Source organism: Pelodiscus sinensis, chromosome 3 (genome assembly GCF_052426305.1).
Source record: "Pelodiscus sinensis isolate ZL-2025 chromosome 3, ASM5242630v1, whole genome shotgun sequence".
Classification (NCBI taxonomy): domain Eukaryota; kingdom Metazoa; phylum Chordata; order Testudines; family Trionychidae; genus Pelodiscus; species Pelodiscus sinensis.
The window spans coordinates 10,177,216-10,248,777 of NC_143054.1; the positions used below are offsets into that span (position 1 = coordinate 10,177,216).

General features: G+C 45.1%; 1 protein-coding gene and 3 long non-coding RNA genes across 5 annotated transcripts in view; all 4 read left to right on the forward strand.

The window, feature by feature from the left end:
- The window catches only part of LOC102456260 (uncharacterized), a 6,391-nt gene extending 404 nt beyond the window's left edge, over positions 1–5,987 (forward strand). Inside the window, exons 2-4 of the long non-coding RNA XR_016349103.1 lie at positions 1,985–2,072; positions 3,920–4,040; positions 5,759–5,987. This is a non-coding gene — a long non-coding RNA (uncharacterized LOC102456260). The remainder of the gene's footprint in view (positions 1–1,984; positions 2,073–3,919; positions 4,041–5,758) is intronic.
- An 11,489-nt stretch (positions 5,988–17,476) lies between these two features.
- LOC102456435 (uncharacterized) lies at positions 17,477–23,385 on the forward strand. The gene is made up of 4 exons (XR_332967.5): positions 17,477–17,630; positions 20,006–20,093; positions 21,793–21,916; positions 23,166–23,385. It is a non-coding gene; the product is annotated as an uncharacterized LOC102456435 (long non-coding RNA).
- Positions 23,386–35,996: 12,611 nt separating this feature from the next.
- Positions 35,997–45,332, forward strand: LOC102456597 (uncharacterized). Its single transcript, XR_332968.4, has 4 exons — positions 35,997–36,154; positions 38,909–38,996; positions 41,806–41,932; positions 45,115–45,332. It is a non-coding gene; the product is annotated as an uncharacterized LOC102456597 (long non-coding RNA).
- A 15,826-nt stretch (positions 45,333–61,158) lies between these two features.
- XKR5 (XK related 5) overlaps positions 61,159–71,562 on the forward strand; it is a 23,865-nt gene continuing 13,461 nt past the window's right edge. The window contains exons 1-6 of one of the 2 annotated variants that reach the window (XM_075923328.2): positions 61,159–61,285; positions 62,842–63,025; positions 66,745–66,926; positions 69,097–69,306; positions 69,972–70,141; positions 70,912–71,023. In XM_075923328.2, the coding sequence (XP_075779443.2) occupies positions 61,228–61,285; positions 62,842–63,025; positions 66,745–66,926; positions 69,097–69,306; positions 69,972–70,141; positions 70,912–71,023 (916 nt within the window). In that variant the 5' untranslated portion in view covers positions 61,159–61,227. Of the gene's footprint in view, positions 61,354–62,841; positions 63,026–66,744; positions 66,927–69,096; positions 69,307–69,971; positions 70,142–70,911; positions 71,024–71,562 lie in introns of both variants that reach the window. The other variant, XM_075923329.2, reaches the window with a different exon arrangement.

Sequence of the window (71,562 nt, forward strand, 5' to 3'; positions counted from 1 at the left end):
CTGCAGATTAATACCAGTCGTCCAAATTCTTTTTATCAGGAAATCCTAGCTATCCAAAGGTGTACTCCCTGTAGTCCTGAATTAGTTTACCAACCATTGATGAGCTAAACTCAATGCTAAGGGAACTACAGTTGGGAGGATTTCCAGTGTTAAGAGTGATGACAGCTAGAAATAGGGTAGAAAAGTGAGGGCAAAGATAGTAGAGAAAAGAAAAGAAAGAAAGTGAGTTAAGGTGAAGACTGAAAGGAGACGGGTTAAGGGAGAGACAGGACTAGGGAAGGCAGATCAGGAGTTCAGGGAAAGACAGCAGAGCAGGAGGGAAGAGAATGTAGAAGGCAGATAGGACAAGGAGAAAAGGGAAAGGAAAGAAGAAGAAAGGCAAGAAGCGGGGCTGTAGCCGTATGCAACATGGGCCTCCTTGGCACTGTTACAACACAGCCAAGAGCTGTAGACTTTGAAAACACCAAACAAACAGTCAGGGATAGAGACAGCTCCCTCCTCCTGCGCTATGTCATAACACTGATGCTTTAATCACCTTCCTTCTCCTTTCTGTGATTTCTTACTTGCTTTAAGGGCTGTGTTAGAACATATATACATAGGATGTACATGTGCCACAACTCTGCTCTCTGCACTTGGGCAAAAAGAGGGAGATGCTTTGAAATGGCTAGGGGAAATGTTGTTTCCACTATCTGAATATTTAGTTACCTTTGAATGTTTCATGAGAGTGAACAAAATTGGAGGACAGAGCTGAAATTCTGGGGAAATTGGAATAGGTTGTTAAGGAGAGGTTGTCAGCCCAGGGAAGAGACCTGACACACTTTCCCCAGGGCAATGTTGAGCCTTCCTGTTATTCAATAAAAATACAGTGTTGCATGGTCACTGATTCAAATTCGGCGCAGCTGCCCTTCCCCCTCACGACAGAGGGCGACCTAAGCCAACTTTCAGTGGCATTGTGCATAGCCAGGAGAAATCTGAGTGAACCGGATTGAGCTCCGAAGTGCCTATTCACAAGTCAAATTCTGCCCTCCTTTGCAACCCCATGAGTGGGTGAGATTGTGACCTGGTGCTCGGGTTCACAATACCCACGAGCAGTCTTTGGTGCTAAAGTTAAAAATAGAGGCCTGAGACCTATGTGGCTACGGAGATAATATTGTGCTTTAAAAGACCCCCAATCCCACAAGCACATCATCACGGCTAGGCGGCAGTATCCTCGCTATTGTAAAAGAGCATGTGCAGGTAAAATCATTGCTAATGCTGGGCAAGATTAAAAAGAGGCTGAAAACTGCTGATTTAAATCAGCATCTGCATGATGTGTCTGGCGTCTTTGGTTGCCATAGCGCAGGCACTCCCGTAATTCCATTGGTGAACAGACTGACCAGAAGGGAACAAAAATCTGCATTTTTTAATGTTCCCAGTTCTATGTTGGTAGCGAAGTCAACTTCCTAATATAGGACAGAACTGGGATAAAGTTTTCCGCAGTAAAAAGGCTGTGATATGACTTTAAATAAACTGATGTGATTTACCATTTCTTGGTAAATTGTGACATCACATAATTTGTTCATTCTTAGATATTGCATAAACATGAACATCCAGCCACCTGTATTTTGCTTTCTGTAATTTCTTGTTTTCTATTGTATTTCAGATAATAAAATACTAAATATCCAGTACTTCTCTAGTGTATACTTTGGCTAAGCAGAGCGAGATTCCAGGGAGAAACACAACATAAGTAATCGGTTAATTAAAATTATTTCCGGAATATCATTCTTTCAAAACAGGTCTTGTTTCACACAATTGTATTTCTCTGAAGTCCTGCTAAGATGTCTATTGTGTTGTATGGCTAACAAACACTATTCTTCAGAGATTGCAGAACACATATTAAAATGTAAATTGGTTTAAAGATATATTTCCACAGCTCAGCATGTCGCAGTCCACAGTGTCCTAGAGTCTTCTGTCTCCTTTTTATCTTGGTGTCTCTTCTCTCTAGTGGCACTGAATTCCCAGCCAATCTTAAGCCATGAAGATCCTCCATCTGCTCTTTGCTGTTGTCTTCTTGGTGCTCCTGGATGCCCCAGGTAAGATATACATGAAAACAAGCAATGACACAAGCAGACAGCTGGGAGCCTGGATTGGGTTTGTCTAACATTTTCCATTAGAAAAATTATTCTAACTTTTTCTTATGGGCTCTAGGAGCTGCCTCCACGAAAAAAACATTGAGATTTGTCTGACTTATGATCAATCAAAACAAAATCCATGTCCCATCAGCATTTTCCTCAAATCTTGGTAAGGCGTGCTGCTTAAACCTTACCCCATTATATCAACACAGCATATATTCTTCTGATAACGAGCCATCACAGAACTGAACATCTGAATTCCATGCTGAACAATCCTGTTCAATAATCCAAAGGGTTTGAGAGATGGAAATCAGGAGACTGTGACTTAAAGTATAACTTCTACTACTGACAAGTGTGTAATTCTGTGCCTTTCCCAAGCTGACTTCTCATAAATCAGGTCTCATATCCCTGTGTGAAGTTAAAGCAGGAATGGACAACCACAAGCAGTAGGTGGGCCGCATGTGTGGCCTGCCTTCACTTCAATGGGCAGCAGCAGGCCATGGCACAATGGGGTTCCACCTGTGGTCTCATGCCCCTTGTGCTCTTCTATCCCCTCATGTGCCCCTCACACACTGAGACACCAAGATCCTGCTCTTACATGCTCCTCCCCCTCAATCCCATCACTTTCAGAGCACTCCAATCACCTGATTCATGCTCCATCCCTGTTCCTCCTCTCCCTGCCAGATCTGGAATTCCACAAACAGCTGATGTGTGGATGTTCTGGGACAGAGTGGGAGGGGCGAAGATGGAGTGTGAATTAGGTAATTCACGGCTACTCTGAAAGTGCTGGGAGGGAGAGAGAGGAGCAGGTAAGCGCAGTACTCCATTACCCCAGCGTACAAGATGCATGGTGGGATTGGGATAACTAGTGGATCTGTGGCCCGCAGGTTGCCCAACGCTGCCTTAAAGGCAAGAAGCAGCAAAGGACACCCATTCTGATTGAGACCGTTCTAAGATGTGCAGCTGGAGAGTTTGATTAAATCACTCCACTCCCTTCTTTGTGGCTGCCCTTGAATGTGGGTAGAACTACAACCATTTAATAGTACTAAAGCGGTGACAGCTTTACACAGGAAGGTAGCTGGACTGACTTGGCCAGGTCTTAGTGAATGGGAGATGACTGTCATCTCTCCTACAGTTTTCCCTTTGTAAGGCTGGTAGACCCCAGACATCCGCAGGCAGAGCCAAACCTGGGACTTCAGTGCATGACCTGCTTAGTTAGTAGCTAAGCCAGCTCACTGGTAGCTAAGGCTGCAGAGCAGACTCATTGGTCTTGGTGCAACTAGGTGGGCAGTGCATCACATCCAGAGAAGTGTGGGTTACACCTCAAGGATGCCATTAATAGGGGGCTAGGAGTGGATAACCAGTGTCTGTTAAGTGACTTGCCACAAGATGTCAGAGTATATTAGTGTTAGAACTGAGTTGGTCCAATATCTAGTTCATTTTCTTTCTTTTATATAGGAATTACATACAGTGCTCCTGTCAGCTAGCTGCTAAGTTTTCTACCAAAAAAGTAGCGTATCCAGTGCCTTAGTAGACCCTGGATAGAGATGATGTGGGGGAGGAGATGGGGTTGGTTCCCCCACCCTTTGGATTCTTGGCTTGTACTGAGAATGCTCAGTAACACTGGTGAAGCCTCTGTCCTCAGTCTGTTCCCCTCATGCTCTCACTCTCTTCCCCTCAGCACTCCTCCTTTCCCCTCAATCCCCATCACGGCATGCAGAGGACCTACCCACCCCCCACCAACATCTGAAATGAAGCCCCTGTCGCATCGTCTCTGGAAAGTAATTAACACTCTTCTTCTTTGCCAGGATTCTCCGAGGCTAGGTTAAGCCGAGCAGCGTGTAAACGCCGTGGAGGAAAATGTTACCTTAGATGTCCCGCTAATTCCATATACATTACAAAATGCTATTTCGGTGTCTGCTGCCAAAGGTAAGCTCACATTCCAAACGGGAGGCTGTGCAGCATGAACAGAAAGGTTCATGATTCTCTTTCAGTTTCACAGCTGATGAACCCGTCCATCCTTAAAGCAGCTTAGCTCTTAGCCCTTTATTTTCCCTCTAAGGGAGGTCATCATAGAAACCTTGCCGATATCCATGTTAACTTTGTCCAGCATGAATGTAAATAATTTAAGCATGAAGTTTCCTCTTGTAAAGTTAACGTGGCCGCATTCCACATCCGCCTCCCTTTCTGTTCCTGTTCCGCCTCTTTCTGACCGAATGCAGGACGCTCAGCTGGTCACACTAATGATGCAGCAGGAACAGGTCCTAGAGAAACAGTTGGGAGGGTGAGAGACTTTCCCACCCACTAAAACACCAGAGGAGCTCACTGGGGGGCAAGAATGTGAAACTGGGAGCTCCTTGGGCCGGCAGAGTGGGAACCAAGGATTGAGGCTGGAGTGGCCATGCTACCAACTACAGGGATGATCTCCTGGCCCAGAACATGCCTGAACATGCCCAGAGAGCCCTGCTCTCACCAGGCAGGGCTGTTAGCATAGAACTGCTACCAGAACAGAGTCAGGCTTCAGGTAGAATTAGAATTTCCCGGCATTCTTAATGAGTTAGGGTATGTCTACACTACCCCGCTAGTTCGAACTAGCGGGGTAATGTAGGCATACCGCACTTGCAAATGAAGCCCGGGATTTGAATTTCCCGGGCTTCATTTGCATAAGCGGGGAGCCGCCATTTTTAAAACCCCACTGGTTCGAACCCCGTGCAGCGCGAGGTGTACCGGTAGTTCGGAATAGGAAGCCTAGTCCGAACTACCTAGTTCGAGCTCTGTGTAGCCGCGCTGCACGGGGTTCGAACGAGCGGGGTTTTAAAAATGGCGGCTCCCCACTTATGCAAATGAAGCCCGGGAAATTCAAATCCCAGGCTTCATTTGCAAGTGCGGTATGCCTACATTACCCTCCTAGTTCGAACTAGGACGGTAGTGTAGACATACCCTTAGTTATATATCATCTAAATCAGGGGTGGGGAACGTAAGGCCGGCCCCTGGCTTGTTTGGATCCAGCCCCTGAGGCTCACTGCTCCTCACCCCCCGAACGCTCAATATCTGTGGGGCTGGAGTGCACAAAATTTACTAGCCTGGGACTTCCTAGACTCTGTTCTGTGAGGGGAATAAATTGAGGTTCTTTCTCTTTCTCAGTCCGGGGCAACATCAGTGATGGTTTGGTTTTTTTGGTTGTTTGGTTGGTTAGTTTGATTTGGCTTTAGTTTTGTTTTGTTTGGGATAGTGTTGTTTTTTGGTTGGTTGGTTGGTTGGTTGGTTGGGTTTTTCACTTGTGTGCAGCCTGCAGCTGACTTTTCGGTGGGTCAGGGTCCCCAACCCAAAAAAGGCTTCCCACCCCTGATCTAAATTACAAGATAACTTCATCTGTAGACAAAGTGTGTTTAATAAAACACCCTACTACATGAGTGAGTCATGCTTTTCTAAACTTTAGAGTTTTTAATAAACAGCCAGTTCAGCATTTTAGATATTATGTCTGTTACAACTCTGTAACAAAATGTGGCAGATTTCTTGTTCCAGGGGTTAACCAAGAACCCCATTTAGTGACTGGGCGGTTCTTCCCCATGCCATATGATTTCAAATCAAACATATGATTCTTTCTACGGGAAAACATCAAAAATCTGACTCTTTCCTTTGTACAGAAGTATTTTTACTGATTACCTGGAATGATCTCCAGGAATCTGGGAGACAGCCACTTGCTTCTAAAATCATCAGATCCTGCCTCAATGGAACCTTGAAGTCTCATTCATTTGGGCTGAAAAGAACCTTGTGAGGAAGAGAAATTCCAGAAGGGAGCCCTTGTATTACACATATAAGATTTGTTACTTTCCTTTTAATAAACGCAAGCTGGTGTAACATCATCAAACCAAAGTGTGTGTGTGTGTGTGTGTGTGTGTGTTGATGGGAAGGAAGGGGACTATTTCTAGCATTCTTCTTTTAGAATCCAGTTAGTTTATCTTTTTAAAGTTAAATACATAATAACGTGTTAATACCACACATGGGTATCTGTAAAATACAATTCACACATCTCTGCAGGCTTCGAGGTGCCCCTATGAATAGATCCTTATTTCATACAGTTGTTACAATTCCTAACATATTGTGGTGTCAGAGGAGCTTGGTTTAGTCCCAGCTGAACTGTACAGTGTGTAGCCCTCACCTGCGTTCTCTATTGCAACTAGACTATCCCTCTGCTCTGAAACCCCACTGTCCACGTCACTGCTCAATTACCCAACCTGACACTTTAAGTGCAGAGCTGGGGAGTGGCTATCAGAATAAACTCTGTAAAACCTGTCTCTGACACTCCCAGAGACAAACTTGTTTCATCTCAGTCCCCCTGAGATCCAAAAAAACCCTCAAAGACTGATTTCTTGCTGCCACCACCCAAGTGAATAAAAGAAAATATAAAATAATCCCTTTTCCAGAGAAGACATCACTTGGAAATCCCCTGCCTAAGGGAAAGCTCTTCCCCCTGACCAAACCTCTGCTTTGCTTGGAGTTGGGAAAACAAACAGAGGGAATCCCCAGACAACAATGGACTCCGCCTGGGTAACTAGGCATGTAAATTTAAGGACACAACAATCAACCAAACCTGGTAAATCAAAACAAAAAGGAAAACACTTTTATTATCAAAACAAAACTACTGTTGCAACCATAGTAAATGATTAGTTGTTAAATAGCCATGAGGTGACATTGACTCAGGGAAAATCCCTGGGCTGTAATCCTTAGTTACAACAAAGAAAAATAATTAAACAATTCAGACATGATTTCCAAGTACCCGCCTCCGCCCTCCAAACAACTTAAACAATAAAATCTGATGGACTATCTAAATTTTCCCTACTTACACATTTCATGAAGTTCATTCCTGGGAAAGCCTGTCTCCTCCATATCTGAAAAAACTGCTCTGATCTCAAACAAAGAAAAGAAAAAGGAAAAAAACCCCTCTTGGTTTGAAATTCCTTTCTGCAATACATTGGGTGAATGCTCTCTGCCTAGGTTCAGTTTGTGGTTTCTTCTAGATGCCAAAAACCTTTGGGGGTGGGGGAGCATACAACGTGTCCTCATCTGCTTCCAAGTCCTGATTGGCAGGCTGAATCTACACCACAGGCCATATCTTGCCCATCCTGGTGTAACAGTATCTCTGTGGGTCATAACTGTCAATACGAAATTCAGGATAAACTTCTGGGGAATAGGGCAAGTACATTCCCAAACTGGCGGTTTATTCTCCCATAAAATATATCAAACCAGGAACTAAAGTAAACTTGTTTCTCCTCACTGGCTAACAGGAAGCCAGAGAAGCAGTTTCCTTCCGTGTTCAAGTGCTTGTATCACCACACAAAACATTTAACTTAAAGATGAGTGGTTTTTTAAAACCAATTTCGTCAAAACAAAGAGTTCTTCTGAGTCCAAAGGGCCAGCCACACATTCAGGTCAATGGGTCACTCAGATCTTACCCAATAATCGCTGTGTTTCCAATCTGTTAGTATCCAAAATCTAAAGATTGAGGCAGGCAGGTTAAATTTGTTTAAAAAATCAAACACATATAATAATAGTTATGTGGTGCATAGAAATTGGGTGATATCTCTTTAAAAAGCTGGGAGCCTTTGCATGGACTTCCTCCTCCCCTGCTGCTGTAGTCTCCAGAAATCTGCTGGATCAGATGTACTCACTGGTAATCAGGTCTAGCATATTTGTACCTAGCAATACACAGCTCCCATTGGGTGGGTATGGGTTAGACATTCATACTCATCCATCCCGTGTGGCAATCCTTTATTTATGCTGTGATTTTTGCAGGTTTTGTATTAATTGACACTTCATTTAGTTAAGAGCCACACTGGTTTGGTTACTTTACCAAAGACTGTGACTCATGTGGGGGCATGCCAGATTCAAGCAGTGATACACCCCTCAATTTATTGATCAGTGGATAAGAAAAAAGAGGGAACATGCCAGCAGCCCAGCAGATTATCTGGTGTCAGCTGTGCAGGTGCAGCACCACCCAAATGTCAGGGAGACCTCATCCTAGAGCAGTGATTTTCAAATGATGCATCATGACCTTGGTGCATGTGGCCCAGGTATCAGGAAGTCAGGGTTTAAGGGTAGAAGTGGGGGGGAATGGAGTGGAAGAGGGCAGGATATGGGCAGAGCCTGCAGCAGGATTTTGCCCTGGGCTCTGTCCCTTGGGTGCTGATGGGGGGGCTTACCCTTGGCCCCACATCTCTCTAGGGATGATCCTGCACAGGCAGCCTGAGTAATTCTCCTCTTAAGAAACAGCAGCCAACTGGGTGGTTCTAATATACGCTGGGGCCACCCAGAATCTGAGAAGCACAGAAGTAGCTAAAAGCTTCTTCTCCTACCTGTTGTGGGCTGGGCTGTGTGTGTTGCGCCACCCAGAGCATTAAACAACAGCTTGGAGGAAATCTTTCTGTTCATACTGCAGGGTCTCCCTTGTGAGACGCTGAGCTTACCTGACACAGCAAACATCCCCTAGAAAGCATCTTCCAGAGTTTACAGTATTCAGGAGACAGCCTCATACAGCAGGGAGCCGCCAGGTGCATCCCCCACGTCTGTCTGAACACAGGAGACTCTTGCACTAAGAAAGTCTTAATGGCCATTCAGAAGTCCATTCACTCAGGGGGTGAATGAGGGACAGCTGTGTGCTCTTCCTGGATTTTGCACCTATTACCTTAAATAGGATTTTAAAGGATGGAGTTGTCAGAGGTGTCAGAAGTGCTTACCAGGGATCCAGCTTGAGCCGATACCAGACTGGTGGTGCTTTCATTGGCCAAGAGATGTCAAGTGCTGTCTGCCTTCTTCATGCAGATATTTTAATTTTTAGAAGAACCATCTTTAACCAAACTGCCTGTCTATATCGTCTCTGAGGGTGGTACCGCTTGGCTTCTCTACTTATTAAAGTTGCTCTGGGTCAATCGGAAAGGGTGCATCTGTACTGCACCGTTATTTGGAGATATCTAGCGTTATTTTGAAATAACAATGGGATCATCTACACAGCCTTTCCATTATTTTGCAATAATTTTGAAATAATGGATGGCTTATTCCAAAATCTGTAAACCTTATGCTACAAGGAATAACATCTATTCTGAAATAGCTATTTCATAATAAGGTGTGTGTAGCCGCTCCACTGCTGCTATTTCGAAATAGCCCGTCACCAGGGCCATTCTCAGTTATTCCTCCCCAGTGCCTCCTGGGGCTCTAAATCGAGATAGCACGTCTACATTAGGGAAGATTGCCCCGAACTAATTTTGAGGCTTCCCTGCAGTATATCCCTCTGAAATAACAGCATACCTTATTTAGAAATAGCCATGCAATGTAGATGTACCCAAAGTGGCCTTTACTTCTGGTGAAGATTAGAAATGTACAACCAGAGTAGAAGTTGTTCCTTTTCACCCTGCAATGACAAAAAGAGGCATCTCTTATGAATTCTTCCAACTTTCTCTCCAGATAATTCCATGGTCTTCATGCAAGATATCATGTGCCAACCGCATTTCCATAAGACACGTTAGGCCACAGCGGTTTGTGCAAAATGTGTTGTGACACAAACTAAGCACCTACTCATTTAGTGAGCAGCACATTTCTGCAAGCCTCTGCCCATAGGAATCTTTCCAAACATTTCTATTTTCATACACACTGCAAGGACTAAACTGCTTGCAATAATTGTTTTAGTGAGACCACCTTGGCAATGAATCTTCCTCAGTCAGAAAGTTACAGATCGTTTCGATTGTCAACATCATTTTAAAAGTTATATGTTATCAGGTAAGTGCTTACTCTACACTATCTCTATTTTGAATGTCTAGGTTTAAGATGTAATAAAGTAAAAGAATCTGGTAAAAGAGGAAGTTACTACACTATTTAGGATGAATTTGCGGTTAGCTTATTCAGTGACCATTGCTTACACAATGTAACAACTATAAACCACACAGGCAGTATGGGCTATCTGAGTTGAATTATATTAAGAAGTTTGGCCAAAATTATGAGGCCAAGGATTCTAGCCTATACCTGGATGTTTACGACATAATTATTAATGGTAAATTCGACATTATCCTGTCAACATTAATGTTGAGAGATCCTTTCACAGAGGAAATTACAAATGAAGGGGAAATACTGGCCCGAGAGGAAGTCTGCAGGAATTCTGTCGGGACTATAGTCTCAATATGAACACTAGCAAACATCATTGGCCTGGTATAAAGCAGACTGAAGTGAAGGGAAAGAGTTCCATTGTCTTCAGTGGGTTTTGGATAAGACTCAAGGTACAGAGAGGAATTCAGAAAACAGCTCCCCCGGGTTGGGGCCAGTTCGTGTGTGTAGGGTTTGTATTTCTTCTATACACCATGACCTATGAGGGGAGATTGAAAGAATTGGGCTTGTTTAGTTTGGAAAAGAGAAAACTGAGAGCGGACGTGATAGCAGTTTTCAATGACCTAAAAGTGTGCCATAAGGAGAAGGGAGAAAATTTGTTCTGCATGTACTCTGAGGATAGGACAAGAAGCAATGGGCTTAAATTGCAGCAAGGGAGGTTTAGGTTGGACATTAGGAAAAGTTTCCTAACTGTCAAGGTGGTTAAACACCCTGGAATAAATTGTGTAAGCAGGTTGCGGAATCTCCATCATTTCAGATACTTCAGAGCAAGTTAGATAGGCATCTATCAGGAATGATCTACATCAGTGTTTCTCAACCAGTGGTACGAGTACCCTTGGGGTACTCGAGAGAAGTCTGGGGGATACATCAACACAACTGAAATTTGGAGAAAACTGAACTTTTGTTTTAAGTTTTGCTGCACTTTATTATTTTTGTACTTTTTACACCCAAAAATGCCATTGCCTGCCCAGCCACGATTAAGTTGTTTAAACAAATGTGTTGCAATAGTAGACAAAAAATTCTGTGTCTGAAAACTGTAGATACTGGGGGTACATATAATTTTTAAAGGGGTACTTATTTTTTTAAAGGGGTACTTTATAAAAAAAAGGTTGAGAAACACTAATCAAGATGATGCTCGGCCCTGCCGCGAGGGAAGGGGATCAGACATGAAGCCCTCTCGATGTCCCGTCCATTTCTAGCGTTCTATGATTCTATGATTTATTGCATTTACTTCATTTCCAATTTTATGCACCCACCCCAATCCAGCAAGGTTTCAAATGGTGATTAAAATGGCTAATGAATCTCAATAAATGTTCATAGCATTGCTGAAGGGGAGGGAGAAGTATCCACTCTCCAGAGACTGACTCCCTGGCTGTGTCTAGACTGGCAAGTTTTTCCGCAAAATCATGTGATTTTGCGGGAAAACTTGCCAGCTGTCTACACTGGCCGCTTGAATTTCCGCAAAAGCACTGACGATCTCATGTAAAATCATCAGTGCTTTTCCGGAAATACTATGCTGCTCCCGTTCGGGCAAAAGTCTTTTTCCGAAAGACTTTTGCACAAAAGGGCCAGTGTAGACAGCATAGCACTGTTTTCCGCAAAAAAGCCCCGATCGCGAAAATGGCGATCGGGGCTTTTTTACAGAAAACCACGTCTAGATTGGCCACGGACGCTTTTCCGCAAAAAGTGCTTTTGCAGAAAAGCATCCTGCCAATCTAGACGCAATTTTTCTGAAAATGCTTTTAACGGAAAACTTTCCGTTCTGGACTGTACCGTATTTGACAGATATTGGGAATCTGGCGGGAGGTGAGAGATGAATGAGAAAGGATCGGGATGCAGGCAGAGCTGCTGAAACAGGTTTTAAATAAGAGACTGTACATGTATCACTGAGCAAGTCAAACTCCTGTTTATTGCTGCATCTCCTTTGGAGTGCTTGCCCGTAGCACCACACACAGCCCCAGCCATGCTGGGTATAGCACGCCAGGGCCAGGAAATTATTCAGCTGCATGGAACTACAAGTGCAGAGCAATGGCACTGAACACTGGCACCATTTTACACAGGCATTGGTCATTTTAGCGGATGTCTCGCTCCTGAAGTAACAAAGGCACAGACAGGGCTGGCCCACAACAGTTTGGCACCTGAGGAGGGGAGCTCAAATGACACCCTCATGCCCCCTTTTCTCCTGCCTGCCTGTTATGTCTCTTGTGCCCTCCTTCCTCCAGCACAGCACTCCACCATCTCTGTGCAACTAGAGCGGAGACAATACATATGCACCAGCAGCAGACACAATGTTCTACACTCTGGGTCCTCGTGGCACCCCCTCTCCTCCCCACACGCACAGTCTGGCACCTGAGGTGGCCTCCTCAGTTCTCCTCATGGTAAGGCCAGCCCTGGGCACAGAGAGCACAGCTGCTGATGAAATCTTGAAGTCTCCCAGGCCTGTATGCCACTGCCCTGCTTACTTCAATGCTGCCTGTCAAAGTTATAGCTGAGCGGTGTGGGAAAGGTTCCTCATGTACAGGAAGGAAGCAGGCTGCCATCCCTAGAGAGCCAATCAAACCCATCAAATCTGGGAAAATGTTAAAAAACAACAAATAATCTAGCAGCACCTTAAATACTAACAAAACATGCAGATGGTATCATGAGCTTTCGTGGGGACAACCCACTTCTTCAGATGACTGGATTATTAAAAGTCCAGATGGAAAAATAAATAGGGAATGGGGGGGGGGAGGAAAGGAAAGAAAAAAATAGTGAATTAGAGTGTTCAAGAAACAAGAAGATGATAGAGAAGGTGCAAATTGTTCTTAAGTACCCATTGGTTGGTTGGTTAAGTCATTAGGAAGGTAGTGTGCTAGCCAGGTAATGTCTTTTTTCATACCTTTTTGAGAGCTCCCAAACTTGTAAATGAAGTTAAGTTCAAGAGTTTCCCATCTGAAGAAGTGGGTTGTGTCCACGAAAGCTCATGATACCATCTACATGTTTTGTTAGTCTTTCAAGTGCTGCAAGACTACTCGTTTTTTCAGTTACAGACTAACTCCGCTACCCCTCTGAAGCGTTTGTTTGTTAGAACTGTTAATATTATTAAACCCCATCTGTCTGTAGATATTTTTATTCTCTTTTTGAGAATAACATGGATAAAACACATAGGCTGTGTCTACACTGCACCCCTTTTCTGGAAAAGGGATGCAGATTAGACACTTTGGAATAGCAAAATCCGCGGGGGATTTAAATATCCCCCGCGGTATTTGCATTAACATGGCTGCCGCTTTTTTCCGGCTTGGGGATAAGCTGGAGAAAAGTGCCAGTCTATACGTGATTCTCCGGAAAATAAGCCCTTTTCCGGAGGATCTTTTATTCCTACTTTGAAGAGATTTTGAAGTAGGAATAAAAGATCCTCCGGAAAAGGGCTTATTTTCCGGAGAATCACGTCTAGACTGGCGCTTTTCTCCGGCTTATCCCCAAGCCGGAAAAAAGCGGCAGCCATGTTAATGCAAATACCGCGGGGGATATTTAAATCCCCCGTGGATTTTGCTATTCCAAAGTGTCTAATCTGCATCCCTTTTCCGGAAAAGGGGTGCAGTGTAGACACAGCCATACTGAAGTGCATATTGCTAACAAAAGAAATAATTACATGTGCTCACATCTATAATGCAGCCACCGCATTTTTCTGTCCCGCTCAAGTCAGCTCTCCCACTGGGAAAAGGAGGGTGTGGCCTCTGATTTTAATCAAAGCCAGCCAACACTGATCACCTTGGCTAACTAGATAGGATCACTATGCAAATAACATCTGCTCAGAAGATCAGAAGGTCATCTGCACAAGATAGGAGAGGCTCATTCAAATCAATGGTTTCACTGTCTTCCATTTTCTTGTGTTGCGATACAGTCCATAGGTCTTTTATCCTCCTCTTATCTTCAGGCAAACAACCTGTGGGACCATCTAGACACAGACAGATCCTTCCAAAGAGGAAATTACAATTGAAGGTGAAATACTGGCCCCAGGGAAGTCAGCAGGAATTTTGTCAGGATCCCATTCTTAATGTGAACTCCAGTAAATATCAGCGGCCTATTATAAAGCATGGACAGCAGTGCCAGGGCCAGGCCTAGAAGGCCAAGTGACAATCGCATTCCTGCTCCTCAGCGCCTGCCTCCCCCACCCTGTGTATGTGAAAAACTAAGAGAACTGACCTAATGATCCTGCCCTGGCCTCAGAGGATGCCTGGGAGACATCCAGGCCCTAGGGTACTGGCTCCAGGCTGAGTATGAGGGTGCTGGCCATCTCCTCCTGGTCCTTTGGGACCCTCAGGTGGGTGACAATGGACATTTCCAGCCCTGAGTCCACAACCAGGGGTGGGGAAGGGACTGCCCTGGCCCCCAGGATGCAGTGCTGCTCATTGAGGTGGGGCAGCCTTCTGCCCCAGAGTGAGAGCTGCACTCCCTGGCCCAGCCCTGCTGCTGCAGCTCCTTTTAATAATGGAGATACACCTATTTCCTAACACTGCAAGGGACCTTGAGAGGTCATTGAATCCAGTCCCCTGCCTTTGCAGCAGGACCAAGTACCATCCCTGAGAGATCTGCCCCAGATCCCTAAATGGCCCCTGCAAGGGGTGAACTCACAATGCTGGGTTTAGGGGGCCAATGCTCAAACCACTGGGCTATCCCTCCCCCTGCCTGCTCAAGGATCTTGGGGTGGTGGCCTCTCGTGGCCAGGGCCTCGGCCATCCAGCCGTAGCTGTCAGCATTGTGCTGTCTGGAGCAGAGATCCTGGAGGGTTTCCTCCTCACCCCATACCTCCAGGAGGGCCAGGATCTCCACCCTAGACCATGATGGCACTCGTCTTTTTGTGCCCCTGGCAGGATCCTGGTAGTCCTAAGCATGCTCCTTGGGAAGGCCAGTGTGCTCTCGGGGAGGGCGGTGAGGTTGGCCCATGGGTGCTAAGGAGTGTAGCAGTGTGAGACACGCAGTGAGTTGCAGCCCTCAGGGCATGCTTCCTGCCACAAGTCTTGTCCCAGGTGCCTGCATCTTTAAGAGCTGCCGGGAGAAAGGAGCTATAGAGTTGTGATGAGTGTGGATGGAGTAGCCAGCAGGGCACCCACGTTATTTCCTGAAGGTCTCTTTTTTCAACAGAACTCCCTCTTCCGCCTCCACACACTCGTTTTTCCGAAAAAACTTTTTCGGAAGAGGGTGTTCTCCCTCGTAGGAAGAGGTTTACCACTGTCGGAAACACTCCTCCGTTCTTTCGACTTTCTGTCAAAAGAACGCAATGGCAGTGTGGACGCAAGTATTGCTTTTCCGGATTAATGCCCTTTATTCTGGAAAAACACTGCAGTGTAGACATTCCATCTGCGGAAAAGGAGCAGGAGAGATGGCCACCATGGCTGCCCCCTCCCACTCCTCCACACCAGATGCTGTGGTAAACAACAATGACTGGGACAATAGATGGACAGGTCACCCCTCCTCCAAACTTCTTCCAAAGAGACATGCGATAAACCAGGAAAAGGCACTCCTTTGAGGGTGAGAGCATCCAGATCCGGGCATATAATTGCACTGGTATAGATATGCCAGTCAATTGCCCCACTCAGCAAGCCATTAGCTTTTCACTCCTGTAACTCAAAGAGAAATGCCATCTAATGTAATGTGCCATGAAGCATGAGGTGAGAGACATGAATGTCATCACTCTGATTACTTCAAATCCTTTTCTCTAATGCCTTCTTCCCTTAGCTACATAAGCCCCCTTGTTTTCAGCAAGTGGTTTGTCCCTGTACAGCTCTTGGCACAGGGAAGATGCACAAGTCAGATCAACGTACATGGTAATATAGCACAGATGGGGGTGTTGCACGTAAATCCTGTTCACACGGAATGTTTTCACTGCAGGCAGAGGTGTGTCTACAGCCCAGTTAGACGTTCCCGAGCTAGCTTTCCTCTAGCTAGTTGGAATAACAATACAAGTAGTTGTATTGAATAGCAGCACGGGCTCTAAAAATCACTCCTGATTCTGTATATGTACCTGAATTGCTAGCTTGTGCTTCTGTGGCATTGCTGCTATGAAAAACTGAGCAACCTAGATCCAAGCTAGTTTGGGTGTCTCTGTGTATGCACCTCCGACTGCAGGGCAGACATGTCCCAAGAGTGGGAGACTTGTGAAATTCTTTCCCAGGATGGGTCAGTGCCCAGACTCCTGAGTGACACAGAAACCAGTGAGGGCAGAGATCATAGAATCATAGGACTGGAAGGGACCTCAAGAGGTCATCGAGTCCAGCCCTCCGCCCTCAAGGCAGGGCCAAGCTCGGTCTACACCATCCCTGACAGATGTCTATCTAACCTGTTCTTAAATATCTCCAGAGAGGGAGATTCCACCACCTCCCTTGGCAATTTATTCCAATATTTGACCACCCTGGCAGTTAGGAATTTTTTTCCTAATGTCCAATCTAAACCTCCCCTGCTGCACTTTAAGCCCATTACTCCTTGTCCTGTCCTCAGAAACCAAGAGGAGCAAATTTTCTCCTTCCTCCTTGTGACACCCTTTTAGATATTTGAAAACCGCTACCATGGTCCCCCCTTAATCTTCTTTTTTCCAAACTAAACAAGCCCAGTTCATGAAGCCTGGCTTCATAGGTCATGTTCTCTAGACCTTTAATCATTCTTGTCGCTCTTCTCTGTACCCTTTCCAATTTCTCCACATCTTTCTTGAAATGTGGCGCCCAGAACTGGACACAGTATTCCAGCTGAGGCCTAACTAGTGCAGAGTAGAGCGGCAGAATGACTTCACGAGTTTTGCTTACAACACACCTGTTGATACAACCTAGAATCATATTTGCTTTTTTTGCAACAGCATCACACTGTTGGCTCATATTCAACTTGTGGTCCACTATGACCCCTAGATCCCTTTCTGCCATGCTCCTTCCTAGACAGTCGCTTCCCATCTTGTATGTATGGAACTGATTGTTCCTTCCTAAGTGGAGCTGGAGTGGAGATGTGCAAGCAGGCCTGTAATCTTCACATCCATCACAGAACCCTTTTAAATTTCCTTACATTTCCTAGGCGGAGAGTAAGCCCAGCCACTTTTCCTACTAGATTCCTGCATCACATAAATGAGATGAACCCCGAGAGACACTTAGCACCACTGGCTTTGTCAGACATAGCACATCAACATGAAAGTCAGGTCCATCAAGACACAGTCTGTGTCTGGACTTATGACTGTTATTGTTGAGACTGTAGGTTTGACATGGAGTTGAGTCAAGTTGGCCAGGCATCACCCTACAGAAGTAAATTGCTGATCAGAGCTAAACCAGCAGGTATTCGTTAAACGTCCCAAGATGTTTTGCACAAATCATGGTGGACCAATGTGTCTTACACAACCTGGGATGGCACAAGATCTTTTGCACAAAGACCATGGAATTTTCCACGGCCAAAGTTGCAAGAAGCGCAACATTCAGTTTGTGGTGACAGTTCACATCTTCCCCAAAAGCAGAGTTCACCTTCTGATTGGCCCACAGCTGCTTTGCCAAGACAAAAACCAAGCCTTCAACCACTGTATAAGACAGGGTGGTTGGGTCAAGGTGTAACTCCCTGGTGCTCAACTACTTGGACGAAAGAGACGGTGAGCAGGACTGTCATCACCTGGCTACTGGAAACGCCTTGTGTCTGGTAACTATTACAGTCACTTCTCTAATAATCACCCTGCCACCTCTTCCTTTTAAGTCCTGTCTAGAGACACAGCTGAGAGATCAAGAAAGAGAAGAATATGACTGTCAGAACCCACTGAGTGAGTGAACTAATTGAATGAACTTTCTAGGTCTCTCGAGAAACCAAGTTTAGTGAGGCTGAAATGGAGAATTCATCTGACAGTTTGAATGGAAAAGTAGAAAAGCTACATGCGTCGTGTTTAACACCCCTCCCTCCCAAAAAAAAAGTTGGTTATTTTAAAGCTGCCTAAGTTAAAACCGTCTGCAGGTTAATTCTAGCTATCCAAATTCTATTTTATCAAGAAATCCTGTCTATCCAGAGGTGTGCTCTCTATGGTCCTGTATTAGTTAACCACCCATTGATGAGCTACACTCAAGATTAGGGGAAATACAGTTTGGGAGGATTTACAGAGTTAAGAGTGATGACAGCGAGAAAGGGGGTAGAAAAGAAAGAAAGAAAGAAAGAAAGAAAGAAAGAAAGAAAGAAAGAAAGAAAGAAAGAAAGAAAGAAAGAAAGAAAGAAAGAAAGAAAGAAAGAAAGAAAGAAAGAAAGAAAGAAAGAAAGAAAGAAAGAAAGAAAGAAAGAAAGAAAGAAAGAAAGAAAGAGTTAAGGTGAAGAATGAAAGGAGACGGGTTAAGGGAGAGACAGGACTAGGGAAGGCAGATCAGGAGTTCAGGGAAAGAGAGCAGGGCAGGAGGGAAGGGAATGTAGAATGCAGAGAGGAGATGGAGAAAAGGGAGAGGAAAGAAGAAGAAAGGCAATAAGTGGGGCTGTAGCTGCATGAAACAGGGGCCTCCGTGGTGCTGTTTCAACACAGCCAACAGCGACAGGCTCAGAAAACACCAAAACAAACAGTGAGGGATGGGGACAGATCCCGACTCCTGCGCTGTCATAATGCTGATGCTCTAATCACCTTCCTTCTCCTTTCTGTGAATTCTTATTTGCTTTAAGGGCTGTGTTAGAACATATATAGATGTACATGTGCCACAACTCTGCTCTCTGCACTTGGGCAAAAAGAGGGAGAAGTTCTTAAATGTCCATAAAGGGAAACATTTTTTCCACTATTTGAATATTTAGTTACCTTTGAATGTTTCATGAGAGTGACCAAAATTGGAGGACAGAGCAGAAATTCTGGGGAAATTAGAATAGGTTGTTAACGAGAGGTTGTCAGCCCAGGGAAGAGACCTGACACACTTTCCCCAGGGCAATGTTGAGCCTTCTTGTAATTAAGTAATAATACAAGTGTCTCAGCGTCACTCACTCAAATTCGGCGCAGCTGCCCTTCCCCCTCACAACAGAGGGAAACCTAAGCCAACTTTCAGTGGCATTGTGCATAGCCAGGAGAAATCTGAGTGAACCGGATTGAGCTCCGAAGTGCCTATTCACAAGTCAAATTCCGCCCTCCTTTGCAACCCCATGAGTGGGTGAGATTGTGACCTGGTGCTCGGGTTCACAATACCCACGAGCAGTCTTTGGTGCTAAAGTTAAAAATAGAGGCCTGAGACCTGTGTGGCTACGGAGATAATATTGTGCTTTAAAAGACCCCCAATCCCACAAGCACATCATCACAGCTAGGTGGCAGTATCCTCACTATTGTAAAGGGGCAGGTGCAGGTAAAATCATTGCTAATGCTGGGCAAGATTAAAAAGAGGCTGAAAACTGCTGATTTAAATCAGCATCTGCATGATGTGTCTGGCTCTTTGGTTGCCTTGGTACAGGCACTCCCATAATTCCATTGGTGAACAGACTGATCAGAAGGGAACAAAAATCTGCATTTAAATGTTCCCAGTTCTATGTTGGTAGCGAAGTCAACTTCCTAATGTAGTACAGAACTGGCACAATGTTTTCCGCAGTAATAAGGGTGTGATAAGGCCTTAAATTGATGTGATTTATGATTTCTTGGTCAATCACATGATTTGTTCATTCTTAGATATTGCATAAACATGTACATCCAGCCACTTGTATTTTGCTTTCTGTAATTTCTTATTTTCTATTATAATTTGGATAATAAAATATAAAATATCCAGTACTTCTCTAGTGTATACTTTGGTTAAGCAGAGCGAGATTCCAGGGAGAAACACAACAGAAGTGATTGGTTAATTTAAATTATTTCTGGAATGTCATTCCTTCAAAACAGCTCGTTTCACACAATTGTATTTCTCTGAAGTCCTTCTAGGATGTCTGTTGTGCTGTATGGCTAACAAACACTGTTCTTGAGAGACTGCAGAACACATATTAAAATGTAAATTGATTTAACGATATATTTACACAGCTCAGCATGTCGCAATCCCCGGTGTCTTCTGTCTCTTTTTTATCTTGGTGTCTCTTCTCTCTAGCGGCACTGAATCCCCAGCCAAGCTTAAGTCATGAAGATCCTCCATCTGCTCTTTGCTGTTGTCTTCTTGGTGCTCCTGGATGCCCCAGGTAAGATATACATGAAAACAAACGATGACACAAAGGGACAACTAGGAGCCTGGATTGGGACTGTCTAACATTTTCCATTAGAAAAATTATTCTAATTTTTCTTATGCGCTCTAGCAGCTGCTTCCAAGAAAAAAAACATTGAGATTTGTCTGAATTATGATCAGTCAAAACAAAATCCATATCCCCTCAGGCTGTGTCTAGACTGGCCAGTTTTTCCAGAAAATCAGCCACTTTTCCGGAAAAATTTGTCAGCTGTCTACACTGGCCGCTTGAATTTCCGCAAAAGCACTGACTTCCTACTGTTAGAAATCAGTGCTTCTTGCGGAAATACTATGCTGCTCCCATTCAGGCAAAAGTTCAGGCAAAATGGGGTTCCACCTGTGGCCTCTCACCCCTTCTGGCTACTCCCCCATGCCCTCATGTGCCACTCACACTGGGGCACCAAAGCCCTGCTCTTACCTGCTCCTCCCTCTCCCTCCCAGCACTTCCAGAGCACTCCAATTACCTGATTTATGCTCCATTCCTGCTCGTCTCTCCCTGCCAGATCTGGAACGCCACAAACAGCTGATGCACAGTGTTCCAACTCTGGAAGGGAGTGGGAGGGGCATAGACGGAGTGCAAATTAGGCAATTCATAGCTACTCTGAAAGTGCTTGGAGAGAGAGGAGGAGCAGATAAGTGCAGGGCTCTAGTGCCCCAGTGAGCAAGGTGGGATGGGGATAGGCAGTGGGTCTGCAGCCCACAGATTGCTCACCATTGCCTTAAACTTTAAAGGCAAGAAGCAGCAAAGGATACCCATTCTGTTTGAGACAGTTCTAAGATGTGCAGCTGGAGAGTCAGTGCCCTATTAATTAAATCGCTTCACTCCCTTTTTTGAGGCTGCCCTTGAACGTGCATAGAACTACAACCATTTAATAGTACTAAAACGGTGACAGTTTTACTCTGGGAGGTAACTGGACTGACTTGGCCAGGTATTAGTGAATGGGAGATGCCTGTCATCTCTCCTACAGTTTTCCCTTTCTAAGGCTGGCAGACCCCAGTCATCTGCAGAAAGAGCCAAACCTAGAACCTTCTACTGCATGACCCTCTACTGCATGAGCTGGCTAGCTAGTAGCTAAGCCAGCTGGCTAGTAGCCAAGGCTGCAGAGCAAACTCATTATTGTCTCTGTGAGAGGTCTTGGTGCAACTAGGTGGGACAGTGCATCGCACCCAGAGAAGTGTGGGTTACACCTCAAGGATGCCATTTATAGGGAGCTAGGAGTGGCTAACCAGATGTCAGAATATATTAGTGTTAGAGCTGAGTGGGTCCAATATTTCTTTAATGTTCTTTCTTTTATATAGGAATTAGATACAGTGCTCCTCTCAGCAAACTGCTAAGTTTTCTGCCCAAAAGTGTAGGGTTTTCCAGTGCCTTAGTAGCCCCTGGATACAGATGATGGTGGGGGGGGGCGGAGGAGGGAAGCACGGATGGGATTGGTTCCCCCCACCCATTTGGTGCTTTGCTTGTACAAAGCATGGTCAGTAAAACTGCTGAAGCCTCCGTCCTCAGTTTGTTCCCCTCATTCTCTCACTCTCTTCCCCTCACTGCCCCTCTCCCCATCATAGCATGCAGAGGTCATCCCCACCCCCCACCAACATCTGAAATGACACCCATGTTAAACGTCCTCTGGAGAATAATTAACACTCTTCTTCTTTGTCAGGATTCTCCGAGGCTAGGATAAGCCCATGGAAATGTAGACGCCGTGGGGGAAAATGTTACCTTAGATGTCCCACTAATTCCATATACATTGCAAAATGCTTAGTGGGTGCCAAATGCTGCCAAAGGTAAGCTCACATTCCAAACGGGAGGCTGTGCAGCATGAACAGCTGATGAACCTGTCCATCCTTAAAGCAGCTTAGCTCTTAGCCCTTTATTTTCTCTCCAGAGGAGGTCATCATAGAAACCTTGCCAATATCCATGTTAACTTTGTCCAGCATGAATGCAAATAATTTAATCATGAAGCGTCCTTTTGTAAAGTTAACGCGGCCGCATTCCACATCTGCCTCCCTTTCTGTTCCTGTTCCGCCTCTTTCTGACTGAATGCAGGACACTCAGCTGGTCACATTCATGATGCAGCAGGAACAGGTCCTAGAGAAACAGTTGGGAGGGTGAGAGACTTTCCCACCCACTAAAACACCAGAGGAGCTCACTGGGAGGGCAAGAATGTGAAAATGGGGGGCCCTTGGGCCGGCAGAGCGGGAACCAAGGATTGAGGCTGGAGTGGCCATGCTACCAACTACAGGGATGATCTCCTGGCTCAGAACATGCCTGAAGTTCCCTGAATATACCCAGAGATCCCTTCTCTCACCAGACAGGGCTGTTAGCATAGAACTGGTACCCCAACAGAGTCAGGCTTCAGGTAGAATTAGAATTTCCCGGCAATCTTTAAGAGTTAGTTATGTGTCATCTAAATCAGGGGTGGAGAACCTAAAGCCGGCCTGGCTTGCTTGGATCTTGCCCCTGAGGCTCAGGGCCCCCTCCGCCCCAACATTGGGTATCCGTGGGGCTGAAGTACACAAAATCTATTAGCCTGGGACCCCCTAGGCTCTGGGGTGAGAGGGGAATGTGGGGAGGATCTTTCTCCTTCTCAGTCAGGGGCCATGTCAGTGTTAGTTTGGGTTTTGTTTTGTTTTTTGTTTGGGGGATTTTTTGCTTCTCACTTGTGTGTGGCCCCCGACTGACTTTTTGGTAGGTCAGTAGACCCCAACTCAAAAAGGCTAAATTACAGTACCTAACTGTCAATTTAGCTTCAGTTGTAGACATAGTGCACTTAATAAAACACCCTACTACGTGAGTGAGTCATGCTTTTCTAAACTTTAGTCTTTGTTGTAGACAGCCAGTTCAGCATTTTAGATACTATGTCCGTTATAATTCTGTAACAAAATGTGGCCACTTTCTTGTGCTGGGATTAACCAAGAACTTCATTTAGTGACTGGGCCGTTTTTCCCCATGCCATATGATTTCAAATCAAACAACGTATAATCCTTTTCTATGGGAAAACATCAAATATCTGACTCTCTTTCCTTTGTACAGGCAAGAGTTTGACTGATTGCCTGGGGGGATCTCCAGGAATCTGGGAGACAGCCACTTGCTTCTAAAATCATCAGATCCTGCCTCAATGGAACCTTGAAGTCTCATTCATTTGGGCTGAAAAGAACCTTGTGAGGTAGAGAAACTCCAGAAGGGAGCCCTTGTATTACACATATAAAATTTGTTACTTTCCTTTTAATAAAAGCAAGCTGGTGTAAGATCATCATGTGTGCATGTGTGTTGATGGGAAGCAAGGGGGCTATTTCTAGCATTCTTCTTTTAGAATCCAATTAGTTTTTTCAAATTAAATTCAAAATAACACGTTAATACCACGCATGGCTATATGTAAACCACAATTCACACATCTCTGCAGGCTTCCAAGAGCTCCTATGAATAGGTCCTTATTGTGTACAGTTGTTACAAATCCTAACAGTTTGTGGTTTCAGAGGAGCTTGGTTCAGTCCCAGCTGAACTGTACAGTGTGTTGCCTTTACCACAGTTCTCTATTTCAACTAGACTATTCCAGTGTTTCTCAACCAGTGGTAAAAGTACCCTTAGGGGTACTTGAGAGAAGTCTGGGGGGTACTTCAACACAACTGAAAATTGGAGAGAACTGAATTTTTGTTTTAAGTTTTACAGTGTTTTATTATTTTTGTACTTTTTATTCCCAAAAATGTCATCGCCCACCCGGCTATGATTACGTTGTTTAAACAAATGTGTTGCAATAGTAGAAAAAGTAATTGTGTGTCTGAAAACTCTTGGTACTTGGGGTACTTATAATTTTTTTAAAGGGGTAATTTATAAAAAAAAAGTTGAGAAACACTGGACTATCCCTCTGCTCTGAAACACCACTGTACATGTCATGGCTCAATTCCCCGAACCCGACACTCCGGCTGTGTCTACACTGGCCACTTATTCCGGAAAATCAGCCGCTTTTCCGGAATAACTTGCCAGCTATCTACACTGGCCCCTTGAATTTCCGGAAAAGCACTGATGATCTAATGTAAAATCATCAGTGCTTTTCCGGAAAAACTATGCTGCTCCCGTTCGGGCAAAAGTCCTTTTCCAGAAAACTGTTTCGGAAAAGGGCCAGTGTAAACAGCCCAGATTTCTTTTCTGCATAAAAGCCCCGATCGCGAAAATGACGATCGGGGCTTTTTTGCAGAAAAGCGCGTCTACATTGGCAAGGACGCTTTTCCGCAAAAAGAGCTTTTCTGGAAAAGCATCCTGCCAATCTAGACGCGCTTTTTCCGAAAATGCTTATAACGGAAAACTTTTCCGTTATAAGCATTTTCGGAAAATCATGCCAGTGTAGACGTAGCCTCCGAGTGCAGAGATGGGGAGCCGGCTAGTAGAATGAGCTCTGTAAAACCTGTCTCTAACACTCCCAGAGACAAACTTGTTCGATCTCAGTCCCTCTGAGCTCCACAAAAACCCCAAAGACTGATTTCTTGCTGCCACCATCCAAGTGAATAAAAGAAAATATAAAATAACCCCTCTTTAGGGAAGACATCACTTGGGAATCTCCTCCCTAAGGCAAAGTTCTTCAGCCTGCCCCAACCTCTGTTTTGCTTGGAGTTGGGAAGACAAACTGAGGGAATCAGCAGAGAACAATAGACTCTGCCTGGGTAAGTAAGCACATAAACTTAAGGACACAACAATCACAGGATCGTAAAACACTAGAACTGGAAGGGACCTCGAGAGGTCATCAAGTCCAGTCCCCTGCCTCCATAGCAGGACCAAGCACCATCTAGATCATCCCTGACAGACATTTATCTAACCTACTCTTAAATATCTCCACAGAAGGAGATTCCACAACGTCCCTGGGCAATTTATTCCAGTGTTTAACCAATCTGACAGTTAGGAAGTTTTTCCTAATGTCCAACTTAAACCTCCCTTGCTACAGTTTATACCCATTGCTTCTTGTCCTATCCTCAGAGGCCAAGGAGCACAATTTTTCTCCCTCCTCCTTGTGACACCCTTTTAAATACCTGAAAAAAATCAACCAATGCCGGTTTTATTATCAAAACAAAACTACTGTTGCAACCATAGTAAATGACTAGATGTAAGATAGCCATGAAGTGACATTGACTCAGGGAAAATCCCTGAGCTGTAATCCTTAGTTACAACAAAGAAAAACAATTAACCAGCTCAGACATGATTTCCAACACCCCAAAGAAGGTAAACAATAAAACCTGATGGACTATCTAAACTTTTCCCTACTTACACATTTCAATAAGTCCATTCGTGGGAAAGCCCATCCCCTCCATATCTGGAAAAAACAGCTCTGATATCAAACAAAGAAGAGAGAAAGAACACACACCCCCTCTCAATTTGAAATTCCTATCTGCCTTTCATTGGCTGAATGCCTGAGCCCTCTGCTTAGGTGCATTTCCAGTTGCTTAAGCCTTTCTTCACTCTTCAGGTAAGTCTGACTCTCCTTAGCAGCTCCTATTTATGACAGTCCACAATGAGGAGAACAGAGGTAATCAATCTAAGTTGCTTTGAGCCTAGATTCTGCTCACTTTTACACTGAGTGCTGGTCTACACTAAAGGGGAAGGTCATATCAAGATACGCAACTCCAGCTACATTAATTACATAGCTGGAGTTGACATAACTTGTTTTGAGTTTTCCCATCCTCCCCACAGTGGAAGGCCAATGGGAGCAAATGTTCCTATCGGCTTCCCTTAGCAGGAGTATGGGCTGCCGATGAGGGTGCCCTCTGAGTTCTATTTAGTGAATCTTAACTAGACTCACTAAATCGCTCATGGTAACCTCGATCTTCCATTTAGCAAAGACATGGCCTTGGTGTCATAAGTCACGGGTAACTCCACTGAAGTCATCATAACTTCATCTCTCGGCCTCCCTCCCTGCTATGCCAGGGGCACACAGTGCCCAGAGGGAACCGCCAGCCATTTGAACAGCTGGTGGTTCTCTCTGGTGCCATGCACCCCTGGCAGGGGAAGGAGACTTTGTGCAAACCACCACCCCCAGACTCCAATTGGCTTGGGGTAGGGGAGTGCACAAAGTCTCTTGTCCCCTCAACCCATCCTGCCAGGGGCATGCAATGCCTAGAGGGAACCTCTAGGTGCCACACACCCCTAGTGGTGGGAGGACACTTCGTGTACTCCCCCACCCTCAGGTCCTGATTGGTGGGTTGGATCTATACCACAGGCCATATCTTGCCCGTCCCTGGTGTACCTCTGTGGGTCACATAGGGTAGCAGTGCATCTTCGGTCATAACAAATTCAGGACAAACTACTGAAGAATAGGGCAGATACATCCCCAAACTGGTGGTTTATCCCCCCAAAAGATATATCAAACCAGCAACAAAAGTAAACTTGTTTCTCCTCACTGGCTAACAGGAAGCTAGAGAAGCAGTTTCCTTTGGCATTCAAGTACTTGTATCACCACACAAAACATGGAATTCAATGATGAATGGCTTCTGAAAACCAATTTCATCAACCAAAGAGTTCTTTTGATTCCAAAGGGCCAGCCATACATTCAGGCTAATAGATTACTGAGACTTTAATCAATAATCACACTGTTGCCAGTCTTCTAGGGTATGTCTGGACTGCATCCCTCTGTCGGCAGAGGGATGCAGATTAGGCAGGTCGACACTGCAAATGAAACAGGGATTTAACTATCCTGTGCTTAATTTGCATAAAAGCCTTTTTAGACGGATCCCTCATGCCTCCTGAAAAATCTAAAGAGGAAGGAAGGAAGGAAGGTTAAATTGGTTAAAAGAATCAAATACATATAATAGTTATGTGGTGCATAGAAACTGGGTGATATCACTTTAAACAGCTGGGAGCTTTCAAGTGGACTTCCTGGTCCCCTGCTGCTGTAGTCCCCAGAATTCTGCTGGATCAGATGTATTCACAGGTAATCAGGCCTAGCATTTTTGTACCTAGTAATACACTGGAGAGACTGGTTTTCCTCAGCAGGGTTTTAAAGCTTGTTGCTTTAAAGAAATGGTCTGCATCTCACAGCACCAGCCACTTCAAATATTTTAAGTTTGGAAACCTTGTAAGTAATTGACAATGGGTTAAATAAAAGACAGTGTCTAGTAGCGTCAGTTTCAGAAATTGCTTCCTGCACCAGTGTTCTTTCTAAGGTGCGCGCCTGCGGAGCCACGCACGAAAAATTCTAAGCCAGCCCACCTCCTTCCCAGAGCCACACAGCAGTGCTCACCTTCCTGGAAGGTGAGTGGTGTGGCTGCTCTGGCAGGCGGGGCCATGTGATGGGCGGGCAGAGGGCTGCCAGGGTTGGTGCCGTAGGTGGCTGAGCGGCTGCCGCGAGGACTGGGGCCACAGCCACATGGTGGGTAGGGGGCTGGTAGGGATTGGGGCTGCGGCCACAAGGCAGGCAGCTGCTGCCAGGGGTTGGAGCCGCATGGCAGGTGGGGGCTGCCGCCAGGGTTTGGGACCACGGCGATGTGGCAGGTGGGCGGCTGCTGCTGGGGGTTGGGGCCACAGCTGCAAGGCAGGAAGGCAGCTGCTCCAGGGGCCAAGGCTGCCTGGCTCAGACACTGGGGGAAGGAAGCTGGGTAGCCTCCTCAGAGGGGCACTGGTAAAGCATGCCCAACTGCACAACATTGATTATACACTTGATTGGCCAAATGCACAGACAACATTTCTCATGACTGACTTGTTGGTTCTGTTAGTCAGACACACAGGTGTGCATGGCATTTTACAGATACATGCATCACGAAGAGCGGCTTTTGGAATGCCACATATGTGTAGGCTCTGCAAACATAGAATCATAGAATCATAGAATAATAGGACTGGAAGGGACCTCGAGAGGTCATCGAGTCCAGGCCCCCGCCCTCAAGGCAGGACCAAGCTCCGTCTACACCATCCCTGACAGATGTCTATCCAACCTGTTCTTAAATATCTCCAGAGAGGGAGATTCCACCACCTCCCTTGGCAATTTATTCCAATATTTGACCACCCTGACAGTTAGGAATTTTTTCCTAATGTCCAATCTAAACCTCCCTTGCTGCACTTTAAGCCCATTACTCCTTGTCCTGTCCTCAGAAACCAAGAGGAACAAATTTTCTCCTTCCTCCTTGTGACACCCTTTTAGATATTTGAAAACCGCTATCATGTCCCCCCTTAATCTTCTTTTTTCCAAACTATGGCTGGGTTAGGAGGCCAACGGCCCAATCTGTCAGTATATGTTAGCGAGCATTGTGTGTAGTCGCATGAACAGCCCCAGTACCTTAAAAACTATTCGCTGCAATACACAAAGCACCTGTTGTTTAGAAGTCACAATATTTAAGCATAATGGAGGTAGCAGCCTGCCTGTGTAACCGGAGTGGCTAGACATCACTGCCTTTCTCCAGCGTCTAAAGAAACCCCCACTTCCACTGCAGTACTGGAGACCCAGAGTTTAGTCTGTGAGGGTATGTCTACACTACCCCGCTAGTTCGAACTAGCGGGGTAATGTATGCATACCGAACTTGCTAATGAAGCCCGGGATTTGAATTTCCCGGGCTTCATTAGCATAAAGCCGGCGCCGCCATTTTTAAAAGCCGGCTAGTGCGAACCCCGTGCCGCGCGGCTACACGCGGCACGGGGTTCGCACTAGCCGGCTTTTAAAAATGGCGGTGCCGGCTTTATGCTAATGAAGCCCGGGAAATTCAAATCCCGGGCTTCATTAGCAAGTTCGGTATGCATACATTACCCCGCTAGTTCGAACTAGCGGGGTAGTGTAGACATACCCTAAGGTATTTCAGCAAAGATTGCACAGTGTCAGCCTCCCTACATTCAAGTTCCAAAAGAATAAATTTAATTAAATAACTTTATACAATTTTATGAAGAAACAAATAATCTAATTCTTACAACAGAACACAGCTATTTTATACCCCACAAATAATAGCTAGAATTACAATAAACATAAGTAAAGAGAAAAGTAAAAGTGAAATGTGAACAGTTCAGTCCACACAAACACAGTAAGAAAAGACGGAATGGTCCCAACAGCTTAGATTTGGTTCACCAACGTCTCAGTGTGTGCCTCTGATCATCAAAACTGCACCATACGCTGAGTCTGATGTCTCTCTCCACTTGCTTGTAGGGAATCCTCAGTTGGAGTCCAGGCAGACTCTTCCTCTGCTAGGGTCACTGCTAGGCAGACAGCTCACTGATTACTAGTCAGTTAGCTCACAAGTGAACAGACTTAAAGAAACCCTAGTACAAGAAAATACAAAAAACCTGAGACCCACACGATAGAAATGACTCTTTTCCCCATTGCTACATTTACAGAGGAGCTGGAAAAAACACATGGATTGAGAAAATGAACTAGAACAGTCTGACTAAAATCAAAACAGCATTTAAAGCAAACAATTCACACAGAAGTTATTTCCCCTCCCAGGTTCTCCTAGCTCGAAGTAGCATTGCCCTGATCACTGGTAGAGGGTTAACAACATCACTACCTGCTGCACAGTTCTCTGCTCCTGGCTTAGCTACTTCCAGCTCACACAGGCTTTAGAAAAGCAGCTATCCTGCCTGCTTCCTCCTGAAGTCTGACCCCAAACTATTGGGCCCACCTCCAAAAGCTTCTGGGTGGAGTGCTAAATCTGTTCAGCAACAGTAACGCTCAACTCACTCCTACCTCCCGCACAGGGGTCTCCTAAAGGGATAGCTCCCTATTAAGTGCATGGGTTACATTTGCATACCTAGATATGTAATTTAAATGATCACATTCTGCCACACCAACTATGTAAACTTTATGACCTCCCTGATAGTCTCTTACCAACATTCTGCTACACATAAAGAGATTCTCCAAAGTCAGGCAATATGGGTTGATGTTTGCAAAATATTGACGAACACTGTTTATTATTTGCCCATGATCTGGGTATCCTTAGAGCCTCACAATACAGATAAAACAATGAATAACAGGCTCAATTCTCTCTTGTCCTAGAAGCACTTGGCACTTTGGTGGCACAAACTTATCCTAAAGGCAGTGATCTCCCTTCCCTACTTGGGTCTTATTCCCAGGGTAGGTAGGGGACTGTCTATCTTGCTTAGAGCCAATGAAATGGCTCTGTGGTGTGTGTGCCCTCCCCTCCAGGCTCCTGGAATAGGGGAGCATTTTGGAGGAAAACTAAAGCAATGAGCAGTGTTGTAGTTGGCTTCTTCCTGGCCTCCCATGACTTCTATGGGACTGTGGACAGGACAGATTTAGAGCAGCCTTGAGGCTAATCTAGCATAATGAAAACTTTGCAGTGTTACTTTTCTTTTTATTTGACTTCGTATTAAGTAAACATTTCAAGCTATGCACCTTGTTAATTATCCCTTGTTTTAGTACTCTTTCTTCCATAACATTTAGAGAGAGAGAGAGAGAGAGAGAGAGAGAGAGTGGAAGGAAACAAGCCTTCACTCTGCCTTTTTAAGCAACAAGTAGCCAGAGGCAGTTTTATTATGAGCTGCAGCAAGGGAAAAACTGATTTGGGCAAGGGGGGGAGGGCAGCCCCCCCGGAAGGACAGCCCCCCCCCCCCCACCCCCTTCCCTGGCATATCTTTGAATGCAAGCAATTGTAGCCCAAGGTCCAGTGTGTTTCAGCAGCAGCCCTGGGAACTACAAGTTGTGGACTACAAACTGCAGCATGTTGGGAGAACTTCCTGGTTCCTGCCAGGATGCGCCCTCTGCCCCCAGCAGGGTGTCAGCAAGGACTGTGCTAGAAGCAGCACACAGGCTGCATGCTGAGAGAAGGGGCTGCTGAACTGTTTTCCTCTTCTATGTTTTTTACAGAATAAAGCCTGTTCCTGGTGATTTGTCGGAGTGGGTCTGGTCTGAGGTGCACTCACACATACACAACGCAGAGCACACCAAGCAGCCTCAGGCCTAGCCCTCCCCCCACAGTGGTGTAAGAAGTCACAAGCTTCCCCTATGCTGAATAACCTCCCACTGGGCTAGCCAACAGGAGGGGTTACGCAATTATGAAGCAGTTTATATACTGTCCATTACATATAATAGCAATAAACAATTAGTCTCCTTCCCATTACAAACACCAATGGCTAACAGTTATTTTAGTTCCACCCAGATGCTCCTTATCTCAAAGTCCCTGCAAGAGTCAGTATTCTATCCTTATCTCCTAAAACCAGACAAGAAGCGAGATCTTTTACAGATCTCCCGTTGTTAGGGTTAGAGTTAGCTTGACTCTTGCTTCACTGCTGACAAACCTGAAATGGCTACATACCAATTCCCTGTGCTTCCACAATATATATATATATATATGGAGATTGCCTATCTCCTTGAACTGGAAGGGACCTTGAAAGGTCATCTAGTTCAGTCCCCTGCCTTAACAGCAGGACCAAATACCATCCCTGACAAATTTTTGCCCCAAAATCCCTAAATGGCCTCTGCAAGGATTGAACTCACAACCCTGGGTTTAGCAGGCCAATGTGCAAACCACTGAGCTATGTTTTTAAAAATATATATTTGTTAATAACTTGGGTGCCAAAGTGACACACATCTGAACAAGTGTACATGATGACCTCACTATTGGTTCACCTGTCAAAACTTACTCTGCTTATGGATGGAAAATCTTCAGGGGAACACTGTACTGCATCACCAATAATGCCTACCTAATTATAAAAAATGTAACAAAAGCTTTGGTTTATATCAAATAAAGTGATAAATTTGAAGCCAATATGAAATGAAAATTCGAAAGGTGAACTCTGCTAAAATGTAATATAGGGGCCTAGACAACAACATAGCCTGATCAATGTTCTGACGGGTGCAGAGGCAGCTTATATTGTTATTCTGGACTGTGAGCATTTTTAAATTCATGATGTAATCCTGCTATTTTACAAACGAAAAGAAGAGCGTATCCAGCTACTAGTACAGTGCCATGTAGAGTGGTTTGTCTAACTATAGATTTAATTGTTATAAACATTATAAGTAATGAAAACATTATAAATAATGAATGAGTCAAATGACTTTATGTTCGGGTGTGATGAGCTATGAAACATACAGAATCATCAAAGGATGTTTGTATGAAAATTGATGCCAAATGATTAAAGGTTTAGAGAACATGACCTATGAAGCCAGGCTTCATGAACTGGGCTTGTTTAGTTTGGAAAAAAGAAGATTAAGGGGGGACATGATAGCGGTTTTCAAATATCTAAAAGGGTGTCACAAGGAGGAAGGCGAAAATTTGTTCCTCTTGGTTTCTGAGGACAGGACAAGGAGTAATGGGCTTAAAGTGCAGCAGGGGAGGTTTAGATTGGACATTAGGAAAAAATTCCTAACTGTCAGGGTGGTCAAATATTGGAATAAATTGCCAAGGGAGGTGGTGGAATCTCCCTCTCTGGAGATATTTAAGAACAGGTTAGATAGACATCTGTCAGGGATGGTGTAGACGGAGCTTGGTCCTGCCTTGAGGGCGGGGGGCTGGACTCGATGACCTCTCGAGGTCCCTTCCAGTCCTATTATTCTATGATTCTATGATTCTATGATGTGAAAAAACTGTAAATAAAGAATCTCTCCTGCCTGCAAAATAGACATTTCTGCAGGCAGCTCAAACGGCTGATGCAGAAATTACCACATGAGGAAGGACACAGAGTTAAGTCAAGCTGGTGAAGGACCACACTCCTCAGGGAGGCCACCAGAAAGGGGCCTTAAGAAGTAAGTTGCTGATCAGAGCTAAACCAGCCTGTGTTCGTTAGATGTCCCAAGACATTTTACACAAACCCCTGCGGACTAACGTGTCTTACACAATCTGAGAGGACACAAGATGTTTTGCACAAAGACCATGGAGTTTTGCACAATGTTGCAAGAATACCAATACCCAAATCGTGGCTGGACATTCAAATCATTTTCAGAAGCAGGGATCTTTTTCTCACTGGCCCGCAGTAGCTTTGCATAGAAAAATGCAAGCCTTAGGAATCTGCAAAAAAAAAAAATCAAGCTATTCTGTTCAAAGTGTCACTCCATGGATGAGAGAGACAGAAGGTGTAACCCACCTGAGTACTGACAGCACTGTCTGTCTGGTAAGCACTAAAGTCTCTTCCCTGAAAATCACTCCATCAGCTTTCTTTAATGTCCTATCGGAGAGAGGTCTGTGAAATCCAGAAGGAGAACAAGAACACATTTGTAATCTAAAGAAACTACCCAGGGCTATTGTGAGACTGAACCAGAGTACACACCTTCATGTCATTGTTACCTACCAACTGTGTATTCTTGGGGGACCAGGGCATAGTACTCATAGAAGATCCCTCTCCCCAGCCTCTGCTTGGGCTTTTTGCCAATGTAAAAAGCAATGAAAGGGCAGGGAAAGACACACCTAAACCCCACTGGACAAAGGTGACAGGATTGAGGAAAGACCCCTAGCCTCATTTGCATGGAAGATGAGACAGAAAGACATCTCCATTAGCATACAGAACAGAGAACAGAGATTCCAAAGCAGGAATCGCACTGAACTTTGGGACACAGAGAGCAGGAAAGCATTGGGAAGTCTCTGTTCCTGATGCTAATGAACCCACTCTTGTCCGCACTCAGAACAATAATAATCAGACTAATTTTAGTAATTAAACCCTCAATTGGTAGACAAAATATTCAAGCTCTCTACTTGCATTATGAGCCATCTCCAAGCAACACCAACCATAACCAGGAATGATCAGTTTCCATTGTGTAGGCCAGGGGTTCCCAACCTGGGGTATGCATACCCCCAGGGGGTACGAGAAGCTTGTCAAGGAGGGACGGGGAATATTTGGTAAATAACTAGATTATCCTAATTGAAATATTCCAAAAGTAGTAGCGTTAGTGAAAAAAGTTGTGGATTCTAGAGTCTATAATTTACTTCCTTTCATATTGAATAGGGGGTATGGGAAGGTTTACTAAAAGCCAAGGGGGTACAGGGACCGAAAAAGGTTGGGAATCCCTGGTGTAGCCTAAACAAAACAACTTTAGAATACTCCTTGAACCATCTGTGTACTCCCTTGCACCTGTGCGTCAATAATCTCTTCTGGAACTATTATTGTTCCCCTACAAAAACCCCAACACACGCTCAAGTAAAGTGTTCTGATGCCTGCATCTAAATTCTGCATCAGTTCTGCCGGGATTTCATCTTCTCCTGACTGATCGTGCTGGGGATCTGTCTGCTCTGCCTGTCTCCACCACTCTGCCTGTCACCACCTGGTGTTCAAGCTTTACAGAGTAGCAAGACTATGATAAGACCTAGAATGAATTGACGTGATTGATTAGTTCTTGGTTAATTGTAACATCACATGATGAGTTCATTCTTATAAATTCCATAAACATGAGCATCTAATCGCTTCTGTTTGGCTTTCTGTCATTTCTTCATTCTTGCCATTTCTGTTTTGTCAAATAAAATGCATACATGTGTAATAATTCTCCAATGTGTATTTTGGATCAGAACAAAAGAGATTTCCATGATAAACCAAAAATAAATAACTGCTTAATTAAAATTATTTATGAAACATCGGTTTGAAAAAATATCTTGCATTACACAATTGTATATTTCTGAAGTTCTCCTAGGAGATAGATCAATGATGCTGTCTAGATAACAATCGTTATTATTACTAAACCAAACCAGGATCCAGCGGGGCTCTAAAGACTAACAATTGTATTATGGCATAAGCTTTTATGAGCTGCAACTCACTTCATCAGATACATGAAGGAAAGAAAAAGAAACAGACAATAGGGATACAGCGTTGAAAGTATTACATCAAAGCTAATTCAATCCAGGTGGATGTGTATAAGTGAGAATACCTAAATTGGAAAATTATTTATTCAGACCCATTCTAATAGTGCCCAATTATGATATGAATTCCAGCTTGATAGTTTCACATTGCAGCCTGGTTTTGAAGTTGTTTTGCCTCAGGATGGCAACTTTTAAGTCTGTAACTGAGAGTCCAGGGAGGTCAAAATGTTCTCCCACTAATTATTGTGTTTTACCATTCTTGATGTTTGGTTTGTGTCTATTTTTTCTGTTGCATAAATACTGTCCAATGTATATGGCAGAGGGACATTGCTAGCACATAATGGCATATGTCACGTTAATACATGTGAAGGTGAACAAGCCTTTGATGGAATGGCTAATGTGGTTAGGTCTTATGATGGTGTCACTAGGGTAGATGTGTGGACATAATTGGCAGTGGAGTTTGATGCAGGGATTGGTTCCTGTGTTAATGTTATTGTTGTGGGGTGTGTGATTAGTATGTATTTTAGATTGGGAGGGGATGATCTGTAAACAAGGAGTGACCTGCAAAGGGAACTTAACATTTGTATTGTTAATTATTGCTATTATTTATTAGTATTTTGAAATATTTCATTCAATTCTACTATTTTACAAATGAAATGTAGAGATTCCTCACCTAGTGATACGGAGGCATTAGAATGATTTGTTTTACCATGGATTTAATTGATACCCACTTTATTAGCAATGCACCATGCAAATGAGTAAAGTGGCTTTATGTTGCTGCATGATGAGATGTAAAACACATAAAGAATCATCCAGGAACATGAAAGAACTTTACATATAGAATCCCTCCTGACTAGAAGAAAGATCTTTCTGCACGAAGCACAAGGTGCTAACAAAGAAACTGCCACTTGGAGGAGGACGTGGAGATGTTGGCCAAGAACGGAGAGGCAGGGAGGCTTATGGACAGTGGTCTGAGGACGCCCCTTGCTGTTCAGAGGTGGTTGTTATATGTCCTAAGATGTTTTGCACAAATTTCTGTGGTCGAGTGTGTATTACACAACCTGGGGTGGCTCAAGAGATTTTGCACAAAGACCATGGAATTTTCCATAGCCAGGGTTGCAAGAATTCCAACCTCCAAACGGCGGTTGCACATTTCACATCTGCCCCAGAAGCAGGGCTCACCTTCTGATTGATCCATAGCTGCTTTGTCAAGAAGAAACCAACCCTTCAGCAATGGTATAAAACAAGCTGTTCTCTTCAAAGCCTCATTCTGTTCAGTGGGACTGTCATCAGCTGGCTCCTGAGAGCACCCCCTGTCTGGTGAGTACTAAAGTCACATTTCTGATCATCACTGATTAACTCTCCTTTGAAAGTCGTATCCAGGCAGACAGCTGTGAAATCCTGAGAGAGAACAAGCCACTATTGAACTACCTGCATGAATTTTCTAGCAACCACTCTAGGCGACTGGGAGGCTGAGCGGGAGGACACACCATCATGCCAATTTAAATGGATAAGTAGCAAAACTGCACTTGTTGTACTTAGTCCAATGAAAAGATTGTTCATATTTTAAAGGTAACTGAGGGAAAACCATCTACAGGGTAACTCCAGTTGTCTGAATTCCCTACATCCAGAAATCCTACTTATCTGAATGCCCAGTCTATCTCTCCTGTAGTGTTGTGTTAGTTAATCACCTCCTGGTTAAATAACACTACACTGCAGTTTGGGAGGACTTTGGAGCCAGAGATGAGGACAGCGAGAAAAAGGAGAAAGAATGAGAGAGAAGGTGGAGAGGGGAGCAAAAGTGAGGAGAAAGAGAGAGTAAGCAGGCAAGACAGAAACCAATAAAGGGGTTAAGGTGAAGGCTGAACAGAGAAGAGATTAGGAGGGCAAAGGGCAGGGGAAGAAAGGGGTGGAATTCAAGAAAGGATTCAAAGCTGGAGTGAGGTGAATGAGAAGAGGGAGGAGAGAAAAGGGGAGGAACCAAAGGAGGAGAGAAGGTGCTGCTAGATTGTGTTCTGACATTGACAGCCCAGGGTTTTGCAAGCACCAGTACAAACAGTGACAGGTAGGGTGGGTTGGTTCCCAGGCTGTCAGTGCTGAGAAGCACTCATGCAGAACCAAGGAAGCTCCTCTCTCCTGCAGCTCCTCCCTCTCTCCTCCTTCTTTCCTTCCCCTTTTCTCTCCTCCACCTTTGTCTCTGCCTCCCTTTGGCCTCTGCTTCTGTCTACACCCTACTGGATTCCACATCACTGCCGTGTACAGGCATGACACATGGCTTAGTCTAGTCCTCCTTGTTCATCCTGCCCCAGCTTCCTAGCACTACAATTTCTCAGCATTCCCCTTTAGCCATACTCCCACTTATCTGAAAGTTTCCAACATCCATGCCAATGATTTCACTGGTGATCAGCTTAATTAGAAATGGAAACAAATCTGCATTTAAGGTTTCAGGGTTCCATGTTGGTACCAAAGTCACCTGCTCAGCATTGTTCAGAACTTAGGTAAAGTTTAATTGAGAAACATGACTATCATAAGACCTGGAATGAATTGATATGATTTATTATCTCTTGATAAACTGCAATATCACATGATGAATGAATCTATTCTTATAAATGTCATAAACATGAGCATCCAACCACTTTTATTTTGCTCTCTGTATTTTCTTAGTTGCTTTCAATTCTACTGGTTAACGAAATGCATTCCATCTTTCATAATTCTCCTGTCTGTACTTTGGCTAAGGAGAATGAGATTACCATGAGAAACCTAATTTAAGAAACTAGTGAATTACAATTAGTTACAAAATGTCTGTTTTTAAAATGTGTATTGCCTTATAGCACTGTATTTCTCTAGTATTTCTATGGATCTATATTGAGAACAATCATGATTATCATTCAGGGTACCGTATTTTCCGGCGTATAAGACGACTTTTGATGCTAAAAAACATCCTCCAAAAATCGGGGGTCGTCTTATACGCCGGGTATACAGGCGGCGGGGCAGCCCAGGCGCGCCGGGGCTGTCATGCTACCGGGGCATCCTCAGAGGCTTTGCTCCCGGTGTCCCTGGTCTGCTGGAGATGGTCCCCAGCAGACCAGAGGCACCGGGAGCAAAGCCGAAGCGGCAGTGGGGTGCCGCGCTTCTGAGGCTTTGCTCTGGCAAACTAAATTTTTTAACTAAAAAATTAGGGGGTCGTCTTATACGCCCAGTAGCCTTATACGCCGGAAAATACGGTATGTCTACACTTGCACCCTATTTTGAAATAGGGATGCAAATGCAGACATTTGAAATTGCAAATAAAGCCAGGATTTAAATATCCTGTGCTTCATTTGCATAATCACGTTATGGTGCTATTTCGAGTTAGCACTATTTCAAATTAACAGACGCTGTGTAGATGCGGTTATTTCGAGAGAAAACCCTTCTCTCAAAATAACCCTTATTTCTCGTACAATGAGGTTTAACAGTTATTTCGAGAGAAGGGTTTTCTCTTGAAATAACCGCATCTACACAGCATCTGTTAATTCGAAATAGTGCAAACTCGAAATAGCGCCTTAACGTGATTATGCAAATGAAGCGCAGGATATTTAAATCCTGGCTTCATTTGCAATTTCGAATGTCTGCATTTGCATCCCTATTTCGAAATAGGGTGCAAGTGTAAACATACCCTCAGAGATTTAGAATTCAAAAAAGAGCTAGATAAATTCATGGAGGAGCAGTCCATCAATAGGTAATAGCCAAGATGGGGAGACACAGTGTCCCTAGCCTTGTTTTGTGCGAAGCTGTGAAAGGGTGACAGGGGAGGTTGATGATTGCCTGCTGACAGGGGAGGTTGATGGTTGCCTGCTGTGTTCATTCCCTCTGGGGACCTGGTACTGGCCACTGTCAGAAGACAGGATCCTGGGCAAGATTGACCATTGGTCAGACCCAATAGGGCCACTCTAATGTTATGTTCTTATTATAAAACATCTCATTGTAACTTAGATTAGAACAATACTTCTTGAGCTCAGCACATCACACGCCTCAGTGTCCAAGAAATACAAGGCCATTCTGTCTCCTCTCTGTCTTGATGTCTGTTCCCTCTAGTGACGGTGAGTTCCCAGCTGACGGTGAGCCATGAAGATCCTTTATCTGCTCTCTGCTCTCATCTTCGTGCTGCTGCTGGGTGCCCCAGGTAAGATGAAAATGAAAAGGAAGGGGAGATGGGGGTAGCTGGGGACATATACTACGGTCCAATGCTTTCTATTAGTCACAAGTTTCTGACTTTTCCCTGAGGAGTTCCAGCGCCTCTTCAGTTTGCAGACAACATGTGACATTTTAGAAAGTTTGTCCTGAAATCAGAGATGTGTCTTTGCTGCTCCCAATAAGAATCATTGAGATTTGATTGAATGATAACCTATCCAAAAAATTCCCTTCCATCTTCTCCTGAGAGTTTGCTGAGACTTGCAATTTAATCACCCCACATTGGAGTTGCAAAACACATAGTCTTCCTATAACAGGCCGTCACAGTCCTGAACACCCAGATGGGATATAGAAAAATGAAGCTTAGGCAACCTCTTTCACTATAACGTTGGATCTAACAGAAGGTGCATAGGGCTGGAAGCAGTTGGACCATAAGTGGTGGGTGAAGCTGCTACTTGGAGAAGCAAGTTTTCCACCCTTTGTCCCCACTCCAACTCCACTCCTACTCCAACCCAGGCCCAATCCCAACTCTGCACAGGCCCTGCCCAGCTCCACTGTCTCCTCCTCTCTTCCCTCCTCCTCCCTGCTCACCCCCTTCCAGTCAAAATCCTGAACGCAAATGTAGCAAATGACATTTGAAAAAGAAAACTCTTCTACAGTTTTTTCCTTAAAGAACATGGAGCATATGTTCCCCTGCATGCCAGATTGTGCAGATGGGACATGCATTAAATTAAACACATTAGATTTGGGAATAAAAAATGTCAGTCTCAGGTTTTTTGAAGTTGGTCAGAGATTTATCTGCAAAAACTTTGTAGTGAGGATAAGTCAGTTGTCCTGATGAATACAACATTAAATATTATGGAATACATGATGCAGCTCTTCTGTTTTACATTTTTTTTTCATCTGTATTTCTAAGCTTATTTTATTTGTAAATGAATTCTGAAGCCTTCATAAAGTAATCATTCCCGATTACTGCATATTTAACACATTATGACAAAGATATTATTTTAAATTAATCCGTGAGAGTGGTTTAGTGTCATAACAATGTTATTTGCTAATTTATTTTGTGTAATCTACATAAAAATAGACATGTTTATGAAAGTTCACCATATGTTTATGTTAAAATGTATTTCCAGAGATTTTAAGCATAACATCAGATTTTATATCTTACTAAGGTACTGTTTTTTGTGGAGGGTTCTCTTAAAACTAATTCATCAGATAGTCAGAAATAAAGAAAGGGAAACTAATTTGTCCAACTATCTGGAAGAAAAGAGGGTTTGTACCTTTAAGGGCTTTCGTCAACAGGGGGTATGAAGGGAGAAAAATTACAGCAAGGATTGACAAGACGACTTTGGAAGCAAATTTTTGTGCTATTGTAATTCAAATTAAAATGTGTATTTTAGATAAAGGAGGTCTTTCGAAGAATTTATTTTAAAAATTGTGTTTCTGAAGATCCAAACATTTAAAGCTGAATACTCGGATTGTGCATCTAAAAATCTATGCACGGGTTTTTTTTTAGAGATGTGATTTTTATAATCTTCAGCAACAAACTAATGAAATATTTAAAGCTCATTTTAAACATAGGGTTAGCCTGCAGACTAACAGGTTCTGAGTAAATATGTAAGGCACAACTGTTTTTGTCAGTACATTCAGAAATTGACAATACTGTATATACCTCCAGGCTGGCAAAGGAGGTTGTTAAAGAGCTCCGCCTCCAGGTTGTTAAAGAGCTTCATTATCAGTTAATGGTCTGGAAAGCTGGAAGGTTTTCCACTTTTAAGTTACTAGATCCATGCTGTAGGAAGACTCATCAGACTGCCACAGCCTGCTGTGGGAGCCTGCAGGGAGAGTCAGAATAGGGATAGAAAGGGATGAGCGGTTGAGCACTAAGACCCAGAGAAGGCAATGCCTTCCTTTGCCTCTTACACTTGCCACCCATGAGTGGGACCGTTTTTGCTGACACGACAATGTATCCATTTAGGTTGCCCAACAACCTCCAGCTTAAATGGTCTAACCTAAAAAATCTACAAGATTTAGCTGTGCACATTTGAGCTGTATTTTCAAAACAATGACCCTTCAGATAGAAACACAAACTAGCGAATGGCCGTGAAGATGCTAGACCCAAGTGAATCTTCATAATAAAATCTGGGCCAACTCTCAGAGTCAGGCAAGTGTTCAGACCAGAAGGGGGCCCTTACTTCTGAAACTGTGTCATCATGCAATGCAGTGCTAAGCCATTTCAACCCTACCTGGCCAAATTCCATTGAGTATACTGCCTGGCACATCATTGTCAGGGCCAGCGTAGCAGCCACTCAGGGAAGCTGGTGATGTAGGCAGCTATTTGCTTTCCAGTCCTTAAACTCAGGAGGCAGTGAACAACAGTTGTGCTCAGAGGGTTCTTACCTCTGCAGCTTGAGAGTCAGTGCTCCTGTTTAATTAACTCAGCTGTTTTCTTAGAGGCTGACACTGCATGTGGAGAGAAAGGTAGCCATGGAAATAGTGCTGAGATTGTGATAATAGTGTGAGATTGGGAAATAATGGGGCTGACTTCCCCAGGTCTCGGTGAATGGGAAATGCCTGTCATGAGAGCCCCGTGTGGATACAAAATGTATATCTGCATCCACATTTGTAGCCACAAAAATGAGCCATGGCTATCCACATTGACTTCCGCAAATGTGGATACTTGTAGATATAAAGCAGATGTCCGCAGATTTGCAGGGCTTTACCCATCACCCAAGAAGCACCACTCGTGTTTATCCTGTTCTGAAGAATGATGATGAAGACACTTTTCTTTTGTGCAGGATCCTCTGAGGCTCGCAGCTCCAGGAGACGATGTAGACGTAGCGGGGGTATCTGTGTCAGTGGACCATGTCGTGACAATTATAAGTTGGTTGGAATATGCTCTCGAAGATACAGCTGCTGTAAATTGTAAGTTCAACATTCCACATGGGAAACATTGCAGTGTGAACAAATATTTGCTCCTCCCTAATATCCAAGCTGTCATTTAATGCTCTTGAAGGTTCAGTGCTTGTAGCACAGTCCAGTGGTAAAGGACAAAGGAGCAGAAGGCCACCAAAGGCTGCTCTTATTTACACCTTCCTTACCCATGTTTCCTATAGGCTAATCCGCAGCTTGGAACAGTCCAGATTCTGCATAGTTCTCAGTGCTTCGGGGATTGCCCCCATAGGCCTGACAGCCTCCAGCAATGTTTCCAGCACCATTCCAACTCCAGTGTTTGCAACAGGCACAGCACAGCCCTATTATGGCTCGGCTGCCCTATTATGGTAGCCATGTGCTGCTCCTGCTTTGGGAGAATTCTTCCCTAGGCCATTTTGGTGTTTTTACAAACTCCTTATGCAGCCAGAGCTTCATATATGGACAGGGATTGGAACCCAAATATCCCATTGTCTACACTGTTTTCATATTTCAAAACAGCAATCTAGCAGGAAAATAAATGTCTGCAGGAGAAAGTGCAGGGACTATGTCTATTCTATCAATCTACAGGGGAAGTGAAGGAAAAAAATAGAAATAAATAACATCTACAACAAATTAGAAATATGGAAAATAGGTAGCAATCAATCTAAATTAGAAGTGATGAAGTGTAGCCATAAGATAAGGGAAGCTAAGGACATTAGCGAAGACTCCATAGGCTGACAGAGCTAAGGATTATAAGGCATTTTTAAATATATCAAGAAGAAAAGAAATCTGTACAATGCAATGACTTCATTCCTAGATGGTGGTAAAAATGTTAACAATGAGGCGAAACCCTCAAGGCTACGTCTAGACAGCAAGCCTCTTTCGAAAGAGGCTTTTTTGAAAGAAAAAGCCTTTTTTGAAGAAGAGCGTCTAGACTACAACCAGTACAGTACTTTCGAAAAAGCAAGCCACTTTTTCAAAAAAGAGCACCCAGGCAGACTGGATGCTCTCTTTTGAAAAAGCACAGTTTGCATTGCACAGCGCCTTTTTTCAAAAGAGCACTTTCGAAAAAGGCATTATTCCTCATAAAATGAGGTTTTCTGCAGTCAAAAAAATGGCTGCGTTCTTTCGATTTACTTTTGAAAGAACGCGGCAGCAGTCTAGATGCAGGGGAAGTTTTTTCAAAAAAGGGCCACTTTATTTCGAAATAAACCCTGTAGTCTAGATACACCCTAAGTGTTCAATAAGTATTCCTCTTCTGTATTTGAAAAGAAGTAGATTGATGTACTGATCTTACAGGAGGATTATGAATTATAGTCCATTAATAACTAAGAAGGGTGTTAAACAACATCTACTAGGAATAGATAGATACCTCACAAGGCATATTCCTTGTACAAAGATTATTACAATAATGAGTAGGGTCTAAATACAAGAGGGCATTCCATCACATTAAGACACAGAGGGGATGTGTAACAAACACTGACCAGTGGGTGACACAGGCATATCATTGGATGTGTTCGCTCAAAAGGTGCGTCTAAACTGGCAAGATTTTATGCAAAAACTTGCCGCCTGTCTGCACTGGCTGCGAGAATTTACACAAGAACACTGACATTCTAATGTATGAAATCAGAACGCTTCTTGCGCAAATACTCTGACGCTCCCACTCAGGAATAAGCCTTCTTGCGCAAGTATTCTTTCGCAAGAGGGCCAGTGTAGACAGGCAAGTTAATTTCTTGTGCAAGAAAGCCCGATGGCTAAAATGGCCATCGGAGCTTTCTTGCGCAAGAGAGCATCTACACTGGCATGGATGCTTTTGCGCAAAAGCATCTGTGCCAGTGTAGACACTCTTTTGCGCAAATACTTTTAACGGAAAAACTTTTCCATTAAAAGTATTTGCGCAAAATCATGCCAGTCTAGATGCAGCATTAGCCTTTAGTGGGGGAGGGATAGCTCAGTGGTTTGAGCATTGGCCTGCTAAACCCATGGTTGTGAGTTCAATCCTTGTGGTTGTGAGTTCAATCCTTACGCAGGCCATTTAGGGATTTGGGGCAAAAATTCATCTGGGATGGTACTTGGTTCTGCTGAGAAGGTAGGGGACTGGACTCAATGACCTTGCAAGGTCCCTTCCAGTTCTAGGAGATAGGTAATCTCCATTATTTAAAAAAAATGATTAAAACAGCATCACTGAGGATTTAAAGCCATTTCAGAGCTGGTACATCCTTCAATCCTTAAAGAAGCTCATTACAGAGTCTTAACCTTTTATAGTCCCCCCCTTTTGAAGACCAAGGGAAGGAATTATAAAAACCTCAGTGACATCAATGGGAACACTATTCAGAAGGGTTTTTTAAAAATGTTTTAAATATGAAGGCTCCTTTATAAAGTTAATTTGATTAAAACTGCAGCCCCTTTTATTCCTGCTCTGCTTGTTTCAAACTATACAGAATTCCCAGTCTGGTCAAATTTATGTTGCATGAGGTACAGCTCCCTGAGAAGTATCTGGGAAGGGGAGAGATTTTTCCCACCTACTAAAGCACTAGAGACCCAGATAAAGGACAGGTGATGAGAAACTGAGAGCCCCTGGGGTCTATAGGAACTAGGGTTGAGGTGTCCAGACTAAGCAGCTACAAGGTGACTCTCTTGACTGATTTGCTTTGCGTGCAGAGAAATTTGTGGCATCCCAATCATGTTCTTTTTGCAGGGTCATTTTTATAGGGTAGCCATTCAACCTGTTTAGATTCATATGAGGGATGTAAATGCCCATTAAAAAAGTTAACCGATAAACAATATACTTTTAATAATTTAACTGGTTAACTGTGGAAGGCTGCTCCCACCCAACCGGGCCCACCATGGTTAGGGTCCTGCCAGTCAGGCTATTGCAGCTGGGGGATTGCTCTCCCTGGGCTTGGCCGTCCATTTTACTGGATAAGCATGAAAGTAAAGCTAACACTTACCAGGTAACCAGTTAACTGGTTAACCTTTTGCATCCCTAATTCATATTACTATCCCCAGTTAAACTCTGTACAGAATATCACAGTAGGGAAAATGAATTACCAGTGCTGGAGTTAACCAGGAACCTTCTCCTCCATGGACTAACTGAGCAATTCCTGCTGCGCTGTTTGATTTACAGTCAAACATCATATTAACCCTGTTCTATGCCAGACATCAAAACATCTGATTCTCTTTTCTTTGTGCAGGCGAGATTTTGACTGATTGTCTAGGCAGGATCTCCGGGAATCTGGCAGGCAGACACGTGCTTCTAAAATCATCCAACCCTGCTTCAGTGGAATGCTAAAGTGCTGTTTATCTGGGCTGTAAAGACCCTTGTGAGCTGAAGGCATTGCAGAAGAGAACCCAAGCATCCCCCTTATACAATGCGTTACTTTTCCTTTTAATAAAAGCAAAGTGGTTCGAGGTCGTTTTGCTGATGTGTGTGTACTGGTGGGAGGCAGGGGGACTGTTTCTATCACTCTCCTCTAGAAATCCAACTAAAACGAAAATACTTTAAAAATATCTCTATCACATGTTATTTCAACACGTAGGTGTTTATAGGCCATTGACCATCCATCTCTGTTGGTTCCAATGAGCTCATAGGTGGATCTTTATTTCTTATGATGGTTACAAATCTTTTCCCTCTGTGTCATCAGAGGAGCAGGATTCAGTCACAGGTTGGCTGTACAGCATCTAACACCTCCTGTGGAGCTTCCTGGTTTCTAGACCCCTGCCCTCTGCTCTGAAACTCATCATCCACATTGAGGAGACCAGAGGAAATGAGGCCAATCGGCTTTAAGGTCAAAGGCCTGATTCTCCTCCCTCTTACACTGACCAGCCTACAACAGGTGTAACTTTACAGAATCCATTGTCGTTACACGGGTTTAAAACTGGGGTAAGTGAGATCAAAAGCAAACACATGATTGTCCATAAAGAGAAAAGAACAATTTTACAAAAGGAAAAGGTTTTAGCCACATTTGGACCCACCTGGAAACTGAGCTCTGCCATTGGACTGTGCATCAGAAATGTCAGGCAATTTCTTTTGATGTGGGGGTGGAAGGTCTACCCAGGGCTGGCCTTACCATGAGGCGAACTGAGGCGGCCGCCTCAGGTGCCAGACTGTGTGTGTGTGTGGGGGGGGAACACCACGAGGACCCAGAGTGTAGAAAATTGTGTCTGCTGCTGGTGCATATGTATTCTCACTGCTCTAGTTGCATGGAGATGGTGGAGTGCTGTGCTGGAGGAAGGAGGGCACAGGAGACATAACAGGCAGGCAGGAGAAAAGAGGGTATGGGGGCGTCATTTGAGCTCCCTGCCTTGGGTGCCAAAGTGTTGTGGGCCAGCCCTGGGTCTGCCCCCTTAATTAATTAGGAAACCCCATTTTTATAATGGAGATTGCCCATTTCCTAGAACTGGAAGGGACCTTGAAAGATCATTGAGTCCAATCCCCTGTCTTCACAGCAGGACCAAGTACCATCCCTGATGAATTTTTGTCCTAAATGGCCTCCACAAGGATTAAACTCACAATCCTGAGTTTAGCAGGCCAATGCTCAAACCACTGAGCTATCCCTCCCCCCTAAACTGGGTTTATTGCCATGTCACTGAAGGTCAGCAGGTGGCACTCTGAGACAGCAGGTTCATGCTTGCCATCCTCGAGAGGTGCAAAGACAGATCCTTCCACCATGCCTGGCTTGTATTTCCACCTTACCTGTAGCAGCCCGGTACACCAAGAAGAAAAAAACAAGGAGCAGGTGGAGAATCCTCATAGCTGAAAGCTCTAAGGAGGCAGCACACTTGAGTGAGAGAAGGAGAGACTCTGTGTTTATAAAGTCCTGTTGGTTGTGACCTGTGGAGATGAGGAAATCTGACATATTAGGGTGCATTAGGAGGAGCATTGCCAGCAGATCTAGAGAAGTGATTCATTCCCTTTATTCGGCATTGGTGAGGCCACATCTGGGCTACGTCTACACTGGCATGATTTTCCAAAAATGCTTTTAACGGAAAAGTTTTCCGTTAAAAGCATTTTCGGAAAAGCACGCCTAGATTGGCAGGGTGCTTTTCCGCAAAAGCACTCTTTGTGGAAAAGCGTCCGTGGCCAATCTAGACGCGGTTTTCCGCAAAAAAGCCCCGATCGCTTTTTTACGATCGGGGCTTTTTTGCGGAAAACAGTACTATGCTGTCTACACTGGCCCTTTTGCGCAAAAGTCTTTCGGAAAAAGACTTTTGCCCGAACAGGAGCAGCATAGTTTTTCCGGAAAAACACTGATGATTTTACATGAGATCGTCAGTGCTTTCTTGGAAATTCAAGCGGCTAGTGTAGACAGCTGGCAAGTTTTTCCGCAAAAGCAGATGATTTTGCAGAAAAACTTGCCAGTCTAGACACAGCCCTGGAGTATTGCATCCAATTCTGGACCCCCCCAATACAGAAAGGATGTGGACGCATTGGAGAAAGTCCAGTGGAGGGCAACAAAAATGATTAGGGGGCTGGAGCACATGACATATGATATATGAGGAGAGGCAGAGAGAATTGGGCTTATTTAGTCTGCAGAAAAGTGGGGGAGGGGGGGATTTATAGCAGCCTTCAGTTACCTGAAGGGTGTTTCCAAAGAGGATGGAGAGGCTGTTCTGAGTGGTGACAGATGACAGAACGAGAAGCAACGGTCTCATGTTGCAGAGGGGGAGGTAGAAAAAACTATTTCACTAGGAGGGTGGTGAAGCACTGGAATGGATTACCTAGGGTGGTGGTAGAATCTCCATTCCTAGAGATTTTTAAGGCCTTGCTTGATAAAGCCCTGGCTTGATTGATTTAGTTGGGGGTTGGTCCTGCTTTGGGCAGGAGTCTGGACTCGATGATTCCTGAGATCTCTTCTAACCCTATGAAAAGTTGTTTGTATGAGTGTGTTAATGCTACTGTCCATCTTTCTATATACAGGCTTGGAGAAATAACAAAGATCAAGGACCACCGCCAAGCATGAGTTGATTTCTAAAAGCTTTTGACAGTTTCCCTGATGAATTGAGACTTTATTTAACCAGCCCTTTTTTTTCCCCTCACGTGCAAGGTTTAGGTTAGGAATCTTTTTTCAAATATGTGTCCTGGGCAATGCCTGTTTTACCCGGACTGTGGGTATGTGTGTGGTATATAATTTTAAAATGACATTGAAAGCAAAATAACAAGAACACACACACAGAGCTACAGCCTCTGCTTGCATAAACTGGCACACGGTCTTGGCAAGTTGTGGAAAAAGGATTCCTGACAGCCTGTTGCTTACATGGGAAACTCGACTAACCAGATTCCTATAGCTTCAGGGGGTAGCTGAGTTAGTCTGTACAGAAAAAAACAACAAATGATCTGGTACCACTTTATAGACTAACAAAACATGTAGGTGTATCATGAGCTTTTGTGGGCAAAGCCCACTTCTGCAGATGACCGGAGTGTTGGAAGTCCGGGACCAAAATAAATAGGGGAGAAGGAAGGGGGGGGGGTGGAAGAAAGGAAAATGGGGGGAGAACAGGAAAAGGCAGTGGGTAAAAAATATATCAAGGGAAAGCCAAGTGTATAAGCACCTAAAGAATAGATAGTCAAAGGGGGCAATTTCCTTCTTCCACCCCCCTTCCCATCTCCCCTATTTATTTTGGTCCTAGATATCCAACACTCCGGTCATCTGAAGAAGTGGGCTGTGCCCACAAAAGCTCATGATACCATCTACATGTGTTGTTAGTCTATAAAGAGCTACCAGACTATTTGTTGTTTTTTTCATTTTACCTGTACAAACTAAGACAGCTACCCCCTGCATATTTTGACAACAATTGTGTGGAATATTTTGTCACTGTTGTCATCTAGTGGTGATCTTTATGTTGGCCACTCTAATTTTGTAGGTTTATAATCCAGTGAGTTAGTTGAGACAGAGGCAATCCCTTCTTGTGTCGCTGGGAAGAACCTAGCATGCTGCAAACAAATAATAATCAGCCGACTGCACAGATGGCTCAAATCAGCATAGCTCCGTTGACTTCCACTTACCCCGGCTAAGAATCCGGCCCTAATGAGACACTGCAGCATTTAAAAGGAAGTCAAATATATTATTGAATGCAACACAAAATATCCATGTTTATATTTCCAATAAATCCTTCTGGGTTTTAACTCAACTGCCGCTGTGGCTTCAGTCTGCTATGCTGGAGAAGTATAGCGTTCAGGTCAAGCTCACTATGGCACACATAGGGCATGGGTGATAGGATGAAGTATCATAACTAGCCATAACAGGGTGGAGTGCATCTCTGTGCAGAAGGTTTAAGAGAGATGTAGCTGGTGCCTAGACCTCTGCACAGAGGTGAGCTTCCTCCCCATGGATCGGGAATCCCTGTGCAAGTGTTCCGTACCGTTATCATCCCTGCTAAATCGGGGCTTTTGCTGCTGACCCAGGGGTGGGGACGCAGCGGCAGGTTCTAACACGGCGTCACAGCCAGGGCCTGATGTCACAGGGACCCGGCGGTGGAGGTTCCATGGCAGTTTGAGGCAGCCGGGAACGGCAGGCCATCCTGCCCCGGGAAAGAGGCTGCTGGCAAAAGCTCAAACAGACAGGGCCGTGGGTGCAATATTGCCGTGTGACTGCCGCTGCCCAACGCAGTGCAGCCTGTGCTCCGGTGAGTGCCTCCTGCTGCTGGATCCCCTGGAGACCCCCCCCAAAATCTTGGGTCCTGTTAGACTGGACTTGGGGTAAAGGAACCAGGGAAAGGGGATCTGATGTTAATGAGATGGGGCCAAACAAAAATGGGTGAATAGGAAAAAACCATGAGGCATGCCCCATCACTATGTTTCCCCTTTGAACCTCCACAATACCTTCCTTTCACCCTGCTTCGACCCCAAGTGCCCTGCTGGCTCCTTCAAAAAGCCCTAAACCTGTTTTGTGAAATAAATAAAACACATGTATTAGAAGATATAGAAGGATCTGTGGCTTACGCCTCCGCCCAAATGACGGTACATAAAACATGAAACCTGCGGAGGAAGGCTGGCCTGTAGATAAGACACAGAGACTAAATGTCTACACTGCAGTGAAAAGACCCCTAACTCCTGATTCTCAGAGCCTGGGTCAGTTAGGGTGTGTCTACACTGCACCCTTACCTTGAAGGAAGCTACCCAACCTGTGCTGCACAAATTGCATAGCTTATTTTCAGGTGATTTCGAAATAAAGCACTATTCCGACAAGTCCCTTAACCCTTGTGGGATATTTCGAAATAATGGGCTTGTTTAAAGATGCGGAATAACTATTTTGGGATACTTCTGGTATCCTGAAATAGCACTGCTGTCTAGACGTAGCCTTAAAGGGGATTGAGGGGTTCAGGGTGATGATCTAAATATAGTAGTGTAGACATTCAGATTTGGGGTGGTGTCTGGGCTGTGATCCCTTCCTCCACTTCCAAAGCCTGAGCTGCAACGTCTACACTGCTGTATTTAGCATGGTTGTGCAAGCCCTATGTGCCTGAGGATGCTGACTTCAGAGACTTGCCATCACAGATTGTGGAGGTACTTGCTAGATGAGACTCGGGGGAGTAGTGGGGGAGGAGGTTCAATTACCCTCTCTGTCATTCCCTGTGCAAACTACCTTTTGTTTCATCTTGTGTATTTGGAGATTAAGCTCTTTGGGGGCAAGGATTGCCTCTGTCCGGCTATGCCTACACAGCTGCATTATTTCAAAATAACACAGTATGCAACTGCACTGCCAGCCTTTGTTTCAAAACAATGGCGAACTGGAGGACTTCTTACTCCAAGTCCTGTAACCCTCATTTTCATCAGATGAGTTGGAGTGGAAATAACAGAAGCCAAGTTATATAGAAATATATAACAGCAAAAGCAGTTACCTGCCCTCACCTCTGATTGCCAGAAGCTGGGAAGGGGTGACAGGATGAATCACTCAATGGTTGACTGTTGTGTTCATTCCCTCTGAAACACCTGGCATTGGCTACTGCCAGAAGATAAGATAGTGGGCTAGTTGGACCTTTGGTCTAACCCAGTCTGGCCATTCAGCTGTTCTTACATAGACCTCTGCTGTAACCCATTGAACCCACTCCCGGCTCCCAAAGCTGGGATAGAACCCAGGAGTTCTGAGAGGGTCTCTCTCTCTCACTCTCTCTGGGTATGCCTAGACTACAGGCTTTTGTGGACAGAAGTTTTACTGACAGAAGTTTTATTTTGTTGACAAAGGTTCTGTTGACAAAGAGCATCTAGACTACATCCAGTTCTGTCGACGAAGCAAGCCGCTTTCTCGACATGACAGTGTAGATGCAAAGGACAGTGTAGATGCAATAACGCCTTCTGTTGACAGAACTCTGTTGACAAAAGGCGTTATTCCTCGTAGAATGAGATTTACAGCCGTCGACAAAACTGCTGAGTTCTGTCGACATTATGTCGACAGAACTCAGCGGCAGTGTAGAAGCAGGTATAGTTTTGTCAACAAAAGTCCACTTTTGTCAACAAAACCCTATAGTCTAGACACACCCTCTCTCTGCAGTTAGTAACCAAGTAAAGCTATCTATTAACATTCCCAGAAGCTTCAGGAGGTAGTCGAGTTAGTCTGTACAGAATAAACTTAAAAAACAACAAAAGGTCTGGTAGCACTTTATAGACTAACCAAACATGTTGGTGGTATCATGAGCTTTCATGGGCATAGCCCACTTATTTACATAACCAGAGTTATGAGGTTAGGCTGTTCAGACCCAAAATAAATAGGGTGGGGGGAGGAAACAAGGAGCAGAGGGAATGAAAATATCAAAGGGAAAAACAAGTAGGAAGAGCTGGTGCCTATAAGCACCTGAAGATTGGATAGTCCATTGTCCAGATTGAGGAGATGATCAGAGTGAGAACTGAATTTGTGGATGAATTGTAATTCCAGTGCCTCCCCGTGTATTTGACTAGAGGAGAACTGGTTTGTGACAGGACAGCCACCTGGAGATCTTTTAAAGAGTGATTGGGTACAATGGATGGCTGGGACATGCCCAACCTAACATTCAATGAAGGTCCCAACAGCTCTCTGTGTGGATTCTTGTTTTAGTTCCCTTTGATCCTTATCTTTTCGTTCCCCCTGCTCCTTGTTTCCTGCTCCCTTCTTTTTTTCCTCCCTCTCCCCTCCTTCTCCCTTCCCTCTATTTATTTTGGGTCTGCACATTCTAAATTCATAACTCTGGTCATCTGAAGAAGTGGGCTGTGCCTACGAAAGCTCATGATACCATCTGCATGTTTTGTTAGTCTATAAAGTGCTACCAGGCAAATATGATTCTAGGTTGTATCAACAGGTGTGTTGTAAGCAAAACTCGTGAAGTCATTCTGCCGCTCTACTCTGCACTAGTTAGGCCTCAGCTGGAGTACTGTGTCCAGTTCTGGGCGCCACATTTCAAGAAAGATGTGGAGAAATTGGAAAGGGTACAGAGAAGAGCGACAAGAATGATTAAAGATTTAGAGAACATGACCTATGAAGCCAGGCTTCATGAACTGGGCTTGTTTAGTTTGGAAAAAAGAAGATTAAGAGGGGACATGATAGCGGTTTTCAAATATCTAAAAGGGTGTCACAAGGAGGAAGGAGAAAATTTGTTCCTCTTGGTTACTGAGGACAGGACAAGGAGTAATGGGCTTAAAGTGCAGCAGGGGAGGTTTAGATTGGACATTAGGAAAAAATTCCTAACTGTCAGGGTGGTCAAATATTGGAATAAATTGCCAAGGGAGGTGGTGGAATCTCTCTCTCTGGAGATATTTAAGAACAGTTTAGATAGACATCTGTCAGGGATGGTGTAGACGGAGCTTGGTCCTGCCTTGAGGGTGGGGGGCTGGACTCGATGACCTCTCGAGGTCCCTTCCAGTCCTATTATTCTATGATTCTATGATTCTATGAAACTAGAGTTTTCACATGCCTAAGTAGCCCCTGGAACAGGGATGGGCAATAATTTTTGACAGGGGGCCACCCCAAGTTCTTGGAAAGTGGTAGAGGGCCGCACTCTTCTATGATATTAATGGAAGAGATGCGGGGTCTGGGATGGAGGTTGGATGCAGAAGGAAGCTTGGGGTAGGAGATTGGGGTGCAGGAGGGAGACTGGGGTCTGGGAGGGAGTTTGGGTGAAGAAGACAGTTGTGACCTAGGGCAGGGGAGTGGAGGGCAGGGGGTAGGAATGTGGCCTAGCGTAGACGGGGACTTTGATCTGGGGCAGGAGATTGGGGTGTCAGATCTGAGAGGGGATATGGGTGCAGAAGGAGGGCAGAGGGTTTGGGTATTGAGTGGGGGGCAGAAGGTTGGGGAAGGGAGGAGCTGGGGGAAGGGAGGAGTTGGGGTGCCAGAGGCGGGCTCTGGCCAGGAGACTTAAGAACCAGCAGCCAACCCACCCTGCCTGCCTGCAGAGCTAAGGCTTGCAGAGCATAAAACGTTTCCTTGCCAGCTAGACTGCCTGCCTGGACATGTGCCTGTGTGAATAACTGAGCTGAGGAGAGGGGACATGATTCTTCTTGGCTGCCTGTAATTCAAACAGGCAGCTCCCATTGGTCAGTTTCTGGACAGAAATCAGCCAGTGGGATTGTACTGGGACAGGGGCAGTTCTTGAAGCTTTTCCACCTCCCCTCTAGTTCTGAAACAGAAACGAGGCCTGGCAGCCGCATTTCTGAGCAGTGTGCAAGGCTGCAAGGCAAGCAGGGGAGCCTGCCTGGGACTCCCCGCTACCTCCACGGGCCGGATCCAGCCCAGATCTGGCCCGCGGGATGTATTTTGCCCAGACCTGCCCTGGAATCATGGTTAAAGTTATCCTCCCACCCCTGCCATCAAAATCTGAAATGGTGCTGGAAGGGAGTGTGTGCGTGTGCGCTTTCAACGTTATTATACTACAGAATCTCCAGTTCATTCCACCTTTGCTTCTCTTCTCTCTAGTGAGGTGCCCGTCCCAGCAGAACTGCAGCCACCATGAAGGTCCTTTACCTTCTTTTTCTTGTTCTTTTCTTCTTCCGAGGCGCTTCAGGTAAGAGGGAACATGTCTTAGGACTGATGAAGAGCAGGGAGAAAGAGAACAATAAAATAATGATCCATCAAGGAACTGAATCCTGATCCTACACAAACCAATGGACGAGTTCTCCGCTGCCTGGCACCTTGGGCAGCGTTTACCCGACTGCGCCATGGGCATCGGAGACTACTATTTGTTGATCTAAGGCAGCGTTTCCCTCAGTAACGGTCCTTAGAAAAAAAATACCGGTCCTCAGAAAAAGTTTCATGCATGATTCTTGGGAGAGAGCCCACCACTGGGCGTGCTCCCAGGCAGCGGGGATAGATCCGGTGGGCACTAGGACCCAAGGAAAAGGCTGGGCGCCTTGTGCACTGACGCAGAACACCCAGCACCAGACACAGCAGGGGGAGCCGGCACCAGCTGATAAAGCAAACGGGATTGGGTCCGGGGGTGGGGAGGCAGAACAACCCACCGGACAGGTAGGGCCAGTGACATGCCCCGGGGCAGGGTGCAGCCCGTGGATTCTCCCACGAACGCAGGCGCGACTGGGGGAGAGGACACGGGGCTACTCACCCGACCTCCAGGGCCCATACGAGCCAAGTCACCTGGCAGGCCTGAGAGGGACCTTCTAACCCAACCAGTCCCAAATGGGGATGAAGTAGATACCTCAGGGTTGGGGTCGGGAAACTGTTGGCACTGGGGGCTTTGGGAGGACCAAAACCAATGTATTTGCATATTCATCATTTGCTTAATGAATATGCAAATTAAAGTTACCAGTCCTCCAAAAGCTTATGAATGGGTTTACTGATCCCCAGTATCAAAAAGATTGGGAACCACTGATCTAGGGAATTCTGATTTGTGGGCATTTTATACTCACTTTTCAGCAGTTCAAATTACTCCACAAAATGCCAGGTAATAGAGAATCAGGCTTATGTTAGCTCCTCAGCTAACATTTATTGGTTTGGCTCCATCAGCGTGAATGGAAATATACCAGCTTACCCATTTGAAGTTCTGTCCCAAATTATTTTTATCATGATTAAACCATGGGTAGATGGCAACTCACCAGCCGGGTTGGGTGAACCAGTTTGGCTAAATAACCTACCCACCCCTTCTCCCTAGGCCGATGGTCACAGCGCCTGTGCAATGGAAAAAGAGGATGTGGAAGGATTCAATGACAGGGAGTTAACTCCTTATGAAGTGGATGCAAGCAAATTAACAAATAGTACATGATCAGTGTTCCCTGTGAGCTGGGCTCTTGTGTGGCCGCTCAGGAGAGATTCTAATGCCCCCCCAGCTGATTAGCAGAATGCCCACTACTAGGTTTGTGTTGTTTTTCTTGTGGTGCACATTCAAACACACGTTGGTGCGCATAACAAAATTTATTCTACACACGGATGGAAAAGATTAGAGGGAACATTGAACATGATGGGTAGATGGCTTTAACTAGACATCCAGGTTAATCGCCTAGGTTCCTCCCCGCCAGCTCCAGCCTTATCTTTATTCGCCCTAGCTCTGCCCCCTTTATTCTCATAAGAACTCCTCTGGAAAGGCCCATGTCCTTTATCCTTACAGAGTTTGAGTGGGAAGAAGGGCTTAGGGACGTTTTAAATCCTCTACACCTTAGGGAAATGGATGAGAGGAGAGGAATGGAGGTGACCAAGCTAGGATGGAGAGTATCCCCTCTATCCAGCCTGTGTCACGCACAGCTTTGGAAATAACAGTAAAGGAAAGGGAAGACACGGGCACGCTCCAGAGCAGGTGTATATTGAAACCCCTTTATCATACCCATTTGAAACTACCAGTCGGAAGGCTTGGAAGAAAAGAACCAAGTTTGGTTATTGGTCCCCCTTCACCCTAAACATTGGTGCTGAAACTCAACTACTCAAGCACCCCCAAACTCATCAAAAAACATCCACATTGTTTTCTCTATTAACCAAATTTGTAATCTTATAAAAAAAGATATCAAATTAGTTAGATAGGATCCATATTCCATAAACCCATGTTGATTTGCATTAGCTATATTAGCCTTCTTTAACTATTTATTGATCAAATCCCGTATCAGCTGGGATCGATATCACACTGACAGACCTATAATTACCTGAGTTGTCTTGTTTACATTTTTTCAGTATTGTCATTAGCTTTCTTCATCTTCTTGAACTTACCCACTGTTCCAAGACTTATTGAAAATAACATTAATAGTCCAGCAAACTCCTCGGGGAGATCTAATAAAACTCTTGGATGCAAGTTACCTAGACTTGCTGATTTATTACTGTTTAACATCCTCCTAAAGTACTAATGGAATGGGGGGGAAAGTATAATCGTATGATATGACTACATCATCAGGCTTTTTCCCCCAAATACAGAACAGAAATATTTATTGAACTTGTCTATCTTTTCTTTATGATTTTTGATAATTCTACAATTTCCATCTAGTAATGGACAACATCATTGTTAGGATTCTTTTTTTTTTCCTAACATATTTCAAAAATTCCTTACTGCCCTTAATTCTGGTGGCCATAAAATTTTTCCTTGTGTCTCTTTGCTTCCCTTATCCATTTTCTACGGTTCCTAACTTCTGATTTATATTCATTACTGTCCATTTCCCCTTCCTTCCATCTGGTATATGTTATTTTATAGCTGCTTTAATTTTCCCTCTAAAGCATGCTCTCTCTTTAACCAATATGGCCTTTCTTGATTGTGGTATTATGGCTTTATGGGCCCCTTATAAAATATTTTGAAATAATTCCCAATTATCATCAACATTTTTTCTGATTAAATTCTTCCTCCCAGCTGAATGGCTCATAGCTATGTTCAGCTTTTTGAAACATGTCCTTTCAAAGCACCAGGTATATTTATTACTGGTCTGGACTTTGTTCAATTTACACATCATAAATGGAATCCCCTAAGTTACCATTCATTTTTAATTCTGTGGTCACTGAGCTGTCAAGATATTAAGACTATTAAGAGTCCATGCCTAACCCTGCCTTCCACCAAGCCTCCTCCTCCTCAAAATGGAGTATCCTTGTGGCCAGCCAGGGACCAGTTTCCTAATTCTCGACACATGTTCTGCCTCCCCAACTGAGAGTTAATATCGATGAGATGAGAATTCTGACACACGTGTTTCCATTCACAGGCACAGGACGATGCAGGAGACTGAATGGCGTGTGCCGACACACCCTGTGCCACCACATCGAAACATACGTTGGCCGATGCCATCACGGGATGGGAAACTGCTGTATTAATGATGACGATGATCTAAAGCAGAAACTGTAGAGGCCCTGCTGATGCGGGAAGCAAAGAAAAAGCAGAGGAGCAGTCCCAAGCAATGCTGGTGATTCTGTGCTTCCATTGTGCAGCAGGGTCAAAGCCTGGTGTTTCATTGTTCCTTTAATAAATGATCGTTCTATTAAGTATGCACTGGTATTTACCATGCCATGCTCTTCTAGGACAGAAGTTCAAGATCTGGGGGAGGAGGGTCTATAATTCTCTGGGGTTTGCAAAGAGGTGCCAGGAATTACAGCCAACCTCCCCTTCCCATACTAGTAAGGAGCAGGGTCTCAGCTAGATCCTAGCTAGATTGGAGAGAGGGCTAAGGAGATGTGTGTGACTCACTACCCAGAAAGGAAGAAGACTCCAGGGGTTAGGACTCTCACATGCCTTGGTTCACATAACAAAATTCATTCTGCACATGGAAGGAAAACACTAGAGGGCTTTGGGCTGCAGGTGGGGGAGAGAAATCTCTCCCAAAGCCTAGAAGCTGCCAGGGACCATGGAGAGGAGCCCTCCCCACCAGTTCCAACACTGCCATGGTCAGGAGAAAGCGGCCCCTCCTCGCTGATAAGATAAGCCTCAGCCCTACTCTCCTGCCCCACCTTGTGCCCCCCTCCCAGCTCTGAGCATCCTCCTGCACCCCAAACCCTCATCCCCAACCCCACCCCAAAGCCCACACCTGAAGGCCAGAGCCTTTGCCCCCCTCCTCCATACTAACCCCCCAGTCTTGAGTCCCTCTCCAATCCTGATACCCCCTTTCTGCCCCCCAAGGGACAACATGGACTGGTGAGCAGCTGTGACCCCTCAGTTCTCCAACCTGGGTGGTTTTTGTACATTGCTTTGCCGTGAGGGCGACTGCTCCTGGCCTGCTCTCCCACAGCCTCCAGTGTGCAAATTATTCCCTGCCAGGTTAGAAAGCAGCCCGAAGCCAGCGACTCCTGAATTATATTGCAGAGCGACCCCAGCAAATTCCCAGTCCCCTCTAATGTTTCCCATCCCTCAGCAGAATGAATTTTCTTACGTGCTCCAGTCTGGAGGAGACGTGCGACACGGAGGTGGAGTGTGACACATCACTTTCACGTTGGTGCACGTTACAAAATTCACGTGGCGGGAGTGAGGCCAAGGGGTTCTGAGTGTGGGAAAGTGTTCATTTTCATGTTGTTCCCTTTTTTGAACTTAAATGCTACTGTGGTGGCCTTCTTTGGTATTCTCCCCCCCCCCCCCCCCCCCACACACACACACAAGGGTATTACATTTAACTACATTACGGTCGCTATAGTCAAGTGGTTCAGCTATATTCACCTCTTGGACCAGATCCTGTGCTCCGCTTAGTACTAAATCAATAATTGCCTTTCCCTTAAGAGTTCCAGGACTAGCAGCCCAAAGGAGCTGATTTGATCCCTTCTTTAATTATGGGACCATCAGTCATGGTACTTACTGCACTGCTGGAAGACACTATGGTGATGAGTGTAGTATAAGCAACTGTACAGACAGACCAAAGGAAAAAGCAACTCAACTCCTTGGTCTATTTCACCCCTGCTGGCAGTTTGGGACTCCATGCTTGCTTGTTGGCCAGGGGGGAATCCTGGGCGAATGAACAATCAAGAATATCCATCCATGTTTTAGACAATGATATAAAGAGCACCAATCTGTGATGGGTTGCAAGTGATTTGGAGGATAGGTTCAGAGAGGAGCCATGTTAGTCTGTATCTGGAAAAACTTAAAAAACAATGAATAGTCTAGTAGCACCTTAAAGACTAACAATCATGAGCTTTTGTGGTTATAACTCACTTCTTCAGATGACTGGAGTATTAAAAGTCCAGATCCAAGAATAAAAAAGGGAAGGGGTGGTGGGAAAGAGGAAAAAAAGAGAATAAAGATAGTGAATAGATTAAGCTTTTGAAGTAGTTACAAGAGGCAGATAAGAACAATTAGCACCTCCATTGTTTGGTTGGTTGGTTAAGTCATTCGGATGTGGAAGGTAGTGTGCAAGCCAGCCCATATCTCTGTTCATTCCGTTCTGATAAGAATTAAACTTGTAAATGAAGTTAAATTACAACCCTTCCCTGTGTATTTGGCTTGTGGAATTGGCCTGAACCAACACAGTGACTTGGAGATCCATTTTTTTTTGGAGGATAGAACTGAAAATGTCTGGATAAACAGGAGAAATTGGTGAATTAAATAGGATGAAATTCCATACGGACAAATACAAAGTACTACACTTAGGAACACAGGTGTTGGCTTCCTTTGTTCCCTAGGGCTATGTCTACACTACAGAGTTTTTGCACTCCCTCTCCTCCAAATTAAAAAAAAATCTCTAGTTTACTATTTTTTATTTATCTTTCCTTCAAGAAAAATCAACAAATATTATTAATTAGTACAGTAATGTAACAAAAATATATTTTCACTAATATTAGGAACATATTTTACATAGCTATTTTAAAAAATAACAATAAAATGTGATTCTTAACAAACAATAGTATATAAAACATATAATACATTACAAAACAATTCTAATACTTGTTATAAAGTTACTTTATGCACCTTTAGCGTGGCAAACTCATCAGTCATATCATTGAAATTTATTCTTTGGGATATTTTATGCTCAATAGAAAGAACTGATAGGCTTGATAACTTTGCTGGCCAATACTAGAATGTAAGTAATTTTTTGTAAGCTTTAGCTTACTGAAGCTTTGCTCATTGCTAACCATAGTTACTGGGAAAGCAAAGCATTTCCTAAGAGCAACTGATACATTTAGACATTACTCTACCAAGGAGTAGTCATATAATAATTATAAAAACTTAAAAAACAACAAATAGTCTAGTTGCACCTTAAAGACTAACAAAACATTAGATGGTATCATGAGCTTTCGTGGGCACAGCCCATTTCTTCAGATGACTGGAGTAGAATCTGAAGAAGTGGCTTTTGCCCATGAAAGCTCACGATACCATCTACATGTTTTATTAATCTTTAAAGTGCTACTAGACTATTGGTTGTGTTTTAAGTTTTTCCTGTTACCAACCAACTCGGCTACCCCCTGAAGATAATAATTGTAGCATATTAAAATAAATTGTAGTATATTAAAATTCAATGTGCACTCACTGAAAAACTACTGCGTCCAATGTGAACTGGTTTCTGCATTCAACGTCGGTAATGCTGTAGACGCTCAACATGCCTAACGCTCCATAATAACTTTACAGTGGTCTCCAACCTTTTTAAGCACAAGATCACTTTTGGAATTTAAGTCAGTCCAAGATCTACCTCAAACCCAAATACCTGCTCCACCCCTTCACCAAGGCACCTCCCTCGTCGCTCTGTGAAGGTGGGGTACAGGGTACAGAGTCAGAGTGACATCAATGCCCCTGCCTCTGTCTCCCCAACTCTGAACAAGCAGGAGGCTCTGAGGGGCAGCTCTGAGCAAGAGCAGCAGGGGAATGCAGGGAGGGGCAGCTAAATGCAGGCACTTGATAGCCTCCCAGCCAAACCAGTCAGGATCACCTCTCAGAGGCTCCAAACTCTACTGGTAGATCCTGATCTACTGGTGGGTGACCCCTGATGTAAACGCAGCTTAAAGTGAAGCCTGACACCTTTCAGGAAAATGTGTCTACAGAGACTGGAGGAGCCTTTGGGCACATTCCTGCTCCGTTTAGTGTCAGGCTGGCGCACACTGGGACTTAGGTTAGCACTTGTCGGGCTCTTTACTTTGGCTGCTTATTGTTTGAACTTCTTGCATCTTTGCACCCCTGTTTATGATGCGCTCCCCGCTTGCCCCACCCTCCTTCCAAGGCTCCCCCTCTGATCCATGCACACAGGCTGGCTCCCCTGAGATGAATCCCCCCCTCCCTGCAGGAGGCTCACATTGCCTTTGCAGGGGCCAGGCATCCCCACCAATGCACCCGCGCCTGCCCGTGCAAACTTGCGCAGCGTGGCGCGGGCGGGAGGCAAAGGCGGCGCGCGGCGCCAGCTGGCCCTTTAAGGGGTGGGCGGCGCGCGGCCGGGGCGGAGTCCTGCAGCCGGCTCCTTGTCTGGGCTGAGCCGCCGCTAGGCTCGCGCTGCCCCCGGGGGAAGGAGGAGGAGGAGGATGCGCGTGGCCTTCGCGGGACTCGGGTTCCTGCTGCTGGCGGCGGAGCAGAGCGCGCGTGAGTCTGCCAGGCGCGTGCCTGCCTTGCAGCCTCCCCCCGCGCGCCTGCACAGCGGCTGCCTGGAGGTGCGCCGCGCCGTGCACCCACCGCAGCTGCCTCCCCGCCCTGCAGCCTGCGCGCCGGGCTGCGCCCCTAGTGCGTGCAACTCGAGGGGGTGCAGCTCCCTCCGCCTCTCCCCCCCATGCAGCGCTGCCTGAAACTGAGCTGCGGGGGCAGCTGTGCCCGGTCCTGCCCCGCCGCCGGCTGGTTTGCACTGAGCAGTATTGGGGGGGCGGGCCGGGCTGAGCCGCTGCAAGGCGTGGGGATCGGGGCTGGCTCCCTCCCTGCGGAGCTGGACGGTGGGAAGAGCTGGTGGAGCGCGCCTAATTGTTTTTAAAATCCTTAACCCCTTGCGCGCCGGGCTTCTGGTGCTGCTGCCGCCTCCTCTGTCTGCGCCCTAGAGCAGCGGGGCTGGAACAATTCGTGTGAAACCACTTCAAATCGGGGGAGGGGATGCTGTATCCCCCCCAGCTCCCCATTGCACATGGGAGAAGCGTCACCCTGTGCTGGGCGGGCTGATGCCCCTGGTTCAGGACTGCTGGCTGGGGAGGTTCCCAGACGCCCCTTCCTTCCCCCACTTACCCTCAGCTCATTTGCTGAGTTTTGTGGGTTAAAATGTGGTTTTGGTGCAGACCAGTCCCTACAGTCCTGGACTTGAGCAAGCCCAGAGTTTGGGACATTAGGATCTGGATTGGCCCGAGCCATTCCTGGGGATCTTGTGAGCTATTCTAGACCAGTGTTTCTCAAAGTGGTCCTCAGCCACTCTGAGAAACCTCGTAACTGGTTGCTCTGGGGTATTTATTTACCAGCTCTGCAGCCAAGGAGCCTCCTGGCTCCCGTTGGCTCAGTTTCACCATTTTCAGCCAAGGGGAGCTGCAGGAAGCAGCTTAGGCCAAGCATGAGTGCTTTAGGACCAGTCAACTTTACAACGCCTTGCCCCAGCCATTGGAAAGAAATACTCTTGTTCTCTGTTGTGTGTCCCTGTTATATGGCACAAGGTCTCTAAGATATTCACTAAGTCCAGGTCTTTATTGCAAAACCACCTCCCTTAGGTCAAATTTATAAGCGGAGCATCCACACTATCAGGCCACTTATTTCAAAATCTGTACTCCTGCTTTTTTCGGGGAATAACGCTAATTTCAGAATAGTTATTTTGAAATAGCAGTAGTGTGGACGCTCCAGTGCTGCTATTTCGAAATAATTGCTCCCCAGAGTAATTCAAACGAATTACTCCCCAGTGCTTCCTGGGGCTCTAAGTCCACATTAACGGAGCCCCGCCCCCGGGTGCCCAGCGCATGAGTGGCCCTGCCCCCGGGTGCCCGGCAGCCCCAAAAGTTTGGGGATCACTGGTCTAGGGAGTTTTGCCCAGGCATAAGACATGTGGGAGAGAGAGTGACAGGGTTTGGGGGCAAATGTGATTTTGGGCCAGTAAAGTTGGTTGCACTGTTACGCCAAGGGGAAGAGGTCCCAGGTGTGTCATCGCTGATTGTATTGTTTGTTTTCCCTTTTTTCAGGGGTGTGCACCATCGTCCATTATCTTCTCTCTGGCCGGTATCTCTGGTGCTGGTTGACCATTGCCATACTTCTACCTAACTATGTAGCGCAGTTCCTCAGCGTCCTGTGGTTCCGGGCAGATGGGCATAAAAACTGCTGTTTGCTGGTGATGGTGCATATGCTGCAGCTGGGGATTTGGAAGCGGTGAGAAAACAACTCCTAGCCTTTGAAGAATTAGGAGGTTTGGGGTCTGACCTTATGGAAATACTTTACACACAGTTTTCATATAATGTGGCAAAGAGAATTACTGGGATTATTTTAGATGTCTCTTTCTGCAGTGTAGGATCAGGATTTTCCTATGGTACGCTGAGATTTCAAGCCACAGAACTATGTGTAAACACTTTTTTGTAGAAAGTTGCTAGCTTACTTTCTAATTTACAGTAGAACCCTGATGTAATGGGCATTGGTCTCATGAATGACTGGTTATCTGAATCACTGTGCTGCCACTGTATGTGACTGATTCTTTAACCAACACTGAATTGTAGAAATGTCGGGCTGAAAGAGACCTCAGGAAACCTTCCAGTCCAGCTCACGGAACTGAGACAGGACCAAATAGGCCTACACTGTCTCTCACAGGTGTTTGTCCAACCTGTTCTTTAAAAGGTCCAATAGCAGGGATTCCACAACCTCCCTTAGAAGTCTATTCCAGGTCTTAATTACCCTTATAATTAAAATTTTCCTAATATCTAACCTAAATCTTCCTTGCTGAAAATAAAGCCCATGACATGTTGCCCTACCTTAAGTGGACCAAGAAAACAATTGATCACCATCCTCTTTATAACATCCCTTTACATATATGAAGACAGTCGGTTTTCCCCTGGAGTCGTCTTTCCAAAAGATTAAACAAACCCAGTTATCTTAGCTTTTCCTCATAGGTGAGGACATTATATTTCAGCTGAGATGTTACCAGTGCTGAGCAGAGAGGGAATTACCTCCTCATATTGACTCACTCATTTTGTGATGAGAGGGATGTAAAAAAAGTTTTTAAAAAGTGACCATATAACTGTTAAAAATCGAAAGTCTTTTTAAATTCTAACGATCCTGTCCTCCACAATCCTTGTAACCCTTCCCATGTTGGTGTCATCTGCATACTGTATAAGCATGTTCCCCATTCCACTACCCCAGACAGTCCTGGGTCCAGTCCTATTCAATAGTGAGACCCATAGAACCCTACTAGAAATGGCCTCTTCTTTTGACTGCAAATTATGATCACTACTCTTTGAGTGCAACTTTTCAACCAGTTGTGCACCCTCCTCATAGTAATTTAATCTAAACCACATTTCCTAGGTTTCAAAAAATTAAGATACTTGGTCGCAAAGATAAGATACGGTTGGTTCTCTCAAAGAAATCAAGCATACTGTATCTAGTTTAGGGATGTAAAATCCCATTTAGTTAGTTAATCAGTTAAATGTTATGTTTAACCAGTTAATTAAATGGGGACAGGTGGTAGAATCACCCAGGGCCTGACAGGTCTGCAGCAGTCCCCTGCCAGTGGCAGGCTGTAGACAGGGGGCTGCTCCCTGGTACCAGTTACTTGTTAACATCCCTAATCTAGTTACCATCGTTCATTATGTAAACTGTCTCTGAGTGCTTAACGAGTTCTCCTATGCACCACACCTACTGTAATCTTGAGTCTTCAGTTTTATTAACTCAATCTCCCAGAAAATAGGGCTAATCAGATAGGAGTTTTCCTATGTGGAGGAAGATGGGACCTGAGAGTAATATGACAGGAAAGCTGACATGTTCTGGCACTTGGGTGACATGCAAAGACACGTCACTCCCTTAATGCTGTTGTTCATCTCGAGTGGTCCAGTATTATGAGACTACAGCCTCTCTCTGACTTACGAACCGGTTACGGACCAAGCAATTGGTCGTAACTCAATTTTTTCATAAGTCGGACCCCATAGAGTTACACACGATCGCACTGTTCGTAAGCGCGGATCGCGTTCATAACTTGGGGTCCACCATTTACGACCGTTTCGGTCGTAACTGCAAATGGTCATAAGTCGACCGTTCGCAACTCGGGGATCGGCTGTACTTGAGACAGCTTCTCTTTTTACAAGCAGTGGGGGAAAAAGTCCTAGGGACTATCCATTATTCTTGTTGGAAGGAAGGCTTATTTGTCTGGAGGTTTTTTTGTTTGTTTGTTTTCTTTTTGTTTGTTTTTTGTTTTGTTCTAAAAATCCTTCTGATCTTATCCAGATTAAATTGAGAGTCAGGGAAGGGAAGTGGAAGATGCTTGATCAATGCTCGCAAAACTTTTTTGCACTTTATAGCATTAATCGGGAGTTACGTATAGGGACTTTTTAAATTCAATAATGTTTCCTCTTTTGGTTTGTGAAGCTCTTCTCTTGCTGTAAAGTGTACAATAGCACTATTCTACATGGATATCTCAAAGGACACATTGCGCTTCTCTTAAAGCAATTAGTCACTGTCAGACGTTTGAAACTGAAAGCTATCTCTATAACGGAATGTCTTATCTCTGCCCTTGAGCGCATACGGTTACATTTAATAATGCTAGCAGATGATTGGGGAGAAACTGTCACAGATTTCTTTTCAGACCAGGGTGGACTTTTTATCTCATCTGAGCTCCTGCATAGCACAGCCCCAGGAATCTCACCTGGCAATTCCAGCTGCTTGCTCATGCAGTTGAAGTAGGGCACTACCTGACAAATGACATCTAGCAGGGTGTGAAAGAAGATAGTGGAAGCAGCACTTGTTCGAGCTGTTTTCCAGCTAGACTAGACAAAGCACTGGAGAAAAAATTCCAGGGACTTTGCTGCACACTGCTAGAAGAATGGACTAAATGACCAAACAACATCTGTCTTACAACTACTTCATCTAGGGGGCTGATTACAAATATTCCGTTTTGCAATGCAAGGACCTAACCAGGGTCGCAGACCATACAAAAGCCTTGGAAAGGTCAGAATTTGGGGGCACTGTTAACAGTGACATTAGGATTATGTGAAAACAGCGTGGTGTACATACAGTGTTGCACCATTTTAACTGCATTAGTTTAATGTCTGACCTATCGTTGTAACAGCAGCATTTTTGTATCTAGACAAGGCCTTGGTGAAACACAGTTGTAGAGTTGGCTGGTCTTAGTGTTGAGGAATTAGGGCTCTGTAATTGCACCCATTGTATGAACTTTTGCAAAACACGCTGTGGGAGGAAATATCATTGGACTTGTCAGGTTTTGCACTGTCATTGCATGATGGCCCTGAAGGGGTTGTTAGTTTCTTTGGCACTCCTAATCCAGTATGTCTGTGAGGAATGTCTATATATGCCTGAAGTATAAAAGTAAACTGCCTTTGGCTAAGGGCCCATCTGCTAAGTGGCTGTATTTACTGTGTGCATAGGGTTTATTGCAAAACCCCAGTACCTACCTTAAGTAAACACCTGTAAAAGATTACAGGCTGTGAAATAAATTACATGGCTAGCTATCTGAGACAAGTCATTGATTAAAATTGTTCCAGTGTTAATGGCTTAGCTACAGTTATAGTGAACTTGATAATATAGTGGAGGTGGAGAGAGAGAGAGAGAGAGAGAAATAACTTGAGTTGTTTGTTTAGCATTAATAACATGCTAACTGCTTTACACAGAAGCATAAAGTCAAGGGGCCTGATTTTTTTTCTGCTATGGATAGTAATTTAAATAGCATGGATCAAGATATTATCACTATACAAGGGGAAATGGCTGCCAGAGATTGAAGGGCCTGATTCTCCTCTGGATTACACCTGTGTACCTCAGAAGGTGCTGCTGAAAGCAGTCGAGTTCCACTGTAAAGAGGGTGGAAGTATGATCAGAATCAGGCACAGGTCCTTTGCCCCACATCGCCCTGATCACGGTTTTTGCTCTTTCAGGCACTGGGACACTCTGTGGACAGCTGCAAAGGCTAGAGGAAGCTCCATTGCTGGAGATCTCCTCATGCAGCAGGGTGACCTGTCAGTTCTGCGGCTCCTGGAAGCCCTGCTGCAGACCTTGCCCCACCTGTTGCTCCAGAGCTACGTTTTTGTAGCAGTGGAACCGACTGGCCTTGTCCCAGGTAAGTAGGGAGTCTTTAAATCTAGAGAAGGATGGTGATGTATATATGTGGTGGGTCCTTGCAGTGTTCCCTGTAAATTGAGCGCTTGGGCAGCCACCCAGGAGAGATTCAAACACTGCCCAGCTGATCAGCAGAGAGCTTACAGCCAGCAGCATGTGTTTCTCTGGTCGTGCACATCTGCACATGTCTCAGTGCACACAACAAAATTTATTCTGCACAAAGAAAAATTGGAGGGAACATTGGACCCTTGTTCTCTAATGTAGCCAGGAGTGGACTCTCTGGGTGAAGGACCATATTGCAGATGGACTGGAGAACAACATATTCAGAACTGTGCTTTTGGAAAAAAGCCTCTTGAGCATCTTAGCAGCAAAAGGGGGTGTGTCTCCCTCTGTCTCCGGAGTTCTCCATCTTTTCCCAACCATTTTCTTGTGATCCCACATGGTGGCTGTGTCTTTTTCCAAGGGAGAACACCCAGAGTGTGCCTGCCTCTCTCCTTAGGACTGTCCCTGTGCTCAGCAGCCAGTTCATGCCAGCGCAGAGAGACTGGGAATCTAACTTGGGTTCTGTGCGTGGGCAAGTCAGAGGACAGTTGTGAAGCCCAGGGTTGTCTCCTCTCTGGAGGAAATAATCGCTAGGTTTGTGGGAGGGCTGATGACTCAAGGACTGGGCATTATAGACTTTTCGCCATTTTAGATGGAGTATCCTGTTCATCTCCTGTGATGGACATATAACCTCTGTCCCTGTACAGAAGGGACATTCCTGCTCCCAGGCAGGGTTGAATCTGGCTCAGGTGCATGATGATAGCCTACCAAAAATCTCGGCAAGATAAAATTAGTGTTCTCGGCTGTTGGAGAGAAATCACTGTGCCTGACAGTAAGGGGCAGACTTACAAGAGAAGCCAAGGACTGAATGTGGGAGAAGAATGAATAACTATGGTGATTAACACTCTAGACCTGGACCTCTCTGATTGCTTTATAAAAGAGGTGATGAGTCAGATCTGTATTGCAAATAGGAAAACTGAGGCACAGAAACACAGTGAGTTGCCAGAGGTCTCCCTGCAATTCATTACTAGAAACACCCAGCAAAAGGAAATGGTGGATCCCCCAGACTAGGGGCTGGGAGGATGAGCTAAATTTGCCCTGCTGCTGCCTTTGCTATCCTTACCATATGTGCGTGTGGGAACAGAAGATTTAGCTGTCCAGGGCTATCAGTGCCACAAGTGCTAGGTGTTCCTCTTTCACTCACCTAAGGTTTTCCATAGATTTTTCTCATCAGTTACTGTGTGTAATGAAATGTGCTTTGGGGAAAGATTGCAACTGCATGCCGTATCTTTGGGAGCCATTGCATTAAATCAATGAATGGTTTCTGTGTGATTCATTGACTGTCAGGGCAAGTTGCTGAGAACAAACAGCTCTGGGAGGTTCCACCCGCTGGGAACCAGGGGGTTTGCATCAGCTGGCTCAGGCTGAGTTTTCCAGACATTAGGGAACAAAGAAAGTGTGTCTTGGTGTACGAGAATGGGTCATAGGCTTCTTTCTGATCAGTAAAGGGCAAGGACTTGCTGTCCAATGGAAAGACTGGCTGAGAGAGCCATGTAAGATGGATGGAGGACCTTGAGTATGTATCATGTGTCTTTAAATGTATTTTTTTGTATTTTCTTTGCAGTGCTTTTACCTTAAGAATAAATGTACTTGCTCAGAAGGAGTTGGGTGGTAAGGGAGGGCAATAAACTGTTCCTCACCCTTGGAGGGAAAGCAACGCCCAGGCTGTTGGCCCAAGCAAGCCAGACTACCTGTCTCAGTTTTGGAACTGTACGTCCTAAAACCCCAACTCAGAAAGGAGTGGGCAGACAAGTGATGGCTGGAGGCCTGAGTAGGCACCCCTGGATTGGGTGGAGAGATGCAGGTGCAGTTCACCAGCACTGGTGTAGTTCTAGTGTAAGTAGACTAGGAAAGGGTGCTTGATGCACATGTGTGTATTGGCAGGAAAACACTTGTCAGTGGATTGATGAAAGGAGAGAAAGTGGGGTGAGGGTTTGGTGGAGCACCGGCAGGCAGAGGAACATGTGGTAAAGTGCTCCAGCTGGAATGAAAACTGCCTCTGCAGTGAAATACAGGTGCCGTGGATTTCTGACATCTCATGAATAACGTCCCTCCTGTTTCCTTTGTAGGCGTGAGTGCTGGGCTGTCCTTACTCTCCCTTGCCTGGTCTTTGGTCTCCTATAGCCGCTTTACAGGCCTGATGAAACCCGGTCATCTCTACATGCCAGCGGCTGCCCTCCTGTGCCAGTTGCTGTGGAGGACAGGAATGCTGGGAACGAGGGTCATGGCCCTGGTGCTGTTTGCCAGAGTCTACCCTGTCTGGGTGTTTGTGGCAGCAGGTAAGATGACACTTCCTGTGCACACTTGTGCAGTCTGCTGTGTCGCCTGTTGTGAAAGGACACTAGGTGGCGCGCGTCTGTTTCTCTCACAGAGGAGAGAGATCCTTGCACTGCAAAGAAAGACCCATGAGGCTGAGTCTCAGAACCCGGGTCGGTAAATTCGGGGTACGGGGCTAAAAATAGGATAGACGGTCCCATTTGGGATGGCGATTGGACTCTGCAAGCTTCCCTCCTCGCTGGGTTTCAGAGCCCAGGCTCCAGCCCAAGCTGTAGTGTCTGCACAGATCTTAGCCCCGCAAGCACAAGTCTGTGACTTAGGCTCTGGGTCTCAGTGCTGAAGGCTTTTCGCTGCAGCGTAGACGTACCCTTGCTGTCGGTGAATCCAGGGCTCGTCTGTTCTCAATAAATGCAGAGCTCGTGAACAGTGTTGGCTTGCGGGTTGCAATTCCTCTCCCATCCAGGATTGGTCCAGCACAGGGAAAGGTTTCCTTGTGGACGTGATGTAAGGAAGAGAGTCTGTTCTTTTGCACATCGATCCCAGCGACGGTCTGACTTCTCCATCCACACCCAGGGTTTTTTGGCCCTGAGGCGTGAGAGTTGCTAGCTTCCCCCTCAGCTCATCATGGCCGCTAACTTGCTGTTTGTTCTCTGCCTTCCCCGCCTAGGTGCGCACTGGCTAGTGATGTCCTTCTGGCTGGTGTCTCAGCAAACCGACATCATTGCAAGCTCCTGCCACTGGAGGCTGTTCAACTGCCTAGTGGGAGCTGTGTACGTCTTCTGCTACATTAACTTCCAGGCTGGCCCCTCCAAGTACAGAGTGGCTGTGTTTTATGTGGTAAGTGACTGGTCTCTTCTTGGCTCGTATAGTCACAGTCGCTCACAATTTAAAAAAATTAGGAACTAATCTAATTGCAAGACCAGTGCAGTATGGACCATGGCTGATTCTGTAAGTCCTACAATGTACCACATAGTCTGGCCATAATACACAGTAATAGGGGCTTAGAGCAGTGACCTTCATCTAATGCTCCAGGTGAGCCATTTCCCTATCTCCTACATCTCACAGCAGTGCTCCTGGGGTGGCACTTACTTCCTGACCCTTATGCTCAGTCTCTGCCCGGAGGCATGAGAGTGGGCTGTGCTTATTTTAGCCTGCATAGCTGCATTTATACATTGACAACATCATTTCCACTTGAAAAATCCTGCTACAGTAAGCGGCGTGAATCCACTTTTCTAGCGTCAAAGAGGTTATAAATATTAAGTTAACTTAGTGCTCATGAAAGGTGCAGTTTGGCAGCCCTGGGAGGCTACTTCTGGGCTGAACCTGTTGGATGAGATGCTCGGGCACACAATGGTGCTATTCAAACTTGCAATCTGTTTTCACAAGCAAAGAGCCATGTTTCATTTCTATTCAAACCCTACATGAGGGGAGGCGGCCAGACCGGCAGCAGGAGTTCGAAGCATGATAGCTAGTGAGAATAAAGTCAGTAGGTAAAGCTTAGAACTTATTCATGTGTGTCATTTGACTCCCTCCCCAGTAGGAGCCGTGTCTAAACCAGTTTGTGCTCATGCAGCTCTGGTGACAGCCATCTTTCCTTTGCCCTGCAGATAATGCTAATAGAGAACATCTTCCTTTTGGTGTTGGCCACAGACCTCCTGCAGGGGGTGCTGTGGGACAGCCTGTTTCTGGCAGGGGCTGTGATGTCTGGATTCCTGATTGGTAAGATCTATTGCTTTCTCATGCTCTAAATCAGAAGGTGCTTGTGTTAATTGCCACTGGGTGGATTCAAACCTGGGACCTCAGGAACTTAGTATAGGAGCCTCAACAGCTTGACTATAAAGCCAGTGGCTCTCAGTTTAGGCTGTAGAGCTCACCTGTTCTTATCTCTTGTTGTACATGGTCTAAGTGCCACTACTTGGGACAGTAAACCACACTAGGGCTGTGTCTAGACTGGCCAGTTTTTCTGGAAGGTCAGCCACTTTTCCGGAAAAACTTGCCAGCTGTCTACACTGGCCACTTGAATTTCCGCAAAAGCACTGACGATCTCATGTAAGATTGTCAGTGTTCTTGCGGAAATACTATGCTGCTCCCGTTTGGGCAAAAGTCCTTTTGCGCAAAACTGTTGCGCAAAAGGGCCAGTGTAGACAACCCAGATTTGTGTTCCGCAAAAAAGCCCCAATCGCGAAAATGGCGATCGGGGCTTTTTTGCGGAATAGCATGTCTAGATTGGTATGGATGCTTTTCTGCAAAAAGTGCTT